At 35.0% G+C, this 53,237-nt stretch overlaps 1 protein-coding gene across 2 annotated transcripts; it reads right to left on the minus strand.

Annotated features, from left to right (window-relative positions):
- Positions 1 to 27,366: 27,366 nt before the first annotated feature.
- On the minus strand, positions 27,367 to 47,362 carry LOC145613219 (uncharacterized). Of its 2 annotated transcripts, none has more exons than XM_081668281.1 (28): positions 46,767 to 47,362; positions 45,644 to 45,728; positions 44,423 to 44,498; positions 43,880 to 43,944; positions 43,745 to 43,789; positions 43,567 to 43,667; positions 43,316 to 43,457; positions 42,396 to 42,457; positions 42,248 to 42,321; positions 42,085 to 42,155; positions 40,986 to 41,073; positions 40,836 to 40,908; positions 40,661 to 40,756; positions 39,098 to 39,194; positions 38,464 to 38,557; positions 38,294 to 38,377; positions 38,043 to 38,199; positions 37,645 to 37,838; positions 34,411 to 34,455; positions 34,213 to 34,241; positions 34,002 to 34,123; positions 32,339 to 32,386; positions 30,582 to 30,706; positions 30,182 to 30,504; positions 28,542 to 29,469; positions 28,181 to 28,237; positions 27,889 to 28,008; positions 27,367 to 27,811 (listed from the first exon to the last, which is right to left on the minus strand). In XM_081668281.1, exons 1-28 carry the CDS (start codon positions 47,110 to 47,112, stop codon positions 27,773 to 27,775), a joined length of 3,786 nt encoding a protein of 1,261 aa, XP_081524407.1. In that variant the 5' UTR covers positions 47,113 to 47,362; the 3' UTR covers positions 27,367 to 27,772. The 2 variants fall into 2 exon arrangements, with proteins under 2 accessions (XP_081524407.1, XP_081524406.1); XM_081668280.1 differs by having other exon boundaries at positions 45,644 to 45,740.
- Positions 47,363 to 53,237: the final 5,875 nt, after the last annotated feature.

A 53,237-nucleotide genomic window follows, 5' to 3' on the forward strand; every position in this document is an offset into this window, starting at 1 on the left:
CTCTAAGGAAGCAAATATAAATCTGTCATTGTTACGTTCAATGGCAAATGTCAATGTGAACCCTTTTATGTCCATCTGATGTAATGTAGATTTTTAGGCTTTGTTAATTAAGTTTCAACATGTTTGGTTGGAATCTAAAATAGTTTTAATTTTGGAAAAATTGCCCGGAATAATCCCACCTTTGGGTCGTCTGCTAAAAATAATCCCACCTTTGGATTATTTTTAAATAATCCCACCTTAATCCTCAATCCGCTCAAATTGGCCCCAAGTGACCTGCTACCGGTTGAGTACGTTTTTTTTAATTAAGTTTATTTTACACATGTCACTACATCATTGGTCAAAAAAATAAGTTTTAATTTAATTTTTTTTAAAAGATGATTATTGGAGTAATTAACATTAATTAATTATTTTGATAAATGATTAAAAATTCAAACAACCACCACCAGCCCCAACAACCTCTACGCCGCCACCATCGGCCTAGACCTAACCCTTCGTCGCTCCCAGATCCAAGCCATTCTCCGCTCCTTCACCTACCTCCGTCCGTCGTCTTTAAATTAATGGTGAAGCCGAAACAATAATTCCCATAACAATAATGGTGATGCCGAAATTGATGGTGAAGGCCGAATTTGATGTTGAAGGTCGAATTTGATGCTTTGGAAGGGGAGGGGGCCGGAATGGGACGAGAGAAGGGGAGGGGTCGAAATCAGGGCGAGGGTAAGGGGAGGAGGCCGGGAAATGTGACGGGGGAGGGGATTGGGTTGAAATCGACTGGAGAGGGGATTGGGTTGAAATCAGGTTGAAGGGCAAGGGAGGGGCCGAAAAAGGGACATGGGAAGGGGAAAGCGTGGTGGGGAGGGGGAGGGATGGAGGAGATGAGTGGTTGCTGCGCAGAGCCTCCCAGCGGTGGCGGCAGAGCTGCGGGCTGGGTCTGGGTTTTTTTTTTATTTTTTTTATTTTTATTTTTTTAAAGGTTTTTTTTTTAACTTTTAATTTTTTTTAGTTTAACTTTCTATATTTGACTAATCACAACCTGGCACGTGTCAAGTAACTTGGTATAACAAGTTAAATGACCGGTTGGAACCAATTTGAGCGGATTGAGGACGAAGGTGGGATTATTTAAAAATAATCAATTTAAAAATAATCCAAAGGTGAGATTATTTTTAGCGGACGACCCAAAGGTGGAATTATTTCGGGCAATTTTTCCTTTAGTTTTACCCTTTCTAGCTAATGCCTATTGTATCATACAATTTGTATGTATGAGTTGTATTTGTCTATAATATATTGTGAGATTTTGTGACTGAATGATCTTGAATGCAGAAGTTTCAGGGATCTATGTTTACATGAATGATATATAATTATATACTCCTGTATGCAATGGTCTTGACATCAATCACTCTTCTTTTTTGGTATATATGACTTGCTCAAATTAATTTCGATCTCAAAAAAAAATCATTGGTTCTCTTATGTATTTTCTTAGAGGTAGTTATTTCTTAGTTACCTAGCTCGGTAGTTTGACAAGAACATAAGTAGTTAACGATTTTGGGAGTGGGCAAGGTGGTAGATTAGTTACTTGATTATTACTTAATTTAATAGCAGGGGAGAAAGGAGTAAATACAAGTTGGTCTAATAGATCAACTAGGCACGACTCAGAGTTACTCCATTTATTTTAGCAATGACAATCATGAGGTAAATCGTAATTTGAATTTCAAAAGAGAAAATACCATTACATGCCCAACACACAATACGTATACAATACTAACGTAGATTTGGAAGTTGTGTTGGGAAATGTTCTAATGCATTATGTGTTAAACTCAAGAATATTGTGGAGAAAACGGCTTAACCTTTGTATTGATAATACTCACATATATATACACAATACATAACTTGCCTAAAACTCCTAACAAGATAAATTTAACATAAATACAATATTAACAAATATAACCAAACCGGCTCTAATACTCCCCCTCAAGTTGGAGCATGCAAATCGCGAATGCCCAACTTGCGCAAGAGAAAACCAAACTGCTGACGACCAAGAGCCTTGGTAAGAATATCTGCCAACTGATGACCTGTCGGAAGATATGAGGTAGAAATATTACCGTTTATCAACTCATCACGAACAAAATGACAGTCTACCTCAATATGCTTCGTACGTTCATGAAACACCGGATTCTTAGCAATATGCAAAGCCGACTGATTATCACAAAACAACTGCATAGGCTTTGAATGCTTAACACCAAGAACAAACAACAATATTTTCAACCATTTCAACTCACGAGAAGTGAGAGACATAGACCTGTATTCGGCTTCAGAAGAGGATATGGCTACAGTAGTCTGTTTCTTAGTCTTCCAAGAAACGGGGGAACGACCTAAGAAAACAAAATAACCTGACAAGGAACGCCGACTCAACGGGCACGCCGCCCAATCACTATCACAAAACGCCGTCAAGCGTAAATCTGTCGTAGGTCGCAACAAAGTACCTTGTCCCGGACTACCCTTAAGATAGCGTAAGACACGAATGGCCGCATCCCAATGAGAAACCTGTGGAACACTCAAAAACTGTGCCAAAACATGCACTGAATAACTCAACTCCGGACGAGTGACCGACAAGTAAACCAGACGACCAACCAAACGAATATATTGTTCCGGTTGAGCGAACGGCTTACCGGTAGCATGTGCAAGACGATGATTCTGCTCCATCGGAGTATCAATGGGTTTACAACCCAACATTCCTGCCTCAGTCAAAATATCTAGAGCATACTTCCGTTGATAAAGAAAGATGCCCTGGGGACTCCGAGAAACCTCAATGCCTAAGAAATACTTAAGCAAACCCAAATCCTTCTTATAGAAGCATTTGCTCAGATAGGCTTTAAATCGAACAATAGCATCATGAGAAGAGCCTGCAATTATCAAGTCATCAACATATACAAGGACATGCAAAGAGACACTGCCCTGTACATAGCTAAATAGAGAGTAATCAGCATATGAGTTTTTAAACCCAAAGCCTCGCAGAGCACTTGACAGTTTTGCAAACCACTGTCTCGGGGCTTGTTTCAAGCCGTATAAAGATTCATCCAACCTGCAAACTTTGCCAGGTGTCGGAGTACCGTACCCTGGAGGTAATTGCATATATACTTCTTCTTCCAAATCACCATGAAGAAAAGCATTATGAACATCCATCTGATGTAACTCCCAATTCAAAGAAACTACAACAGACAACAAACACGTACCGTAGTCATCTTTGCAACTGGAGCGAACGTCTCATTATAATCAGCACCTTCAACCTGACGGTTGCCACAAACAACCAAACGATCCTTGAGATGTTCCACCTTTGACTTGTCTGTGTACTTGATTTTGTACACCCAACCACAACCAATGGCCCTCTTGCCTGGAGGAAGATCCACAATGGTCCATGTGCCATTGCGTTCTAGAGCATCAATCTCATCTTGCATAGCCTTACGCCAACCGACGTCTTTAACCGCCTCTTTGAATGAAGACGGTTCCTTTCCCTTAGTGATCGTCGCTAAAAAACACCTGTGTCTGTTAGAAAAACGATTATATTCAACATGACAAGCTATAGGGAAAGGTTTACCTGAGGAATGTGATTGAGGAGGGACGATAGTTGATGTAGATGGGTCTATATTTTCAGTAATGATAGCGTGAGTAACATAATTCCGATGCCACGAAGGAGGACGTTTCTCACGGTGACTACGACTCAAATTATCCGACGAACTCCCCCTCAAGTATTCCGGATTAATCGAAACAGTTGCACCATCTAAACTTGAGGACCGCACATTACCATCACTGGAACGAGAAAAACCACTAAGATCAACAATATCTTGCTCAACACCACCAGTACCACCATCGAAAACACCACCATCTATCTCCACCACCGGCTGCCGGACCACCTGTGGCATGCCGGTGGGTGGCTCGGGCTAAGCAGGCAGCACAGCAGCCTGCTGCCAAGGCTGGGCAGTGGCGCTGCTATGCTGCCCTGCTCCTGTGCTCCCAGCACGCTGCTGGACAGCAAGGTCCGAAGCTGGGCTGCGGCTGGGAGGCTTCTCCCGCGGCCTGGCTGCGGTTCCTTCTGTTGGGGGTTGTGGGCAGCCTTGCTTGGCAGACTGCTCCGCAGTTGGGCTGCGGTGGAGCTCTTGCTCCCGCGGCCTGGCTGCGGCATAAGCCGGGTCAAAATTTTCGCCCCCATTTTGCACATCGTGCACCAAAAAATAAGCATCATCATCGTAATCCCACATTGGTGGGTTTGAGAAATATTTTTCCCATAATATTCGTCGTTCATCCGGAAGAGAATCAAGATACGGAAACTGATCTTCAAAAAATTGAACATCACGACTAATTAAAAACTCATTAGTAACCAAGTCATACAAGCGCCAACCTTTCTTCCCATTGGGATAGCCAACAAAGCTACTAATAATAATAGCCGAGAATTATAATAGCCTTGAAGAGCAAGGAACACAACCACAATGCTTACTAAGCAATGCAAGACAACAAATAAATATGGCTGCCTTGAAAGAAATAAAGAACAATGCTTACTCACAACCTCACGAGCAATGCAAGAACCTACTGTCCACACGAGCAATAACAACAAACCGAAGCTACCACTCCACTGGACAACCGACAGCACGCAAACACCAGTGGACAGCACACACTACTCTTGGACAGCATGCACTACACCAAACCGAAGCAGCCACACACATAGAGCTACCTCAAACAAACCATACGCGACCTAGCAGCCCGCAACGACCCACGCACTGCCTTCACACTTCGCGCACACACCACACTTCACGCACATAACAATGTATGCACACACAACCGTAGCACTGCCCTGAACAGCACCACACACAACCACAGCAGCACACCGAAGGGAGCACCGCACATAGCACCACAAGGATGATGCGCACCACAAGAACAAACAAAACAAACAAAAAAAATTAATTAGGGTTTGTGAGCCCTAATTAGAAAAATAAAATCTCAAATGGAATTGAAGCCCTAATCTCAACAATTAATTGCGGAAGAAATTAAAAAAAAATCGAAGAGCACACCAAGACCGTTAAATTCTCTAGAAATTATAGAGGCCTGATACCATGTTAAACTCAAGAATATTGTGGAGAAAACGGCTTAATCTTTGTATTGATAATACTCACATATATATACACAATACATAACTTGCCTAAAACTCCTAACAAGATAAACTTAACATAAATACAATATTAACAAATATAACCAAACCGACTCTAATATTATGCCTGCATCATATGTTTGGACGTCACGTAAATTAGCATAAAATTAATACGCAATAAATAAGTTATAGAAGTACTGCATTCAGTTTGAGCTATACATAAATAGAAAGTAGTCAAATTCAAGTACCATTACCACCAAAAGTATCATGAACATTAAGTGACATCTATCAAAAAAAAATAAAAATAAAAATTAAAATTAAATTAAGAAACTTCGAATTGGGGATGAAGACGGTCACAAAGAAGCTAAAATTAACAATCTCAACCATCTTCTTGCTCACCTCGTTAGGTTTGTCTCTAAATTTTTCTAGTGTGTTTTTGTTTTTGGTAGTCATGGTAATGAGTTAGTACAATATGAGACTTCTCGAAGTCTCAACACACAATGTGCTAGAAAGTTTTATAGGGTCAACATGGAACAACATGGGTGATTCGCAATCCATTGTGCTAAATGCTCAATCATGCCCTTATTAATTACTTCATAAGCGTAGTAAATTTTATAGTCTAATTTATAATGTCAAAATTAATTATAAATGTTTTTTTTCTTCATATTTTCTTAATTAATTTCTGAGTAATTTTTTTAATTTCAGTAATAATAAAAACTGAATTTTTAAAAATTCATTAGGAAAATTATTTAAAAAAAATTCAAAAATTGTTTCAATATTAATAAGTGAAATTTAAAAATTAGATAAATAATTTATAATTAATTTTGACATTAAAATGTAAATTAAATTAAGCCAATAAAAAATTAATATAATGGTAGTCATTTTAAGAGCAAATTAATTGCACTACTTTTCCACAAAGCCGTCTTAAATTGGAAAATTCTACTATGGTCCTCTTTATTTGGACCATCACTATACTGAATTATCATTGGCCAATTTTTTATTTATTTTTTACCTCGGTCAAACCTTATTTTTAGTTATTTCCTTTTTTAATTCTTTTTTATTTTCCAAAATTTAATAAATGTATTTCCAAAAATATTTTTGTAATTTTCGAAAATAGTTTATTAAAATCAGCATTTAATTAAATAAAAAAATATTAAATTAAAAAAAAAAAAACAAATTCAAAAAATTGTTCATCAATGTTTGTCATAGTTCATCATTATTCATCGACATTCTTCAATGTCCTTCAACTTTGTTCAACAATAGACGAATTTCTCTATAAATTAAGATCTACTATTGTGCGTCATTGTTCATCGACATTCTTCACATTCTTCAATGTTTTTTAACTTTGTTCAACAATCGAATTTGCAAAATCCGGGGTTATACGGCATATTGGCGTAGATTTTTAATTCTACAAAAATAGATTTCACTAGTACAATATCAATCAACGGTTGCAAAAACATCGAATTTATGTATTCGATCACAAAAATTTGAAGTAATTCAATAATCTACGTTCTTCAAGATAATATGATAAGAAAACGTATGATTTCTCTGGTTTGATCCAAAAAAGAGGAGACCGAATTACAAATCGTGTTTGTGTTTAAGAAATTTACCCCATACGGATAGGACATTATCTATTATATACATTTTAAATATTAAACGATTATGACCATACGTTATGTTGGAAATAAGCAATTATTTTAAAGTACTTTACGATCTTTGCAAAATATTTGTAGCTAAACATGTACAAAAATTTAAATGAATCTATTTTAATGATTATATATATAAAAATATATATATATATATATGTGTGTGTATATATATATATATATATATATATATATATATATATATATATATATATATATATATATATATATATATATATATATATGTATATATATATATGTATATGTATATATGTATATATGTATATACATATACATATATATATATATATATAGAAGATTTCTTATATTATTATTATTGTATAGAAGATTTTAAAATCAATATAATTTTCAAATTTCAAAAGATTATATTCTAATATTTTCTAAATATTAGAATATATATCTTATTGATTTTGTCGACATATCCTATGATTTTGTAAAATTATTGATTTTTATCACGCCTAGAATTATAGTAATATATATCTTTAATAATGCAATAAACATGGAATGTTTGATAAACAATTGTAAAATGAATTTTAAAAAAGGATAAAATTTGGTAAATAGAATATTAATAAATCTTGGGATAATAGTTGATTTACTTTACCTCAAATTTTAGATTTTCTTGAGATTTTGTTATTTCTGTACTCAATTTAGTTAATAGAATATTAACAAAATCTTAGGATAAAAACTTACATACTTCCCTCAAAAAAAGATAAAATTAGGAAAATACCAAATTTTAATTAAGGTTCATGATTTTAATCTTTCTTACTTTTTTTAAGGAAATACTTTAAGTCTTTCTTTTCTAAAATAAGATCAGATTCGTTCAAATTTTTTTTTTTATTTGACATGCTTATTGTAAAGTAAAATCAAAATGTTGATTTCCCTCAGCTCCACGTCGAAAAAATCATAAAGTTGGAATTTTTACAGTATCCAAAATACATATGGTCATTCGTCAAACTCAATAAACTTTCTTTTTTTAGGTAATAACCAATGTACACATAATTTAATTCTTGAGCTTAAACAGATCACAAAATTCACACTTGTGTTCTACGTATCAAACAAGGTTTATGAGAAGAAAATTAAAAAAAAATTGTGTCTTCTTCCTCTAATTGATTTTCTCATTATATATATCTTTGTATCCTAAAATTGCGTAGTATATATTCTTCCTTTGATATAGGTGTAGTCCACATTCTGGTCATAGATGTATAGAAGGTAACTTTTATACACTATTTCTTTTGACGCATATAAATTGCACCTAAAAATTAATAACCCATTCCATTTTAAATGTTTGTTTATTTTAAAAAAGACCAACTCAGATTTAAAATATATACACAGTATAAGCAAACATTTATTTAAAACTAGTCAAATTGTGGCTCAAGAATTACCATTGTTTGGTGCCCAAAAAAAAAGAACAACAAAACTTAGGCCATGTTCTCTTGCGTTAAAATTCAGTTCACTTCAGTTCAGCTCAGCTCAGTTCAGTTCAGTTCAGCTCAGCTCCTAATTTCCTTCTCTTATAAAATATTCATTTCAGTTCAGTTCAGTTCAGCTCAGCTGAGTTCAGTTCAGTTCAGTTCAGCTGAGTTCAGTCAATGAAAACAGCCCCTAGTATGTTTGGTGGAGAACTTACCCTGTGACTTTGAATTTTAAATTTAAATCTTTAATGCAAATTAATTTAAATTCTGATTTATACTAATTTAACATATATAAATTGTATATATTGACAAAAATGTTATTTTGTAATACATAGGAAGTACATTTCAATTACAATTTTTTATTGAAACTTTGTTGGTTGATTATAGATCCGAACTCAAAGTGCAAGAAATTGGGGGAAGCATGTGGTATATTTGGTCATGGTAGCTGCTGTGGGAAAAACAGATGTTCAAACCGCGTTCTTGGAGGACATTGTAAACCATCTAAATATTGATTCTCACAATGCTTGCCTTATTAATGGGCCTTTATTTCATTTGAGTTTGATGATTGGCTAATGAATTCATGGTTAATTAATCACTTTAATGTTAGTGATAATTATGGTGTATTTCTCTCCCAAATAGGGAGTATATGCATGAATAACTAAATTTTATTTCTTTGGTTAACCTAATTAATTCCCGCTTTTATATTTATTTTATAAAAAAAACACATGTTTAATTTACAACATATATGCACGTATTGTTAATATCACGAGTGATGGAGAACATAAGTATATCATTCTAATATGCTTATGTTTGAGTTTGATACATAGGACATAGATGTTCCTTAACCTTAGGTTGAACTATCGCTCAAACGCTATTAGTAGAACCTGTTTAGGCCTTGTAAATAATCAAAGTTGTCATCCATTGATTAAAGCAACTCAAATCATCTAATCAATAATTTGACAATAATGGAATGAAACATTTGGCTAAAGGAATCATGCAATAATTGTTTTTCTTTAGGAAGTATTCCATAAATACATTACACTTTAATTGGAATAAAGACCCTCTTACTTGACCACACACGTCCGTGCCACCCCTTCCAAAAGACCGAGGCAAAAGCTCAAAAAACTAAAATTTTCCACCTGGTATGGGTGTGTCACTGTTTGGCACAGGCGTGCTGATTGGAAACTTGTCAAAAAATTCTAGCGAGCTTTGAAATTGTTCGTAAAGCGACCATAAAATTTTCGTCTCTTATCGGAATTGAGTATATAAATGACCAGTTGTTGGAAAGCTCTTAAAATAAGTTATCACGGTGGCGGCCTCCAATTTGAATAAACCTCAATAGTACTTATAAATTGTAAGATGTGTGCATTTGAAGTGTACCCTCTGTCGTTTTACTAGATTTCAAGTCACAAAAAACATCAATATTTCCAGCTTAACGAGCGAATTGAATACATTCTAATACATACTTATTTTTAGGAAACATTGTAGAACATACTTAATTTGATTTTGATTTACGTGTACATATTTTATTAGGATATAGATAAGGATTGATTGATTTAGGTAATGTGTTTGATATGCACTGATGAACATAGACACCAACATATAAAACGTAAATGTGAGAATAAAGTAGAAAATAGATGAGAAATATACCTGGTTTGGCCAACGAGACCTGCGTTCATAGGGTAATAGATAATTTTTTTTATTAATTAATTTTAATGAAAAATAAACAAGAGATATAACAAAGGAGATGTATACATCTCTCCATCTCACAAAATCTCTTAGGTGGAGTCGTTATATATTAGCTTGAATTGGTCAGGCTAATCAATATGAGTACTAATAATTATCCATCGAACAGTTCCTTATATAACATAAGGAAACCCTAAATTATATCCTAAGGAATAACTGCGCGTTAGTAGCCGTCATAAGCATACCCAAATCTAGGAAACGAAAATGCCTTCACTCGACTAGGCACATATGTGTTGTATATGGCATGGACGTGCTGCTTCATCACTCGTTAGAAAGTTCCAAACTTCAACAATTTTTCGTAAAACGACCATAACTTTCTTGTTTTTTATCGGAATTGGGAAAATGATATATCGTTGGAAATCTCTTGAAACAAGTTATCACCTTCAACTTGAATAACTTTTGTGCATTTGAATTCACCCCTTTGCCATTTCACTATATTTATTTTAAGTCACAAAAAACATAAATTTGATTGCTAATTAGAGATAGATAGTGAGCTATCATTGGCATGTAAATATAGGGGATCACCAAAGTTTGCCTCACTTAAATAGGTCAAAGATTGCATATCTATATTACATTTGTATATAATAAGTTACTAGCTAGGTTAAGCCTTAGTGCAAACACAATGGTTAACCACAATCTTTTGGTTATTATTTATTTTATTAATTTCTCTATCTTCCACCTCACTTATAACCACTTTTATACCCATTTAATAACCAATATATCCCAATAGTTAACCATAACTTTTTGATTATATATATACTCTCTCCTACTTTTACCCAATCTCACCAAACAATCTCTTTCTCTCTCCTAATTTAACCCAACCCCACCAATGACAAATATTAAAAGCAAAAAGTAAATTATTTTAATCTATAACCCAATGTTGATAACCAGGTTATTGTTGTAACCTGGTTACTACATTTTTTTCACCAAATTTTCTCTCCCCTCATTTTTTAATTATTTTTCCAGTTTCTCTCTCATAATAACCAAGTAATGTGGTTATCCACTGGGTGTGCTCTTATGCAATATAAACGTGATTGTTAATATAAATAACTATAATGACAACAAATTTATAAAAGTGATATAAAAAATAACAAATAGGTACACCAATTATTAAAAAAAAAGTTATAATAATAAACAATAATTAATCCTCTTTTCTATAAAGATATTTTTTTTAATAAGTTTTTTGGCTATCAGTTTTGAAGGAAAAATTATTAATGTAATGCTATCAAGTGTCTTTCTTGGTTTTACCTTTAGTAATAATACTTCATATGTAATAGATGTACTAATTTAATCAATTTAGTCCAATAATCTTTAAAAAAAATTGATTCCAATATTATTATTTTTTTTTGCAATACTTTTAATTTGTTTTTCACCATTTTGATTTGTTTATCAATTACGATATAGTGAACTACCATTTTTTTTTCATAAAGTCCATGGCTAATTATTATTAGACCGTAAACTGGATGCAATAAATCACATCCTCCGCCATATTATTTAGCTTATAAACTAGTTTTTGGCCCGGACGATGCCCCGGGTCATTGTTTGTAAATAAAAAAGGATTAACAAAATAAAGTGTGATAAATTGGCGGTTTAATAAAAATAAATCACTTGTTTATTTTTGTTGATATTAGTAAACATTAAAATTTATTATTCAATATGTAGCAACCTAAATTTTATGCTTAGTATAAGATTATTTTTCATTTGTCGTAAAACCTATATTGTGGTTAAAAGAAAAAAACCTTTAAAAACTATGCATTTTAAAGTTATATATTTTAAATACATATAACCTAGATGAATTGTATATGAGTAATTGAAAGAAATGAAATTAATTTGTAATCATATTGTTGTTAAAATATACACATTAAAGTTGACAATTAAAATTTAGAAATTATGAACCTATTAAACTCATTTAAATACAACTTTATTACTCCATAGCAAGTATCATAAGATGTGTCATTGGTGTGTCACATGATTTGTCAAATCATAATGACACGTGGCGGGATTGGCGACACATGGCATGATTATAATCCTTGCCATTGAGTTTTAATATATATATATTGATTGATATTGATTGATAGTGCTTTCTAATTGTGCCATAGGAATTTTATTCATTATTCACTCATTCAATTCCTTCTTTGACTATCTTATGCGTTTTACATGAAATAAAGAAGTATTGCCATGTGAAATCTTATTATTAGATTCCTTTTTTTAATTATTATGTTTTTCCATATTAAATTTTTGTTTGAATTTTGCTGAAAAAATAGTGACAGATATTGATAGTCATAAATTTCGCAACGACAAGTATAAAACTCTAAATTGTGCAATTAAAAAAATTAGAGAAATTATATTGAATCATAGGTTAAAAAAATAAAAAATAAAATAAAAATAAAAAATAAAAAAAAAAAAACCAAAGAAGTAAAATCTTAGTATTATCATTATTTGTATACATGGGAGGACTTACAACATCGATCAAAATAGCCAATCATTTAAACTTTTGACAATAGCCTCCAAAAATAAAATCTGAACAATAGTCGTTTCCACAGCATTGACCTGCAAATGGACCGCATTCTTGCCCTACATGCTTGCACTTTGATTTCAAGTCTACAAAACAAAGTTTCAAGGAACATATTATAAATATTATCAACCATTTACACATAGAATAACATATATGATATATGCAAATACTTGCTAAAAAAAATGAAAAAAAAATATATATATAAGCAAAAACATATAATGCCCTTGTAGCTCTTTCGAACAAAACATATACTTGTTTTAATTGTATGCAATTATTATCTATTTTAGAAAATTCGGCACAATTGCGCAATTATATATAAATGCACATAGCTTAGGTACGTCGGTACTGCAATCAAAGTTTAAGATTTTTGATCTTTAAAAGTTAAAGGTAACAACTATTCATAATGGAGGAAGAACTTTATTTTGAATCAATGCAAATAAATAAATAAATAAATAAATAAAAATGTAAGAAGAATATTTATTTTTGCTAATAGAGTAATATGTTTTGTTAAGTGTGGAAAAATGATGGACATGACCTTATCCAACAAATGTAATGATATGTATAATCCCCTTCTCATTTTAACACCCTTCTCCGATCATTAATAAAAACAAATAGGAAAAAAAAAATATATGTGATCATAAAATCTTTCTCATCCTTTGCATTTTAATACCTTTCTTTATAAATAAATAGGAAAAAAAATATATGTGATCATAAAATCTTTATCATCCTTTGCATTTTAATACCTTTCTTTATCAAATATCGAGTGCAATTAATTGACTAATTTGTATCACAAGAAATTATTGGCTTACCTACAACACATTTAGTACCAGCGCCTTTGCTACACCTATATCCCGGACAACAAGGTTCATCCACAAAAAAATGGCATCTGCTTCCGGAAGTTCTACAGCCTTGCCCTATTGCTTTACCAGCCATTATTTGCACTGCAAATTAAAGTTTTGAATTCATCGTTAACATGTTAATGATTTATCACTTTAATAAAATAATTCTAGGATCTAATTAAAAATCAAACATCATATAAAACAAATTAATACTAGACTTTTTAGAGATTTAATTAATTACCTAGAGCAAGGATTAAAAATATGGCTACTATATTCTTCTTGGATTTGTAGAGAATCAACTTTCCCTCCATTTTGAGTAATATGTTTTGAAAGACAATTAAGTTTTTCAATCAAGAATTAATGTATGCCTTTAAGTTCATGAAAAAGAAAAAGAAAAAGGATTATGACTTTTTTTTTTTTTTTTGAAAGAAAAGGATTATGACTATTTATATAAGTTTAATTTGATTTGAATTATGCCAGATAACATAACAATATAAATAAATACTATAATCTGGCCTGGCATCCAGCTTCAACATAGGTTGTTTTGGAATTATTTATAATTTTTACTAAATAAAATCAAGCATGATCTAGAAGCTGTTACTTTCTAACATGTAAAATAAGCAATATTTATATTTTTATAATTGTGAATCGTGTATTTAAGCGCCATGAATTCTATAGATGATGAATAAGCCTATGACCCAAAGTCATCACAAATATTGAATTCTTATTTTTGAAATTACTTTGTGATTACTTTGGGTTTGAAATTAGAGTTTATAAGGGGGAAATTGAGGGAAAAGGAAAAAACTTCAGTTGTCATGTGCATAGCACATGATTTTATTTGGCCGGAAAAATTATAGTCAACGCCAGAGTTTGGTCATTGGACCCTCCCCACAACCCAAATGGGATATAAGTACCTTTTGTGCCACCTTTTTTATAAAAGGCCTTCCTCACAAGGTCGACCACTTAAAAGAATCTTTCTCGCAAATTTTTCTTACCATTATAACCAAAAAAGATTAATTAGTAATGTACCTATTCTTTCTTTGGCATTGTAACTTTAAGAATTGGCTTTATTTAGCAACTAGCTAGCATAAGCATCATGCAACGCATGGCTTTACTATATTATATAACGAATTACAATGTTAATTAACAATGATCAATAAAATTATCATTTTCATAAATTAGGAAATTTTGCGATTAATAATACAATTTGCCTTTTTTTAAAAAAAAATTAATACAATATTTGGATAATACATAAATAATTAAATATTACAATCATGGTAAAGTTTTGGGTGAGACGGACTCACCGTGAGTCCGCCACCAACACTCACAACACCATTCATTTGATCACCAACTCTCGCTAAAATCCAAATCTAACCATTATCACCTCGTTACCCACTCCCACCTTCTTCCTCCACCACCGCTGCTTTCCCCCGCAACAAGAAACTGCCGGCAAGCAATGATCTGATAATGAGATTCTCTCTCCTCCGCCATAACCATTACATTGTTCAACTTCCAAAGCTCTCATTCATGGCTACTCTAACCACACGCTACCCCCTTTAGGTTGTTTAAGTAGGTTGGGTGACAGATTGGCCGATTGTCACTGATTTGATTGGACTTCGTATCTGAAATTAATAAAAGCTGTAGGAAACTTAAGCTCTTCAAAAATTTCTTCCAACAAATCCCAACTCACAGTGTCGGGCTTGGGCCCATTAGAAGAAGTTGGGTCGGCCTAAATTGATAGTTGCTTCCATGGTTGATTGCTCTGAGCTTTCGTTTAGGATGCTTTGCCGGCTTGCCGCAAGTATGGAGCTCTGCTTATACTCCAATGTTTCATTCTAGAATCTTCTCTGAGACTGAGAAGTATTCTCGTTACCCACTTCCAATTTGATTTAATGTGGGAAATCCCAATTTGGAGGGGTTTCCAATGATGTAATGAGGAGAGAAAAATATTGTAGCCATGGAAGAAGAGGTTAGTGGGGGAGGAGAAAATAATGTGGGGTATTAAATGTTCATTGTCTGGTATTAAATGTTTATTGTCATGTATTAGATTAGTATTGTCAGTATTAGATTAATATAAATATTGTTTATATTTGTCAGGAATTAGAAAATTTTAATCAAGAATAAGATTATTTTAGTTAGGAATAAGATAATTTTAGTAAGGAATAAGATAATTTTTATCAGGAATAAGACCATTTTAGTCAGGAATTAGAATATTATTGTCAGGTATAAGAATATTAGTGTCATGTATTAGAATATTATTGTCAGATATTAGAATATTACTTTCATGTATTAGAATATCATTATATTGTCAGATATTAGAATATTACTTTCATGTATTAGAATATCATTGTCAAATATTGAAATATTAGTGTCATGTATAAGAATATTATTGTCAGGTATTAGGATATTATTGTCATGTAATAGAATATTATTGTCAGGTATTAAAACATTAGTGTCATGTATAAGAATATTATTGTCAGGTATTAGAATATTAATGTCATGTCAAGTATTTGGTGTTGCGGGCCTCGCGATCGGGTTTAGTTAGCCCACATCTTTTTGTTAGACTTTTGTTATTGAGCCCAGTCTCACGTGAGTCCGGTCTCACACAAAACCTTTTGTACAATCATTAGGGGTCTTAATTTAAAAAAAGATGAAACCGGTTAGTAACTTATTTGTATAGGTTAATGTGACCTATATCGCTTTGTAATTTGTTGGGCTGGTATATTTATTCACCTTTTCTAGCTAATTCCTCCTTGCCCATATCAATGGCAGCCGATTCCCACCACCCCTTAAGCCACCACCACCCCGAGACCTTAATGTACATGGGAGAAATCTATGTCTCTTTTGCAGCACCTCTCGGACTCTGTTCTCTTGCCAGAAAAGACGGTCTCATACTGCATTTTCTAGTAAGGGGATGAAGGCACCAGAGTGAGTAGAGGCGGCCCTCGCTAGGCCAACCACCATGAAACCTGTTGGGAATATGCATCCCAAGTCCCACATGGAAGAAATAAGGAGGAGGAGAGCTCCTTATTAATAAGATGTTCACTGAACTAGTATGAGGCCTTTTGGGTTGTGGCCAAAAACAAATCTGTGCGAGCTTGGCCGGCCCAAAGCGGACAATATTATACTAGTGGGTGTGTGAACGTGTGCGGCGGCCCTAACAAGTGGTATCAGAGCCGACGGTTCGGCTGGGACAATACAGGCGTTATGTGTGAGACAGTTCCCTCACGTGTCCTCGAAGTTTGGTGATCTGGTGAGCCTATGTATCGAAAGTCCTCTTGTGTGTGTTCAGCTATGTAGTCTGGAGATTGCCTTGAGATTGGTGGTGGTTGCCCTATAATTTATTGGCGGAGCGTGTGGGCATGTTATCCAATGGGAATGGTCCGATGTGTGGTGGTTCATGGCCGGGTGGACCCTATAACTTGTGGGGATAGAGTGGGTATGTGGCCGAGAGAGATCCGTGGTAGCTGATTGTGTAATCAAGCGGCGGGTCTCGTGGTAGTAACAGCGGTACTGAGATGGGCTAGTAGCAGATTGGGGCTATCGCTCGAGGGGAGGCCATGAGTTTGTGGTCCTTGGTCTCAGGGGAGGATTGTTGGGAATATGCATCCCAAGTCTCACTTGGAAGAAATAAGGAGGAGGGGAGCTCCTTTTTAATGAGATGTTCACTAAACTAGTATGAGGCCTTTTGGGTTGTGCCCAAAAATAAATCCATGAGGGCTTGGCCGGCTCTAAGCGGACGATATCATACTAGTAGGTGTGTGAACGTGTGCGGCAGCCCTAACAAAACCCACCCAAGCCACCACTAAATCTGAGCAACTAACCCAAAACCCACCCGTCACTACGACAAACCCCACCTGAGCAAACCCAAAACCTACCCCCTTCCCTTCCTCAACCACCACGAAACCCACCCTAATCTTGCAGCCACTGGGATAATACGGGGATTGAAAATGTGTTTTTAATTGTATTACGGATTCAATGGGAAATAATTCTGGAATTGCCATTTGATAAACACACATCAAGTTTATCAAAGTTAGCAACATGGGCTTCCTCAAAATTAACCTGGTTGGTTGACATGAATGTCAGTTGTACTTGAGTTAAAAAAATAATTAAAAATCAAAATTGAGCTTGACATGACATGCATGTACGCTTTACAAGTAGGGTGGTCTTAGAAACTAAGGGCCTGTTCACATTTACTGAATTGAGCTGAACTGAACTACAATGAACTGATTGGAGCTGAATTGAACTGAACTAAACTAAACTGATCGGAGCTGAATTGAACTGTACTGAACTGAAATGAATATTTTATGAGAGAGGGAAATAAGGAGCTGAACTGAACTGAACTGATTGGAGCTGAACTGAACTGAACTGATTGGAGCTCAACTGAATTGAATTGAACTGAAATTAAGTAAATATGAACAGGCCCTAAGTCTAATTACTCCCTCCGTGTTTTTTTAAGTGATACACTTTGACTGGCACATAGTTTTAGGCAATTTAATTGACTTAAATGGTAAGTGGGGTAGTGGAGTATTAAAAAATTGTTAAAGAAAGATAGTGGGGTTAATAGTTTATTGAAAAGTAATGAATGTGAGAGGAAAGATATAATAAAAAAGTAGTAGTGGGTTTGGGTGGGGACCATGAGAGGAGAGAGATATAATATTTTAATGTATTTTTTTGCCAAAAAAGGAAGTGTATCACTTAAAAAAACACGGCCGGAAATGGAAAGTGTATCACTTAAAAAAACACGAATGGAGTATTAATATTGTCCAAAAGTCAGAGAGATCTGCCTTGCACATGTATGTCTGAGGGCTCCGCCTTGACGCCTAAGAGCTAGGCCTGCAAAACAGAGAAGGTTAGCTACCCTGAGGGTGTGACCCGGAAAAGCCTCTCCCATGTTTAAGTCAGCGAATGTACTTTTTAGAGAGAGAAAGTAGAGAGAGAGTATACTTAGAGAGAGAAAGTAGAGAGAGAATTAGGAAAAAGTTTTCATCATTAATGAATGATGAGCTATTTATAGATGTACTTTTTAGGTGACAGTCTTATACTTGAGTGGGCAGATTAGGGTTAAATTCGTACTTTGCAATGATTAATTATGGCTTGGATCATGAAGGGGTATTTTCGTTAGTTCGATTACATTGGGCTTAAGACATGGATTTTTTTTTTTTTTGACAAATAGGATATGGACTTGGCCCAAATATCTATCGATAGAAAAATCATGAGTAGTTGATCACTCCCTCCGTTCCTCATGTACGCGTCTAAATTAGGGCTCATAACATTCAATTATAAGGCCTCAATTGTCGTAAGTTACATCCAATATTCTGATTTGCCATAACTTTCAGTTATCATGAATTCGATCGGCGGAACAAAGTAAAAAACGAACTTTTGATTTAAAGTGCTCCTATCTATAGTATTATATAAAGCGAAAAGACTTCTTCGTTGATAAATTTTGCTTTTCTTAAAATATCCTTCGTACTTTTTAAAAATTACTTTATTTACCCACAATTAAAAATTATTTTTTGTTTTTTTTTTTTAAAAAAAAAAACACTATTCTATCATAACTACCCATAAACATAAACCATTATTAAAAAATAAAAATATAAAAACCCTACCTATCATAACTACCCTTAATAACAGCTCTATTTCTTTCACATAAATGTATCTCTTCAACTGTTCTTACTCCATATAAAAAATAAAACTGCTCTTGATTTTTTTTTATGGTCAATTTTTTTTCTTTCTAATTTTTATATGGTACACGCGTAGGGTGTACCTCTTAGCTTGTCAGAATAGTCAAAAACGAACCTTTGATTTAAAGGGCTCCTATATATAAAGCTGTAATTAATTATCGTCATGTTTTATAAGATGTACAATATAGCCAACTTTAAAATAATTGAATGTGCATATTAAATAATGTATCATACGCATGGACGGCATGGTCAATTAACTATTCCTAGTGGTGCTTCGGATGATCATTTCTAGTCCTTTGCACGACGACGATGAGAATGTGTCATATGCAACACATGATCTGATCTTTTATTTGCATTCATAAAATCGGATCCCAAAAGCTACAATATTATGTAGGATACAAGCTATGTCGAAATTTTCCCTTATGGTTTGCTAAAGATTAACTAGTCTTGTAATTTTACCATTAATTAATAATATTTGTAAACGATAAAATTTAAATAGTATAACTGAATAATGGAAGAAATAGGCATAATCTTATTGAATCTGAGATGTACATGGATAAATATAGCTAGCAAGCACACGATCATACGTATTATAAGCACTCGTAGAAGTTCTAATAAGCTAAGTGATCATTTTCGGACCCAATATTAGAATTGGCATTTATATAATTCATCCACAAATTCTTCCCAATAAAATCTTTAATTACTTGAATAACAAATTAATTAATCAAAAACACAAACGCTAATTAACTTGATGTATATCTGCATGAGTAATTAAATCAAAAAAATTAGTCCATGAATAATAGTTAAATACTACTATAATAATTAATTCACCTCGTTAAAAATAAATATAATAAATTAGTAGAACTAAATAGATAATAGCGATTGCGTATAAGTGTTACAATAATATCAAAATAAGGCTGTCAAGTAATATTGAAGGGGACAAAGAGAATATACGTAGTTTATAAATAATATATACAAGTAATTTGGTGGAAACGAAACTACTATAAATAGAGACACATAAATGATGAAATAAAATGCACTTCAAAAACCATAATCTATAAATTATTTAATCATCTTCTAGAAACCAAGCAAGTATATATATACTCCATATTAATAGTTTTTTGCTTCAAAATGGATTCCAACAAGAAGAATATGTTAGCAATTCTGCTCATCATCTTTGTAGTTGGCAACTATGCAGGTAATTTTAAATAACTAATTAAGTATGCATTTTGCCAATAATGTATATATCTTATTCTCGTTAAATCTTAAATGGTAGATGCATGTTAGAATGTTTAATGTAACAATACCAATTTTAATGTTGCAGGTCAAAGTTTAGCGGGGATAATACCCGGTTGTACTGCTAGTACTCATCATGCTTGCGGCGGCTTTTTTGACCCTAGTTGTTGTGGGGGAATGTCATGTGTTTCAGGTTTTTGTAAACAAGGTATGTACCGCATTTTTATCACAAATCAAAATAAATACGAGGAACAAATAGTCCATTAAATTATTTGAATTTGCTAAGTTCAAGAATATCTTGAGAAAATTAAATGTAATACGTATCTTTTTTTGAGTCACTAATTACAACGTAACACATTCAACATTCTTATAGATGCGAACCCAGACTGCTTGAAGGATGGAGAAAGTTGCGGTTGGTTTAGTAAGAGGTGTTGTGGTCTCGCAAAATGCACACAAACAGGAGTTTTTAGTAAACAATGTCAACACTAATTTCAAGTTGTTATTTGGATCTATTGGAGCTTGATATGATTTTCGTTTGGAAACTTTTTATTATTTGTTGTTTTGATAATTTTATGGATTTAATTTGTGTTGGTAATTATTATTTTACCTTGTTGTTTCCCATTCAATTGGTGTGATTTCCTATGTTGCAATGTATTCTCCCATGTCAAAAGTGTATTTTGATAATAAAACTTCGTGTGTTTCATTGTACATGTACTTGGTTTCGTTCCTTTAATTTGAGTTCAGAAGGATTAATATTTTTTTTTCGTAGCAAATGATGAATTGGCGACGTCAATAACCCTTGGTCGATTACAAACTAATATAGCCCGAGCCCAAATACTAGTGTTGTAATGATATGGAGGGAGGCACGCTATTAATCTATTGTTGTTCTTTTAACATAAATAAGACATGTCGAACCAAGTACTAGTTAATAAAGGATAATCCCTTCTTAATCATGCCTCTAATCATGCAAGCCAACTGCTCCTATGAAGAGAAGACAGCTGGAGAGAATATTTTCTTATTGTTGCTGTTATTTTGTTTTCTGTGTAATGATTAGCTGTTATTTGGTTAGGAAGTTTTGTCCTCTAGTATATATACTTTTCTTCTACTAGGGTTGCCTCTTTATGTAAGAAATACATCTGCATTTTGAGCTCGAGCTAATCAAGTTTTCTTCCTCTCTTCTCCTTACTCTCTTCTCTTCTCTCTGCTTAATTTAATCCCCTTGCACTGAGCTTATTAAACTCTTTATGGTATCAGAGCCATAGTGCAACATCGGGATAATTGATAAATTTCAAATTTTTCCGCATTAGCTTCACAAATTTCTTCAAAAATTTCTCACTTTTTCCCATAAAAATTGAAGCTTTATGGCAGCAGACACAAACAGTGTTCTGTATTTACATCCAAATGATGGTTCTTATTCCATCTCTATTGACAAACTCACAGGAGCTAGTGATTATAGATCCTGGAGGAGAAGCATGGAGATAGCTCTCACTTCAAAGAAGAAGATTGGGTTTGTGCTGGGGACTGTACACAGAGCAACCTATGCAGCAGATACAGTGAAAGCAGAACAATGGGACACCTGCAACTCTATGGTAATATCCTGGATACATGCTTGTCTTTCTGATACTATAAAAAAATCTGTTCTTTATGTTAATACAGCTAGAGAGACATGGGTGCAACTTGAAAAACGATTCTCTATGGCAAATGGTTCCAGGAAGTATAAGTTAAGCAAAGATCTCTATAATCTTAACCAGACTAATAATTCTGTCAATGTCTATTATACTGCTATGACTAGTCTTTGGGAAGAATTGGATTCAATGAATGTTATGCCTGTAATCACTGAAACTTCCACTGAAATGAGAACCTTGCTAAATGCTATCACTAAGTATCAGGAAGAAAGTAGGTTATTTCAGTTTCTCAATGGCTTAGATGACTATTATAGTGCTATGAGAACACAGTTGCTAATGATGACTCCATTACCAACTATGGAAACTGCTTGTTCTATTTTGCAACAAGAAGAAAGCCAAAGAGAGATCTTGCAAAAATCTGAGCCTGATAGTTATGCCATGTACAGTAGAAATGCTGCTCAGATTTCAGGCAAAAATATGCCTTGTTCTGCTTGTGGTGGTAAAGGTCATATTCAGTCTAGATGCTGGACTGTTATAGGATATCCTCCCTGGCATTCTAAGCACAAACCAGTTGCTGCTAAACCAATTCCCAGGCCATCTGATAAAAAATGGCACCAGAACAAACCAACTCCCAAACTTGCTGCTGTGGCTCAGGTGGGGAGTTCAGGAACTGGAAATATCACTTTCACACAGCATCAATTTGAACAGCTACTCAAACTTCTACCTTATTCATGTGGTATTATGAAAGGTAGTGACACTGATGAAGAGTTAGACACCAATTTTTCTGGAATGGTGTCATGTAACAGTGCATCTTCTGTCTCTGAAGAGTGGATAATAGACTCTGGTGCCTCAGACCACATGACTTCTTGTCTTGGGTATCTTTCTAATCCCACTGAGGCCAAAAATCATCCTAAAATCATGCTTCCTACTGGTGATTCAGCAGCTATATCTCATATTGGGAATGTTGAGCTCAATAATTCTCTTGTTCTGAAAAATGTTCTTGTAGTTCCTCACTTCAAATACAATCTTCTGTCTGTTCCTAAACTGACAAAAGAGTCTAAGTATGAGGTGAATTTCTTTGGTACTCATTGTGTTATAAAAGATTCTGTTACTAAGAAGATAAAGGGGGTGGGAAAGGCAAGAAATGGTATGTATTACCTAGTCAATACTCCAACTGATGCTGCAACTGCTGAAATCTCTCTCAAACATCCTCATACTTGCCTTACAGCAGGTGCTGGGGCTAAAGATGCTTCATTTGCTATGTGGCATCACAAGCTTGGCCATGCTTCTTTGGGCAAATTGCAGCACATACCTTGTGTAAAAAGGACTATCAGAGAAAATAGTCAAATATGTGTCATTTGTCCCATGGCAAAGTTTACAAAATTGCCCTATGACCTGAGTGATTCTCATGCTTCCTCACCTTTTGAGCTGATACACATGGACATCTGGGGTCCTTACAAAGTGTGTACAAGAGGGAAATACAAGTACTTCCTTACTATTGTTGATGACTACTCCAGAAATACTTGGGTTTACTTGCTCCAACATAAATCTGATGCTTTATCTCAGTTAGAAATCTTTTCTAATTATGCTCAAAATCACTTTAATTCCAAAATCAAATTTCTTAGGTCAGATAATGCCTTAGAATTTGATGATGGACCCTGTCAGGAATTCTTTGCAAAGTTGGGGATAGTGCATCAGACTTCTTGTGTGGATAGACCACAACAAAATGCAAGAGTGGAGAGGAAGCACAGGCATATTCTTGAGATAGCAAGAGCATTGAGATTTCAGGCTGGTTTGTCACTTGGTTATTGGGGTGAATGTATTATGACTGCAGTTCATATCATAAATAGACTGCCAACTCCTATTCTGAACAACAAATATCCTTATGAAATGTTGTTTAAAACTTCTCCTAGTTATGCTCATTTAAGAGTTTTTGGTTGTTTGGCTTTTGCTGCAAATCCTACTCTTGTCAAGGACAAATTCCAGCCTAGAGGTGTTGCTTGTGTGTTTCTAGGTTACCCTGTAACTCAAAAGGGTTACAGAATGCTTGATATCCAAACCAAAAGAATTTTCATCTCTAGAGATGTAATTTTTCATGAAACAATTTTCCCATTTCAGCTTCAATCTCTTGACCAGTACATGAAACCTTTCCCAAACTTTCTTGCCTCAAATTTTCATCTCAACCCAGCTCAAACTCTGTTAGATGATGACATTGCTGAGCAACAAACAGAACAACATGATGACAATACTGAAACCACCTCACCTCCTCTCTCACCATCCCAAAACAATCCTACCTCCACAAATGACCCTATACCTGTTCCCACAAACACAGACCAAAATCCAGAACCACAACCAAGACAAAGTACCAGGACATCTAAACAACCTGGATGGTGGAAAGATTATGTTGTTCCAAAGATAGGAAAAGACAGACAGATTTCAAATCTGGCTGTGGAAGTAATACCATCTGACTTTCACTGTTTCTTGACTATTCTTGCAGAGAATACTGATCCAATTCATTTCAAACATGCTGTTTCACAACAATGCTGGGTAGATGCAATGAATCAGGAGCTTGATCAGTGTGAAAAGAATGATACTTGGGTTGTTACTTCTCTTCCACCTAGAAAGAGAGTAATAGGAAGCAAATGGGTGTACAAAACCAAGTATAAGCCAAATGGAGAGATTGAGAGACACAAAGCAAGAATTGTGATTCTAGGAAATAGACAAAAATATGGCATTGACTATATGGAAACATTTGCTCCAGTTGCTAAGATGACAACTGTAAGAGCCTTGCTTGCAGTTGCTGCTATGAAAAGCTGGATCAATGTTCAAATGGATGTTACAAATGCCATTTTGCATGGAGAATTGGAGGAAGATGTGTACATGTCTCTTCCCCAAGGTTACAGCTCAGCTGGTAGCAGGATCACATTGAATGCTGATGGAACTCAGTCAAAAGAACATCAATTGGTGTGCAAACTGGTGAAGTCATTATATGGGCTTAAGCAGGCCCCTAGACAGTGGTTTTCCAAGCTATCTTCAACCTTGTTGTCTTTTGGATACAAGCAATCAAAGGCAGATTATAGTCTCTTCACCAAAAATACAGCATCTTCAATTACCTCAGTTTTGGTGTATGTTGATGATCTTTTGATCACTGGGAATGATTCAGCAGAAATCAACTCTCTTAAGTCTCTTCTATCAACTCACTTTCACATGAAAGATTTGGGAAAGCTCAGATACTTCCTTGGCCTTGAAATAGATCACTCTGATCAAGGAATATTTGTCTCTCAGAGAAAATATGTCACTGATATTTTAAAGGAACAGGGAATGCTTGATGTGAAACCTTTAAAATTGCCCATGGATTCTCATCTCAAGCTCTATGCTCATAGAGGAATTCCAATGCCAAATCCTGTTATGTATCAGCAACTGATTGGAAAACTCATCTATCTCACTGTGACCAGACCTGATATAGCATTCTCTGTCCAAATTTTGAGTCAATTTATGCACTCTCCTACATCAGTGCATATGCAAGCTGCCAAAAGGCTTCTGAGGTATTTGGCTGGCACTAAGACTCAAGGAATTCTATTGGCTGCAGAATCTGCAGTGCAGCTGACTGCCTACTCTGATAGCGATTGGGCAAGCTGCCCCAATACAAGAAGATCAACTACAGGCTATTGTGTTCTTCTTGGTTCCTCTCCCATCTCTTGGAAAGCCAAGAAACAGTCATTAGTGGCTCGTTCTACTGGTGAAGCAGAGTATAGGGCAATGGCTTTAACAGCTTGTGAAGTGACTTGGTTACAATTCTTGCTGCAGGATCTTGGTCTAACATCCTTGGCTCCAACTCTGCTTAAAAGTGATAGTGAAGCTGCAATTGCTATGGCTGCCAATCCCGTTTTACATGAAAGAACCAAACATGTTGAGATCGACTGTCACTATGTGAGGGATATGGTCAGAAGTGGTGCCTTGATTACTCAACATGTTTCATCTAAGGATCAGTTAGCTGATGTTCTAACAAAGATTCTTCCTGTCAAGCAGCATAATGATCTTTTGCTCAAGCTTGGTGTTGTTACTCCATCCACCACTCAGCTTGAGGGGGGGTAATAAAGGATAATCCCTTCTTAATTATGCCTCTAATCATGCAAGCCAACTGCTCCTATGAAGAGAAGACAGCTGGAGAGAATATTTTCTTATTGTTGCTGTTATTTTGTTTTCTGTGTAATGATTAGCTGTTATTTGGTTAGGAAGTTTTGTCCTCTAGTATATATACTTTTCTTCTACTAGGGTTGCCTCTTTATGTAAGAAATACATCTGCATTTTGAGCTCGAACTAATCAAGTTTTCTTCCTCTCTTCTCCTTACTCTCTTCTCTTCTCTCTGCTTAATTTAATCCCCTTGCACTGAGCTTATTAAACTCTTTACTAGTTGATCAGGCTAGGCTTCACAAAAAACACATGAGCTTGCGCGAGCCTCTCAATCAAAATTTAATTGTGATTTGTTCGAGCTTGGTCTTTTTTTTTTTTTTTTGTCGTCTGAGCTTAGCATACGAGCATCTAATTTAATTCACTCTCGAGCTTCAACCGAGCTATAGTACTATAAATGCGCTACTTTATAAACAAGCCATAATAACGAGTGAGAGGTTGTTATATACACCCGAATGTACCGTACACCCATCTAATTTAAAGTTAGCTTTTGTTTTTCATTTGGCGATAAAATGAAAAAAAAAAATCATCGAAATGAGATCAAATACTTATGGGTGTATAGTACACCCGGGTGTATATAACAAATTCTATAAACGAGCAAGAGGTAAATGAGAAATAAATATACATGTTATTAATATTATAAAAGAAAATTAGAAATAACCCATTCTGATACTTATACACTATATTTATCTTTTGTGATATTTACTATAAATTTCTTAAAGACGTGATAATTAGCATAACTTATTATTTTTATAGTTCTAGCTTGAATAAATTTTATGAGCTTGTAAACATGAATGAACAACCATATAAGGAACGTGAAACAAATCAAATACTAAGTTGTTCGAGCTAGTATATCAAATAAATTTTAAATGTCATCTATTTGCTTCAATATCAATTATTGTAAGTTTGTAACAATTATTTTTGTCCTTAATTTTGTGAACACTTTTCCTAAATAATGCTACGAAAAGTTGCAATTCCAAGTATACAACTACTTTTTCAAAAATTTCTAATACCGAGTAAATCGTCTACATTAGCAAGGGGAGAAAGAATCTTTTTTTTTTTTTAATCGGTTCAGTGAGTGAGCAACTGCTACTTCAAGTAGCAGTTTCCAAAGCTTAATTACTGGTTCACTGCAACTGCTCAATAGGCTAGGAATCATTAAAAAATATGAACATTTCTCGGTATTTCCAAGACTCGAACATTTCTTTGTTTACAAATATTAGAACCCAGCAACAACCCATAACGAACTTTGAAGCGGCAGATGTTGAACTGGTTAAGCTGCCAATTGGAAAAAATAACAGCAAAAAACGACGACCAAATATTCTACTGAGTCAATTAGCAATATAAATGTTATACAAAGCCTGAGACATTACAACTTCGATCATTCTGTACATTGGTGATTTCCGTTTTACTATACATTTTTACACAAAATTCTTGCAGAAATGTTAGCATCCCCTCAAGAGAATATATCCAAAAACTCAACTTTACAAATCAGAGGCACACCTAAGTGACCCAACCCACTGCTAAAAGCCACCATAACTCGAGTCAACCACAAGTCACCCCAACTAAAAATATGTGCCCTTGACATGTGAAACTACGCCTTCTTAATTAAAAGTCAATAATAAATGTTCTATTGAAGTATCATACATGTGCTGTACAGTGCCTAGCTTAACCAGAGCCCAGTAGACAGTAGTTCAGTACACAGTAGTCACTAATCTTCGTCTATGACTGTGACATAGGGCTCCTCTTTAGTAGTCTTGACTGCAAGATATAGAGGGGCAAAATCAAACAAGTTTACAATAGAAACTAAACAAGGACCATTTGAATGCAATTCACACCTTTGCTTTCATCAATTTCCAGCTTCCTGGACTGCGCTGCTGAGATTGATATTCATATTTTTTAATAGAATTTATATCAACTGTCTGATCTCCGCACAAATTGTTATCAATCAAAGAATCCTACAAGCATGTCAGGTAAAACGCTCAGAATTCTGGAAGCAATTCAGTTAGAAAAATATCCGAATCATATTCCTTGTGATCACAACTAACAAAGACGGGATCAACAAATCTAAACAAATTTAGTACCTCGCCCTCAAAACAAAAAGAACTACAAGAGGTTCCAGTGAAATACCTTGCTCTCCGATCCTAGACAAGTCTTAACTTCCAAACGATCATAGTAGAAGAGTATCTGCGCAAAAGAAAATAACTGAATAACTTTGAAAGAACAGGATAGCAAAGAGACTGTTTCTGTCACACTTGCCTCCCCTCCCAAAAATTAGATGAGTGACATATATTAAAGAGGTTAAATCACAAAAGTAACAGCCTGCATGTTCTTGTGGTAAGCATAATTATTAGTAAGCAAAGTCGGCCTTGTATAAAGCAAGGAAATATGAAGTCAAATACCACAATTATCAGGTGTAGGGCATAACAAAATACCCCAGCCAAGAGCCAACTATCAAAGTTGTAAGCAAAATACCCGCCAATAGCCTTACCTTTCCAATTAACTGAGTGTTTAATGCATCAGCAGCCATGATCTGCACTCCAAGACAATGGTTGGTAGAAATGCAGAAAGGGCAGAATATGGAATTGTATACACATCCATCTTCTTGGCACCAGATACCCTGACCTGGAATATCTTTGTTATTCCTATTATAAAGCCGCTGATCAACTGATAATATATCCACTATCAAAACTGGCACAAGAGATGGTGAAGTCTGTAGACTTTGTGGCCCATGTCCTCTAGAAAGATTACTCAAAATAATTTTTGATAGTGAAGTCAAGAAACATGTGACATACAAGCTGTTTTCAGGAAGACCAAGTGGATTTTTGCAGAGTGAGCAAAAAATTTGTGATAGTTGATCCGTACAGAAACCCCCACTCTTGGAAGATATATTACCCTCACTTACCACAGAAGGTTGAGCGCTAGGCTTAAGTTCACATGCTGATAAACTAACCTTAGAAAATTTTGTTCTTTGACTTGAATTGTCAGTTAACTCTGAATAATCCATCATTCTAAAGTCCTGACTATTTTCTGCATTCCCCACATCAAACTTCATTTTCTGAATGGTGTTCATCTGCTGTATATTAAGCAACATCCTCCTTTTCTGTGCATGAGAATTAACACTCAAGTTTGCAGATGACTCTATTTCCTGTGCTAACTCCTTGGTATTTCCCCTTCCAATCCTTTCTGGAGTGACTTCAGCGCACGTCACTTTTGAAGGAGATTGAGCTGAATCTGTTAGAGACACATGATGGGCTTGATCAAACTCAGATGCCTGGATTAAGGTGGAATAAGAATTGTCCTCGTTCATGAAAGGCTCGGGACTAAATACAGCATAGTTTCCAGCCACAGGAGTCTCCTTAACAACAGAAAGTTCTAGCCTTTCTTCAAAATTAGCTGTGCAAGGTGTTTCACAGCACCTGAAAATGAAGGAAACCATGTCAGTAACATTCTCCTGAGTAAACATTGCCAATGACTACTGTAAACTGAGAATAATTCACATGCAAAGGAATTTAGCACAAAAAATAAGACTTCTCTAGGAATCAATTTAGATTGAATATTTCAAGGAAATTTGATAAGCATCAATGTGAGGGGGAGGGGCAATTCAGAGAGTAGTATTTCAGTAGCTTGAAGAGGAAGATGGTTAGCAAGGGTCAGAGCTCAATTTTTCATTACTGGAATATGAGCTCAAGTTGACTTCAACGTCGGCAACACAGCATGAACATTACCGATATATTTTCCACTTCCCATAGAAAAAAATACACTCAGTTATATGTGGATAACAAAAGGTTTCGATTGTTTTTTTTTTTTTTTTTTTTTTTTTGAAGAAAAAAAATATGGATTATATTATTTACATCAAACTTTTGCCCAAAATATATATTTTCAAGAATCCATGATTTAAATTATGTATGGCACTGTAGATATGTGGTAGAAAAAATTACATAAATACAAGATATTACTAACAAACAATAAAAATAATCTCAATTATAGATGTAACGAGCCAATTCATAGATTCTTTGTTAATGTGGCTGAACCCATCCTTTTGGGAATAAGGCTTTAGGTTTTGTTTCTGTAGTATTAGTGTTACTGTGTAACAGAATATAGAACAAACAAGAATCAAATGTGACATACTCCAAACTATAGCAATCTTTGTCAATCTCTTTCTGGTTGTCAATATCTTCCACATGAGTTGATAAAGGTTCCTGGATTCCATTGTTTCTTTGAGATCTTATTGTCGTATGATCAGAGATACCCCCAGCTTTGCGTGATAAACAATGAGAAAGTCCAGTAGATGGCATCTTCATGCTGCCAGAAACCATTCCCATTTCACTGACTTGTGAATTGGTTGATTTCTGAGTTTTCAGTCTTATGGATTCTTTGACTGAAGCATCAGGAAGATTACCTTCTAAATCAGCAAGAGGATCTTGTAACTTAATGGTGTTGCCAACCCTCTCCTGTGAAATATCAGAAAGTAAATATACAAAACTAATGAGACAACAAATGTAACATCAAATAAAGCATCTTGTTTAACCTTGATGTTAGAGAAGAAGGACTTCAATCCTTCAACTGATGTCTCAAAGTTCTCATATGTTCTGATTGACTTCCTTAGCCACTTTGAAATGTAGATCGTATTTCTTTCCTCACGAAATCGTTCATCTGAAAGGGAGTAAGTGAAGAGCCATTATCTAAAGTTGTATAACGTAGACAAGATATATTTACTACCAAAACATGCCAAGATAGGAAGGAGTTAACAACAAGGATACAGGAGGCAGAACACAAAACAAATTAAATATATGCACTGAACATTAAGCGTAGTAAAAGATCAGTTTCCAAGTGAGACCTTGCCTCTATTACCGTGACCTGTGTTGCAACAAACTAGTTTTACCACTAAGTGTTTTGTAGGGACATGAAAAAAAATATGAAACAGTAAGTGGATTTTAAGGCTAAAAGGAGAGAAAAGCAAGGCCAGTCTTCAGTTCAAACCAGGTGAAAAGAGAGAGTGAGGAAAGGTTACTTCGTATAAATTAATGTTTTATAAAGAAAAGGTCGCAAAATAATATACCACCTGTGTTTCACAATAGATGCAATATTTTGACTTTTTCACTTTGTAAAAACACAACAATGACCATTATCCTTTTTTTTTTATCAGTTAGTAAGAAATTATGGAACGATAATATATTGAAAATATACATTGAAACCAATAGAAGAATATTTTATACTTCCTCTGTTTTATTTAATCACACCATTTTTCTTTTAGGGAAGTTGCATATCAATTGCACCATTTCTCTAATGGGTATACTTTCATACACCAAGTACCTATTTAACCCTTACTCACATTTGATATATACCCTTGTAACCTCACTTTTAATCTCTCTTCTTTGTAGTCACATGGGCTTTTATTATTTCATTCCTTTCATAAACTTTGTGCCAACCCAAATTGTGCAATTAAAAAAAACAGAGGTTTATTATAATTTAATTTTTATACAAGTAAAAAATGTAGTCAAAGTAAATAACTAGATTATAAAAATAAACAAATAAAAAAAAAAGTCAAAACATTGCATGTATTGTGAAATGGAGGTAGTATTAATCATGCTTATGGGTTACACCAAGGCAATAGTTCTACATTTGAAAATCATGCTGTTAGTCTAAATTTTTTCTTCCTAACTAAATCAAAGAATTTTAGAAGATTCAAACTAAAGAAAGCTCACATGTAAATTTGCATTTTTTTTTTTTTTTAAATGCAGTGGTTTTTACATGACAACTTTTAAAAGTTAATTTTCTCTCACAACCAGTCCATTAACCCCATTACTTCTCTCTTTCGACAATTCCTTTCAACCAAAAACTAAGAAAGTAACTGTCTCCCAATGGAGCAAACAAAGGGGAGCAGAGAGAGTATGATATATTTTAAATATTGACAAACATTGACAGCCAGGGGAAAAAAAAAAAAAGACAAACAGACTCCATAAACTAGATTTTATCTTACGCTACAACATTTATGGTTAAGAATCTATTTTATCTCGATCAAGAAAAAAAGAGTTTCTTTTTAAGGCATTGGGATACTCTTCCATCTTGTCAGAAACAACATGATGCAGCCTCTACTCATACATAAACCTTCACACAGATTTATAGAGTCCATAATATTCAGTTTATGCACAATAAATAAAACTGCTTCATCCCTTTCCAAACCAGATCATACCTTTTTGCTCATTCATTTATAAACCTCAATCCCATTCCAATACATTAAAGCAGCAATAAACCAACGGGAAGAACTAAGAAGACAAAGATTACCTAAGAATATGATTGCCCCATAATCATGCCTGTGACGGATACACCTGCCTGTCATCAGGCAAATGAAAGAGTAAATATCACATGGTAAACCCTTGGTTACAAGAATTACAACAGCTAGTTTATAAAAATTATAGTACCGAGAGCAAGGTAGACTTAACCTATACAAACCTATAAAGAAACAATTAGAGCCAATACTTGATTCTAAGAGAATAGAAAGATATAGCCACATGACAATATAAATGATATTTTTTTTTGAAAGAAACAATATAAATGATATGATGATTTGAAAAGTGAGCACATTTAGGGACATGATTTCGTTATGCTTCAAATTTGCGGACACATCTGTTAACCATCGAAATATAATTACTTCAAGTGATCCAGCACTCAAGTTTTGTTGCCTGACCAGTACCAACTAAACCTACCACTGTCCGGTGTTCCAGAGGACTAATCAAACGTACAGAGGAACACACCACGCAAGCACACATACATCAAACGCATAGAGGAACAACAAAAGGTTCTTTTTCATCTTTCTGCTAACTACTTACTACTGCTTGAGTGATCCTTTTGAGATCTCTTGCTTTTAATAAGCCACAAAAATGCAATCATATATTGAGCAGATAAAACCAAAACACCAAAAGATCTTCAAATATCACATACTACCTCCGTTACATATTATTTGCAACGATTAGACACTTTCCCTCTCTACTTTATGTCAAATCGTTGCAAATAATATGTAACGGAGGTAGTATTAAGAATCATGACACATTCCGAGCAGCCTAATTTTTGGTCACGAGAGCCAGACAATAGTACCTCAGTTTTCAGGCTCATAAGTCCATTCAAGCTAACCTTGAGCACCAGGAATCAGTCTAAGCCTCCAAGATAACAAGTATAGGTGAAATTGTTTAGTAAATCAATAGAGCAAAAAAAATTTATTTGAGATTGTTCAAATTGAATGGAAAAGTTGATCAGAAAATAGGATGTTTCTCAGACTTGTTGTCTGATGCTTGTTAGTTTCTCAAATGGTTCTGCCTTCCTAGAAGTTTTGATTGGTAGGAACACTTTAATAAATAAAGCTTCTCAAGACAATTAAACCTTCTAGGAAGGAAGATCAAATACTGATTATTAAGAGAGATCACAGGATCATACAGCCAACCATGGAAATCAATCATCCTTCACCACTAAGGGTCCATCCTTTTCAAGAATTTGAAGTCTAGGAGCAAAATATTTTGGCTGGCTATAGTATGGTGCTTGTAACTAGAAAGAGGGAGGGGGGGGGGGGGGGGGGGGGGGGGGAAGGAGGGACGGGTTTAATTGACTTAAATTCCCCGTAAGTGAGAGCGGCTGGAGTTTTTAAAGGGGCTTCTTCAACAATCACATTTTAGCATGTTATTTTGCAAGGAGATTATGCTTCTAGACTATGGGACTTTTAGGATTTTCACACCATGTATTGATGCTTTAGTTCATCTGTAACCTTGCTATTTAAATTAAACTGAAAACCAATGCTGTTGATCTATAATAACATTGCAGTACATATAGCTTGAAACCGAACTTTCCTTTGTGCAACATCTAGAAAAAAAAAATGTTTCCTTTTCTTTTATATACCCCAAGTTTATCCCTGCATAAAGATTAATTGACGCTCATTTTCTAGTATACCCCTGCATACCTGCAGCCTGATTCAGTGCTCGGAAAGCTTGTTGGCAGTACCAATCACTTCCACTTAGAAGATTCTTGGAGCATTTATATGTGTCATTATACTTCTTCTTCTCTGCAACTTGGATGTCATTTCTGCAAAGATTTCAAAATTGATGATCTCAATTTGGTATACAACCAAAAAACCCAGTTCGATTAAGACAGAAAAGACTAAAAATTCTTACATATTTGGAAAAGGAATACCAATAATTATCTGGAGCAGTGAAGAAGATACATCCCCACAAATATTAGTATAAAGAAGGAATTTCTCATAGCAATAAATAAATAACTAATATACATTGAGCTCATTTTAGTCATAATCTACGTAATCATTACACATAATCTACTTTATATAAAATTTTGAAATAGTTCAAAAAGGATACCACAGCACGAGCATTTTCATCTGAAAAGTCAATTCCTTCAGAAACCTGCACACATAGCCAACAGCCAAAAACCAAGATTCAGCAATTTGAAAGGATCATTTGTCCCCTTACATCAGCATTATAATGTTAATACATTGTTATACTAGAACTCTGACAGAATAAAGTCATCTTATGAAAAAACAGAGCTAAATGAATAATTAAAAAGGAAAGAATTTTTAAATGCAAGAATGCAACCAACAACAAATCACCTAACCTTCGTTCAAACAGAAGCTGACCCTATATATAAAATGCAACAGTCACCTACTATTTACAAAAAGCCTAACAAATTGTCTGATTCAGTAATTGTTTGGTTGAATAGTAGAATTCAGCCTACCCCAGTTACTGGGATTTCCCCAAGGTAGATTTACTACGAACTGCTCATAACTGCTAGATTAAACTTTTTGCGGAAATTTCACAAGCCTGGAATGCTAGGTAAGAAACTTCCCACCTTTTAGAGAACTTCCCAAAAGGTTTTAATTTCTGCATTTTTGTTACCCTATAAGCATATATATTTCTCAGGATGTTTTTTATCTATACTTGATCTGTTAATCAGTTAGCCATTAATTCTATCGAAGTTTAAATGTCTAATCAAAAGAATAGTGAGTTTTTTGACTCCATTAGAAATAAAAACTGGAGAATTATTCAACCATTTAACATACACGGATTCCAAAAATTAAGAAAATCCGACTTGATCAACGTAAGAAAGAACCATTGATCAATAATAGAAAGCCTGCTCTTTAAAAGAGTGCCAACAACAAAATATTGTGAAAAACACCCCACCCTCAAAGGAAGCACTTGCAAATGGTGACATGAAGACTTGACCAAACAATTATGACTATTACAATTCTTCCCACCATCTTTCCTGCTTCGCTTTCGTCAGGAGCTAAGGTCCAAAGCAAGATAAAAATTAACTAGCTGCGGCTGAAATCATAGTTATCTTCTCTCACACTTAGAGAGAGAATCACCCCATAAGATCAATTTTATGAGCTCTTTGCACTGGATGATCAGTACTATGGACCAAGTGATAAAGAGTTATGAGCATTAGAACTTTAGAAGAGCAGCCATCAATTATAAACAAAATATGAAAAGACATCAAAGTCATTCTTGAATCTGCTTCTTGCAAATATAATCACCAAAAAGAGGATAGCTAATGTTTTCACTTCTGGTTGATGTGCTGGCCATTGGGATTACCACAGGTTCTAACACCATCACAGGGATTTAAGGATTATCTGCTATGAAACCACGAATAAAGGCAGAAAAGGCAGGTTTCTTCCATTACATGGTCAATTACTTTTGCGATTTGACTCATGTTTGAAAAAACATGTAATTTGCTCCTTAACTTCTTCAACAGTGTTTACTTTAGTGTTCTCCTTTTTTTATTTGATATTATGTTATCATTTTATCTCCTCAGTAAATATTTCCTCAGTCCAGGTAATAAAAAGAAAAGTATACCTAGATATCTTTCCCCACAAAAGAGCAAAAGAAAGAAAACAGAAGTATTGGACCAAAGAACTCACTGTGTTTCTTCAACCACAAATTTCACGAGATGCCTTAATGTGGTTTAGACTATTAGGAACAGACCCTTTAAAGATGTTCTATTGTTCTGAAATGCTTTTCCTCAATCTAACTTCAAAAACAATCACAAATTTTTTTAAAAAAGAAATAAAAAGGTCATTGGTAGCAACAGCCAGATCTCAGGACTGTAATATGATATCCTTTTAGCACATCAAGCACCACCCAGATCTTTGCTATGAATTAACATGGCTTGAGCTTCATAGATAGCAGAACATAGGAAGAAGATGATGCATTTTGATTAATCAACTGAATTACAGCACTTTTGTATGCTAATTCCACATTCAAGAAGTGGACTCTCTCCCAACCTAGCCCTCTAAAGCTAACTTAATGCATTCAACAATACTCAACATGCTTACCTCTCTCTAATTAGCTCTATTTATAGAACATTTCCCTAACAAACTAACTAAATTCTCCTAGCAACTTTATTGTAACTCTACTCCCTAAATTGCCCCTCTTCCCTAACATCAGTTCATTGCAATCTCGTATAAAACTATTCTTTTAGCACATTCACCAGCCAGATTTCGTAAGACTGAAATAAAATATCCTTTTAGCACATCAAGCACCAGCCAGATCTCATGAGGAGCCCATTATTGTGATCAGGCTTCAACTAAAAAATTTCTTAATTTGAGTTGACCTTGACTTTCATTCCTTCCGTTGGTTCGGACATGTAAGACGGAGACCCCAGGGTGCACCAGTACGAAAGTTGAAGAGTAGGATCATAGCGAAGTTCAATGAGGTAGAGGGAGACCGAAAATGACTTGGTTGGAAGAAGTTAGGAAGGATATGAAGCATATGAATTTGCATGAGAATAAGGTATTTGATTGTAAGGGATGGAGGAGGAAGTTTTAGTGGATGACTATACGAAATAATCACTTTAGGTTCATGTAGCTGACCCCACTTATGGGATTAAGGCTTTGATTGCTTGATGAATATTAGCCTTCTTATAATTTTGTGTCCCAAGGATTCAAGGAGCAAAAAGAATTTAGAAATAATATACACAAGAAAATTAATCACAAACAAAAGACCAAATCTACCAAGCTATAGCCTTAGAAGTGTGCAAAACACACCAAGGTGCAAACGGCCTTGGAACCTATACACAAGTTGAAGGTGTGTGCCTTTAGTAGGCAAGGTAAACCTTATATATATAAAAATATATTTCTAAAAAATGTCTAAGAAATGAATTTTGAGAAAAGGTGAAAGAGATATGTGATCATAAGCTAGGGTAGTTAGGGTTCTGTAAAAAAATGGTTGATACGGGGTTTTAATCTCCTCTAGTAGTAAATCTGACAGTCATGTGGTACTTATTTCAAAATTATCTTACAGATCAGTTGTTGACGCCTTACCACATAAGGTGCAAAGGTCTTTTATCTTATTAAATTAGCATAAATACCAAGGTGCTTATGAAGCTAGCATAGGAGACCTATATGATGTAACCAACTATTTTAAGTATATATCCAGGTCATTGCAAGATTACATATTGACACACACACACATGTACGTAATAGACATAGTAGTATCATGCAGCGAGAAGTTATCATTATAATTCTGTAATGGTGAAGGGTAAAGTCATTCTTACTAGGGACTGAACAATGATGGATAACTATAAAAATCGTCACACACCTTTCCACGGCAAACAGCAAGAAATGCAGCCCCCTCCTTAGATTCCTCAATTGAATTAGCTGTAGTAGACAAATTGGATTTTACTTTCTTTGCCTTTCTCCTTTTTCCAAGAGCTGGCTTAGTGCCTGGACGAATTGCACTATAATAACCTTTCAAAACAGCTTCAAAATCCTCCTGGCTGCCTCCTCTGGGCTCTGCATGTCATAGGATATTAGCAATTATCTTGTAGATTATGCTCCTAAAGTAGTGCAAAACCGGGATTTCTCAAAAAATATCTCTTCCAAATAGCATTTAAATTAAGAACAAAAACAAGAGGCCCTCCAGGTAGTTAACACATACTATCCAATAACATAACATTGAATTTTTTATGTTGCCATTTGCAGAACAGGATTAATTACCAACAAAGACGGGTTTTCTAGCATTCATCCGAGACCACTGGCCTGTTTCAATCCACCTCTTACAAAGCTTATCCATTAGCTTATAGCTTGGGAAAAACACCAGTGAACCACCAGGAACAACCTTGAACAGCTCCTCCAAAGTTTTACCAACAGCATCCTTCATAACAATTCACAATAGAATCAAAATAGATGTGATTGACCTAGACTTCATAGCAATGGAGGGAAAAGAAACTAATAAATTAGCTAAGTACCTGAAACGCATATGCATCGGCTGTCTTATAGCTAGCATTTAAGGGATATTCATGTGGACCAGTAGAAATTATTGAAGCCCAAACCTGTGGAAAATAAAGAACAATAGTCAAAACAAAGCATGAGATAAAGGGACTCGGCCAATAAGACACGACATGTTCACAGACTATACCTGAGATTCAACGTCAATTACGTGTGGAGCCTCTAGAAGCGTGCCAAATGAGATTCCAAGTTCAGATGAAAAAGAATTCATTGGTGATAGAGTCCTGATATTACCCAAAAAATAAAAATAAAAAAAAATTAAAAAAAAAATCATGAAACATTGCGTATTATTAACAGAACAACAACCACGAGAAGTTGCAAATAAAAAATGTAGAAATTAAGAGATTCACTGCCACTTTCATCATCAGCATTCATCAAAAAAGCAGTCCAGTTACTGACATGAGTGGAGCTCATGGAAACAAGTAATTTTCAGCTTTTAGTGAGCCAAGCTCCTGAGGTGCAAACAATATAACAAAACAAAGAAAAAGGCAAGCAGGCATCTTCAAGGAGTGGATTAACTTCAACCAGGGGCACATATGCAATCATGGATTTAATTGACACAAACTGAATTAGTGAACTTTTCAACTACAACTGCAAACCAAATAATTTTCCCGATAAGGAGAAACAATTTCAAAGTATTCAGCCAGCAGCAACATAAACTCAAGAGTGACGGCCCAAAGTATGTTATTGGGTGGTTGCTGTACGACTGACTGCAACAGATTATAAATTAACCACAGCTAATAGCAAAATATGCAAAAACCTACCCAGATGTTAAAATCACTGATAATGAAAGTTCAGTGATATCTCTGAATACAACAGCTGGGTTCAAACACCACAAACTGAAAGTAAGTGTCCAGCTACCTGAAATGTGAATAGCAACACCGCAATAAGATATATTGACAAAATGGTCAAAGTCACATGCAGAAGAAATTCATAGAGAAAAGATGAGAGGGGATGATAATTGTAGGTTTCATAATATATTTGATATTTTTATCTCATACTACATTGTTGGAGCATCATCAACCAAGTCAAGAAAAAACTAGAACATCCTCTCTTTTGGCAAGTCTCACTCCTCTAAATCATTGTGAGTTTGTGACAGCCTGTTCCAAAATGTACTACTTAACTATTACCAAATACATTTTGTCTTTTGAAACAAAGATTTATTCCTCTTTCTATTACTTTATTCATAATAATGTATCAAAAAAGGAAAAAAATAAAAAAGTGTTCAAGCATATATTAAGATGGGTTTTTACTTTTTACTGGTAGATCAAGAAAAAACATATATATCTACAGGTACTTTGACTTTTAATTTATGCCCATCTTTCTTTTTTGTTTCTTCCCCTCCTTCCTCTAATCCGCCTTTCTCTGCCAGATAGCAAGTAATCACGGGTTGGAAGCTGCAAGGGCAGTTATGTCCACATACGAACCTCTAGCAGGGTTCAAGATTGATTCTAAAAGAGCTTATTTCACCAAGTTCCACTGCACCGAGATGTGAAGTGCTGGTGGTGATCATCACCCCAGGTAGTCGAAAAATTAAAAGCAGTATAAATAAGGATGGTGATTCGCGGGAAGACAGGCTTCAGGATATTGTAGTGAAAGAAAGTCCTTGTAAAATTGTCACCTCTCAATTTTGGAGATGTGTTGGCAATGTATTTTATTATATTTCATCTTAAATTGAAGTGAGTTCCTGATTTTAGACATTATATAGAGAAAAACACCATCCTTATTATGATGATCCATTTTTTAGGTCAACATTAAAAAGAATGTAATATGCTCGAGGGCACAATTTATTCTTTTTTCCTTGTTGAGGACTTAAGGATGCTCAAATTACAAGATGGAATGAAGCTAACAATTTAAGAAGACATCAAGAATTCACTTAGTTGAAATGTTAAAGAAAAAAATGAATTAACTCGATATTTGTAGACCTTCAAATTTTAATATAATTTGAAATCCTTAACCTCAGACTTACAAGCCTACCCCCACCATCCTAGCTAGAAGAGGGGGTTAGGTTCAATGCTTCAGAAAAAGAAGATAGCTTGCCAGCAAAATATCATTTGATAGGGTGAAATCCATCGAACTAGTGGCATAGTATCACACTGCAAAGACACGTACATGACCACATAAAAATAATAGATATACATATTTATATACAAGTTGTGCCTTCAAAATCTTTGAGGGTTAAGGAAATCAGCATGTCAATGTTATTTAACCAACAAAACCAGAGAATTGCAATGCAAGTCCACCATATACTGGTCTCCTCATGCATGATAACAATTTCCATCACTTATCAACATTGCATGTTATAAACCAGCATCTAGAAATCTCACCAGTGTCTTTTTTGAAGATGCATTGTACAGCAAGTTGGAAGTCATTTATGTGAAGCCCATTTTTCTGAAAAAAATAATTAAGAGAGCAGAAAAGACCTGCAATGATGAAAACATATCGTGTTAGAGTTTGACAGAATCTGATCAGTAAAGCAGAAGAACTTTCAAAAGTAATTACCTTCCAATGCTACTGCTGACATGCCACTTAAATGAGCTAACCCTGACTCGGTGTCTGAAGCAGCTTTGATAGCCTTAACAAATGGATTGCACACGTTAGCAAAGCAGCAGCTTGGTTATCAAGAGCTAACTTATCAGTAAAGATATGGACCTTAGCAGCACACTCTTGCAAGATTGGGAAGCACTGTTGTGATATGCTAGCCTCTTGGAGCTCCTTTAAAGCCTTATCCCCTGTCCAGCTGCATTTGAAATACAATGGAAGCATAGTTTAATAGGCAGGGTAAAACTCACTATATCAAAATAAATTAGCTCCTTACTATTTTGGATGTTTTAAAAGTAAGCCTCTCTTCCCTTTCCAAGATGGTTATAAGTATCCTCAGACAAACCCCTAAAATAATTGATTGTTTAGACTTTGATGTAGTAGATTATTTTAGAAAGGGAAAATATGTTTAAGGATACGTACACTAGTCAAATAGCCTACTTTAGTATTTGAAGAGGTTTTTTCTTTGGGATAGATTAGAATTATTTATGACTAGTTAAAACACCCTACTCCTTATATGTATGATAATGTTAAAAATAATAGTGCATTTGTACTAGAGCTTAGGATATGAGTTAGAGGCTTAGAGCAAAAAAAATTAATGTTAGATGGTTAAGAACTTAAGACTAAATACAAGCTATGGCATTTAAGGTAGCTCCCTATGGCTCGCCCTTGTTGTGAGTAGGGGGTATACATACCGATTGTCACATTCAAGATTCAACTTTCATAGCATTTTGTTATAAATTTGAAAGTAAAAGAATGATTTACAATATGAGTACAATGCAAACAATTGAACATGATTTTGATTTGCGTGGTGACAATCACTTATCAAAAAATATAAATAGATAGAAAAAACACACATGGTATGGAAAAGGCATGTTTATAGTCTAGTGTAAACCATAAAACCAATGTATAAAAAAGCTCAAGGCACACTAAAGCAATAGAGGTCCTGCTGCGCCTAGGCACACCTCCTTGGGCGGCTTCTTTGAAGTGAGACACACTGTATAAACATTAAAAATATATATATATTGACTAAAATGCGCCTCAGGTAGTCAGGTGAGACTAGGCACCCTTTTTATACACTGATGTAAACCAGATATATAAATCAAAATAATCGAGAACTGAATCACATATTTGTCTTCTTTTCTTCTTCAACCTTTGGTCATACTAAACTAAGCTTGAAAACAGGAGGTAAAGAGAATAATCTACTCACCATGAGACATAGCGCTGAAAATCACGCTTTTCTAAGGCCCCTTTTCGGCGCTCCATCCAGCTTAAAACATCCTACAAGTCTCAGCCATCATAATTGATTAGAGAAAAAATTAATCAGGCAATCCGATTAAATGGATTTATATGCTTAAAAACAAAACAATCACCTGGACCATTTCATACAGAGGCTGGTATGTCAGTGCGTCACCTCCACAGAGCTGACCTAGCTCCATCTGCAATTCTTTTATAAAGTATGGGAGCACTTAGTAACAGATGATAAAGATAAAAGCAGTATACTGTAAGAGATGCACTTACTATGCAAAGCATCTTCATCAACATCCACACTACCAGCTTCTCGAGATATGTCCTCTATATTACTGTCAAGTTTCAACAAGTGATAAGTTCAGAGGTTTCTCTATAAAAACTACCGATACTGGTGACAACATATAAACAGAACCTATGGAATCACACAGAAGTATCACTATCCTTTAATATTCTAGCTTGGTCAGACCACCATTAAAACAACTACAGGTCAGTAATATTCCCAAGAGGAACACCTTTATTATTACATAAAACAAACCCAGAATCATAATTATCAAGTACTTGTGAAATCATAATCCTGCATTTCTTCGTTCATTTCAAATAAAGTCAGCTATGTGGCCTAATGATAACAAAACACAGGAAGCATATGTATCATCAATTGAATTTTAATGTCAGAAGCATACCCAACCCAATTGCTGAAGACAACAAAATTAAAACCACATTTGAAGTAATGGTAATATGGCATTTTGTATTTTTGTGTACAACGTCATAATCGCTTAAGTTACCAGACATAACTTCAGGCTTAATATAAATTAAATATGGCTTCATAGACATGTTCAACTCAAACTGATAAGTGATAACTGGTTAAGCATTTACCTTGTAGAGACCGGGGAGAAAATATGAATAAGACATATAGCAAGATATCAAGAAAAAAATTTTAAAAGTTGACAATTGAGGCACATTCCTTTATACATGACAATAAAAGCTTGTATTTTTAATTGGAGATTGAAGCATTAAACAAAACAAATTTTCTTTATTTTCCAATATATTACACATGTAGAGGCAAGGCTGCAGAAATTGGTATGTTTACCAACATAAAAAAAAGACTAGAGTACAGACTCCTATCAAGAAATCATGATCATAAATGCAGTGGGAAAGAGACAAAGCAGTCAAGATGAGAGTTATAAGCATACTGGGCTTCATCAAGAACAAGAATAGCTCCCTTGATGTCAATTTCCATTGCTCTTCGGATAATTGGATTGGTAATATAACTATACGGGCAAAAAACAATATGTGCATCAACAGCCAATGAACGCGCCGCAAAATATGAGCAACCTGCAAATGGAAAGACATTTGTTCTATTTCAGAGAAAATTTCAGGAATATAGGCTAGACTACAAGGGTAAGAAAAAAAAAAAGCTGAAGCACTGAATAAGCTAACTAACCTTTAACTGTTTTTCCAATTTTAACAAGATCTTCAATATCATGAGCCTCATGACAGCCACCTTTCTGGAGAGATGGATGACTTTTAACTCTATGAGCATTTCTGCACAGACAAAGGGCACAGACATGAAGCTCAGAAACTGTGAAGATTATCTACATGGAACCATGAAAATTACTTACTTGAATTGTGGACACCCAGCTTCTTTATTCTCGAGAAGTAACTTGCTACACAAAAATGCATATCTCCATGTTAGGGGAAGGAAGTAAGAAAGAATACAGAATTAACCTACGTATTTTGGATTAATGAAATTTCACCATTCCTCATCTAGGTTGTCTCCATTACGTATCTTTTCATTAGTGCAATAATGCTTCCTAGATCCCTGGAAAAACGTGAGAAGTAAGGAAAAGGTTTACACATTCTCCACCAAACGAGCATGCATTTGTTCTATGTAGCTAGGTATATCATATGATGAACCACAACCATCCAGCTTACCGGCTCTACCATCATCCCTAGTGTACAAACTCAATAAAAAAAACCCTGGGAATCCAATTGCTGAGGACGAAGCATACCCAACAGCCATTAAACCAAATAAACACATTGAAATCATGATATTTTCCATCAAATCAGATCAAGTCTTCAAGTTATACATTAAAAAAGAGGCATGCTCTCAAAAAAAAAAATACTTTTCATCTACAAAATGAGCAAGTGCATTAGATGACAAGATAGACACGACGGCATGGAAAAACAAGGAGCTTTTTCAGCCAATTCAGAGTTCAGTATTTGGTATCTCGGCCTAAATAGATTAAAAATAAATAAATATAAGTTGCCAGCAGAAACTTAAAAATTGTAAGACTTACCAAAACAGCCATAGGGGCCCTGTAAGTTGTCTTCCGATATTCACGAATAACTTGTGTAATTTGAGAATGAGTTCTCCTAATAAAGTTACAGATAAATTGATAATCAGCACAAATTACTTGGGCAAAAAAATTATAATTTGATTCATCCATCCATATTTAATGTACATAAATACATAATACATAATACATCTCCCTATAAAGCTCCGGTATGTTTATTTATTTTTGAGATTTCTAAGCAAACAAAAAAGTGAGAATCTGCCATAGGCACCTTCCACTTTTATATATAAAATCATATATGTGGTCTTCATCCAATCCTCTTCATGATATTTTCTGTTATTTTATTTAAGAAAAAATAATTACATTGATCAATCAAGAAAAAGCTTACAGAAAAGGACTGTGTACTCTTAAAGAGATGCCAAAAGACAAATAACAAATATATTAAATTCCTCTGAATCTCCCCAATTGAATAACCCTTAAAAGACCCTGCTGCCTTTGCCAATAAAGATGAACAATGTTCCATAGCAATCACAAGAAAAAAAAATATTTAGGATATATACGGCTATTAGCTCCAACCACATAATACACAAGATCACCATCACAACATTTCACCACATCCTCTTCATAGTCGCTATGAGTATGTTTTATACATAAACTAATTGGTCCGGAAACTGAAACAAATGTCCAGGTTTCAGAATTGACTCACTTTTGCAATATGGTGCAACTTTTTTAATCTGGTATCTGGAATTATTCACTATGTTTTATCATTTTATTCTCTAAGAACAGAACTTGCCTGCAGGCATATAGAAAAATTTTCTATAGGACTATAGCTTCTTTTGGCAATGAGGCCTCTGCTCCAGAAAAATTATGTATGCTTTGTAAAATGGCATGCCAAATATATTGTTAATGTTAAGCAGAGACAGGAAAATGAACCCCTTATAATATACAATATTAAATTCAATAATAAACACACAGAAAAGCGACGAGAAATACAATTATGGTCAATAGCTGTCTAGGTTGACAAGATCTGACCAAAAAAGTCAAACATGTCTAGTCATTTTGAGAAGCAAGGTGTGCATTCAAAATCAATTGAGGGTTCCCTAATCTGATATAGAACTTTCTTTACTAAATAATGCTAAAACCCAACTGCTGGTTTATGCGCAGAAAACGGGAAATAATTGACTGCGTGAAAAAGATCGCAAAGAACATCCACACCGCACTTACGAGGCATAATATATGGTGGGCAATGATTTCTTGATTTGACTGGTAGTATTTGTTGCAGGTGGAGCTGTCTCTGGTGTTGAAGTCTCTGGAGGAAAAACTGATCAACTCTTTATAAACATATAATTAGCCGAAACACTTGTCTAGGATATTAAACATAGCATCATTAATGAAGCAAGTATCCAAATCAATTCATATTTATCAACATGTCTGTAAGGGGCATCTAAGCATCTTCACCACTAGCAGAGGTGAGAACATAAATTGTCGCAACTTAAACAACTAAAAAATGTTAAGAGTATCCACCTCTACAATCACTTAACAACAGGGTAAATGCACGCGTATATCATAAGGTATATGTAGATTCCAATTTTAAAAGGACTTCATTTGACAAAAAGGCTCAGTTATTTTGCACACAATTCCATTCTATGCTTCCCACCTAGCAGCTTCATTGTTAAAAATTGAGTGTCAGATGCTTAAAAAAAAAAAAAGCAATAGTTTCCCTAAGCCCTTCCATGAAAACTTTTAACATCAACAACATAAAATAAAAACCCATAACTTTGATTCAAATAAAAATTCTGTTCATTACCCATAAGGCCATAACCTTCACTCTTATCATTTTTGCTCTTGCCACTAGCTTTTTTTCTATCTGCATCAATTAATTTGAAGCTCGAGTTTGACAAATAGTTCTCAACTGTCATAAACTTCCTAATAGAACAGGATAGAGGTCATCATTGAACAGTTCACCCCAAAACCACATACCCTACCTTAAACTTCCAAAAATCCACAACACCAAACTTCTTCGAATTGAACCAGAGGAGTGAAGGACAGATTTCAGACCATTAATAAGTGAATAAACAAACAAAACCCATAAATCTCAAGAAAATTGATCACCCAATAGTCCATAATGGACATACTGAAGTACAATATTATCGATTTTACTAAATTTACATCTAAATTTTCAGCATTTCACCCAAAACCCACAATCCCTACTACCATTATTAAACTTCAAAAACCCTAACCCCACCAAAGTAATTCAAATCAAAATGGGTAAAATTAAAAATCAAAAACCCTAGAATCAGAAAAATGAACAAACACAAGAAAACACAATTTCAGCGGGAAAACAAACCAGAAAGCTGAGAATCAACGACGAAGCCGCCGCCATGATTAAGAGGGTCAGAAGCCGCCCTAGAATCAGGCTTAGAGTGTTGCTGCTGAAAAATGGGGTTTTTGCCGCGATGAAGCTGCCAAGCAAGAGCAGAACAGAGGAGAGAGAGAGACTTTCCAGTACCAGTAGGAGACTCAAGGAGAGCATGGCAATGGCCTTCCCTTTGAGCTCGATCAAGCGTAGAGATGACCCGACCCATGAATGCAAGCTGCGAACCGTACGGTTTGTAAGGGAATTCAACTGGGATTCCTCCAATGTGGTAGACATTTCTAGGGTTTTCTGGAATTTGGTGGGTTGATGCTTCCATTTTTTTCTGGTTTTGCTGTGTTTGAGGAGAGAGAAAGAGAAGGAAGACGATGAAATTGGGTGGAATGAATTGGCGGGAAGGAGGTTTGAAATTGGGGGTTTTGGCCGCGCAATGTATTTCGATAGCTTCTACCGCAAGGGTCAAGAGTTCAATGTGTTTTCAATGTATTTCGATCACTCAAATGGCATATACTAGAAGCATACTGAGGGAGTTTCAACTTGACATGGATTCTGAAGTTGTGTTGCGGATGCTTACGGAGGATGGTCCTGCTAGGCTGCTACTTCGCCTTATGCTCATATCATTCGTAGATGCAAGGCTATGATCCAAAGAGAAAGGTGGGTAGTCTCGTTGAGTCACTGTTATAGAGAAACAAATAGGGCGGCGGATTGGCTTGTTAATTACGGCGTTCGTATGGAGTCGAAGTTGGTGCTTTTTGAGGCGGTCCCGAAGGATCTTCTTGCTATTTTATTGGAGGACCTTAGTGGTGTTTCTCGTGCTCGTATGCTTCCAAGAATGCTGAACTAAGTTTGCTTAGTTGAGTAGGATGGAGTATTTAGCGAGTAGTTTTATTTGTTTTAGTTTATTTTCGTTTGTTTGTTTGTTTGTTCGTTTCTTTCTTTCTTAGGGGCTTGCCCCTCGTGTGCACCCTAAAAAAAAAGGGAGTTTCTCTCCCCGGTTTCAAGGGATTCTAAGATTGATTCTCATCACTTGCTTTTGAAGCACTATAAACACCAAAAAATGTATAGATTGTTTATTATTAAGACGCCTCTGTGGCACGCATTGCTCATATTATTGCGGACTTGCAATTTTATCAAATTAATTTTAACACCAAGATAGAGGAAAAGTTTGCGTCAAACTTGATTAAATTCGATTAAGGAGATCTTATAATGATTTTGGGTATGAATTGATTAAATATTTATAAAGATGAAATTTGTGGTGAGTTACAGAAAGTTTTTGGAGGAGCTATAAGGGGGGACTTATGATCTATTAGAGGTGTGGGAGACAAACAATACTTGAATTATAACCATGCTGAGGTTGGCTATTTGGGTAAAGAAGCAATGTTCTTTCTACTTTTATGTATAGTGCTAATAAACTAGAGAATGAAAGGCACTATAATCCAAAGTGTTACCTTATACATGATTTTGATGATGACACAACTTAACTTATTTACGGACTAATAAGTGTTTGATTGTTTAAGTGTGATCAAATGCATTGATTAGGATAATTGAGTTGTCTTGCGAAGATTCCACGGGGAACAAGATGGCACTGGACAAAGTAATACAAAAGAGAAGAGTTATCTCACACGAACTGAAGTTTCAGAGTTGGCGTACAGGACAAAGTATTTACAAGCCATTGCCCTATTGGCCTATTCGATCTGTAGTGAAGTATCTTTTCCTAACATCCCTTGTAGTCGTGGTTTTATCCTTGTTTAGGATGAAGGAGTTTTTCACGTAAAATCTCTCTTGCACTTTAAGTTCCTTAAGCTTAATGTTTGTATTTCTGCAAAAAGTTTGACAAATCTACCATACTACAATTCAACCTCCCCCCCCCCTTCTCGTAGTATTCATTGAAACAACGCAAAGATATAGAGGTGGGAATGTATATTTGTTACGAGTAAGGGTGCAATTGTACAGGAGAAAAGGAGTAACATTTTATAATTTGTTGAACTACTGAGGGGATTGAGAAACTCATTTGCCCAGAATTGTTGGAGAAAAGTTTCATCGCCTCTGTGGAACGCTTGTATATGAGTTGTTTAAAAAAGGAAAGATGGAAGTATTTGGTTAAGAATTGAACAAGGTGATAAAGAAGACTAAATATCTTCACCAAAAGGCCAATGATTTATTCAATTAATTAAAAAGAGGAAGCAACATTTTTTAATATAGATTGAGGATTGTGGGAAAGGAAATTCTGAAAGCAATTTTTGGACGCTGTGAGATGAGCTTAACATTATACCTTTGGGTTGATAAATACACTTGTAATTGTTACGGACTTGAGGAATCGAATGTTTCAACCATGCATTTTGAGATAAAGTCAATTGTATGCTAAGGTTTTGAGTGTACTAAGTACGTTTTGAGTGCTCGTTCATAAGCTACACGCACTGATGAGAATAAGGAGATCGACAAATATTGGACTAATGATTATTATATTATAAAATACTTAGTCACAAAATCAATCATCTGATTGTATAAGAGGACCTAGCTGTATTAATTTTAATATTTTATGAGTCACAAGTTAAAACGTCTAGTGATAGCTGATATGTCTAGTTTATGTAGTATTTTACCCCCGTCCCTTGGTCATTATTAGTAGTGTTTTTGGCTCTTTAGAGCCATTTTTATTACTAATATGTGTTTTCTAGTGTTTTCGTAGTTTTGGTTGAGTTTTGTAGGGAATTGCACCTTTGGAGTACTTTCCCGGGATTTTATGGAGCAACTACGAGCATTGGAGGAGCACGGCCATCTTTCGTAGCCCAAGATCGGTTAGAGTAATCAAACCGGTGAATAAGGGCTCGACTTGTGTGAAGACGAGGCATTTGGACCGAATGATTAAAGCCCCAAAGAGGATATTTGGTTTGGGCCAAGTTACGAGCCTAAACGAGGAGTCCAAGCGGCCCAAGGGTGTCTGCCCGGTGGTCCGCCCGGTGGTCCGCCCGATGGTCCGCCCGGTGGTCCGCCCGATGGTCCGCCCGGTGGTCCGCCCGATGGTCCGCCCGGTGGTCCGCCCGGTGGTCCGCCCGATGGCGCGCCCGATCGGGCAAAGAAGACTTATATCGCAACAGCCCTTCGCCCGATCAAAAAGGCGCGCCCGGTCGGGCGGTGTGGCGCCCGGTCGGGCGCGTGTCTCTGATAGATCTTTTAAGCATCGTTTAGTTTGTTTTAGTTTAGGATTCTTGCTTATTATAAATATGTTTTTGTTAAGCAAGTTGAGGATTCTTTTTTTACACTTCGTTATTCTTCCTTTACTTTTGTAATTCTTTCTCTTAGATTTTCTCTCTCTACTTAAGCTTATTTTCTCTCTCTACACTATATACTTTGTTCTTTACTCAACTCTTTATTCTGATTACTTTGGTAACGATTTCTTTTCTCTTAATCTCAGTTATTTATTTTATTCCTTCTATCATGTTTTATTTTGTTGCTTTGACTAGTTTAGATTTAATTATGTGTGAGTAGTTCTTTTTCTAGGGTTTATGGGGATCCATAAATAATATGAAGGGGTAATTTATTGTTGTTAATTATCAATGCTATATTAATTTCCTATTGATTGATTTAATGCTCTGTGACTAGATTAGGCCTGATCTTTTATGCATGAGTTTGACAATATTGATTCGAGATTCGAGAGATGAGAATTGATGTTTAGGTCTAGTTTCAATAGGCAGGTTAATCTATAAATGGTTAAGTCGAGATTCGAGAGATGAGATTTAATACCGGTAGATTAATTCTGTGATTGTAATACGTAGCGAAAGCCCTTTATTATCTGGTTAATTGATGCATTAATGATTGGTTATTATGTTTTACCCTGGAATATTATTTATTGGTGAACCTATGCCCTAGGTCCTTAATTCATTGATTCCTCTTATTTTATTTTCCCTACTTATATTCTTCGTAGTATAATCTTTAAATCACAACAAATTGTTACTAATAATTTAGATTGCTATTAATTAGTTAGAAATAGAAAGACTAGTTTCCCTGTGGATTCGACCCTACTTCCCTATCTACTTTAGTTAGAGGACTTAGGTAATTACTTTTGATTAGGTGATACGACTTTAGCCTGTCAATAGCAAAGGACCTCTTCAAAATTTATCTACCTTGAAGCACATCATCTACTGTTTATTAACAATGAAAACTTTCTAGCAGATAGAGTTTCTTTCACCAAAAATAAAGTGCAAGAAAGTCTCTCTATGATGGCTAGTGGCCACCATAGGCCTTAAAGAGACTTAAAACCCTTGTTGTAGACTTACAATGATGACTTGTGACACCCAAATGCAATATCTTACAATTAGTACCCTTTAAGTTCTGACTGGCCTTAGTTTTCCGGCCTTAGTAATTAGCATCAGAAATCTCACAATTACAAAAGAGGGCAGACAAGAACTAGAGGTATATGAGTACTCCTTTCTAAGATAATGGTCACTCTTTCCAATTTCGCCAAACACAAAAATCATGTAAATGAAAGTCAAAGGCGGGGCATATCTATAGAGCATAGATCATCATGACATCAAAAGTACTTGGTTTAATTATTGGTCGGGGTTCTACTTTTAAGTTTCTACAACTTCCCATGATTTCCTCACCGCAATTAAGATAATTCGTAATTTGAGTGCATCCGATGTAAATAATTCATGAACACAAAAGCTAGAAGAATTAATTGAAAAATAAATAAAATTACTTTCTAGCAAGCACGATGTCTGGCCATTGCCACATGCAAGTTCTCCTGTTTACACTACAAGTGATCTAACTCCTAGATGAAGCAAGCTAAGGAAACCCAGTTAAAACTATAAAGATAAACACCACTGGCTCACCCAATCTGGACAACAGTAGCTTCTGAGGAACTTATCATGTACAGATGCTTACTTTGACTCAACCAGATGTCTTCAAACAATCAAAAACAGAAACATCAAGGCCGTGATTGGTTTGATGTAAAAGGTTTTTGTGGAAAATGATTTTTCCATTTTTTTTCCCATTTTCCTTTGTTTGGTTTGTTAAGGGGTGGAAAACAATTTTTCCAAGGGTGGAAAATTCCATCTTTAATGATGGAAAACATTTTCCTTCCCAAAACAAGGGAAGCCACATTTTCCTCTCTCCTCCTTGCCTCCTTTTTTACTTCCCTCCCATTCATCTTTACATTTCCACTCTTGTTTTTTTTTTTTTTTTCTTGTATGCAACCAAACAAAGGAAAACTAATTTACAATTGTGGTTTTCCTTGAAAATATGTTTTCCATGAAAACTAACTTTCCATTGAAATTGTTTTACATTAAACCAAATGGGGACCAAGAATCTACATACTTTCATAATTAGACTCATATTATTATTAGCATTGCAAGCAGCCTCATAGTAAAATTCCGCTGTACAGGCTTATCATTCACTTGGCATTCCTAGTGCTAACCAGATACTAGGTTGCTGGCAGTTCTACTTCAAACAACACTACAGAAGCAACATTAAATAAATGTGTGTAACTAACTTACCTCTTTGCCATGTTTCAGGCTTCCAGCTACAACACACCAAAAAAGGTACTTAGTATGACTTCCATGGCATACATGTACAAGTAAATTATAGCAAGTCCTGCAAATAAATTCAAACATAATAGATAACATTTTCTCATAAAATATAAATGGAAATAGTCATAGAAATTTGTCTTCGCAATCTACAAATTTATTCATTACAAATAATCTCAAGCCAACTAAGTTCAATTCACAAAGTGCTGGTTATGCTAAACTAAGAAATCCCTTACAACCATATAAATTAATGCCATGATAACATCACTATTCATAATGAGTTTAAAAAAAGACATATATAAGATGACAAAATGAACTGCTAGTGCAGATACGATAATGCCCGACACCAAAAGAAGAATAGCTAAAGAAGTAGCAACAAATGCTACATCCATAACTCCTATAGATTCTATTGTTAGAGCAGTAGCCAAATTGAATTGAGTCTTGACTAGTATACGACGGTGGTTTGGATACGGCATAAACAAATATACAATAATAGCTGCCACTAAAAAGAACATAGCAAGACCATTACTACATATGAAAACATAAAATGATACCTTCTCCAATTTTCGAATGATTCTTTGTTGCACTATAGATTCTATAAAGTGAATACGTCGTAGGAAAAGCTAGCGTAGCACGCAACCAGAATGGTTACAAATATATGCAAATCAACTTTCTTTTCTTCACCTCCGAGAGATTCTCCCTCATGTCTTCCTCCTTCCAAGCACTTATCCCCTTCTTCTTTCATACAACTTTCTTAAATTATTTCCAAACATGATTGAGCTCCAGAGGTTATCAAATGCTGGAAGATCGAATTCCTATACCGTTGTAGAAAATGGGAGGGATAAGATTGTAAACATCTAAAGTTGTTTTTTCCTTCTACATTTCGAGCCCAAATATCCAGTTTTGGATGTATTAACAATAA

This window comes from Chenopodium album, chromosome 25 (assembly GCF_948465745.1).
Source record: "Chenopodium album chromosome 25, dcCheAlbu1.1, whole genome shotgun sequence".
Lineage (NCBI taxonomy): Eukaryota > Viridiplantae > Streptophyta > Magnoliopsida > Caryophyllales > Amaranthaceae > Chenopodium > Chenopodium album.

Coding starts and splice junctions, on each gene's coding strand:
- LOC145613219 (XM_081668280.1), bottom strand. CDS start 47,112: ATGGAAGCATCAACCCACCAAATTCCAGAAAACCCTAGAAATGTCTAC. Junction 39,195..40,660: donor CATCTTCAAAAAAGACACTG/GTGAGATTTCTA, acceptor TTCACATTTCAG/GTAGCTGGACACTTACTTTC. Junction 28,009..28,180: donor GTCTAGGATCGGAGAGCAAG/GTATTTCACTGG, acceptor ACATGCTTGTAG/GATTCTTTGATTGATAACAA.